This window comes from Myxocyprinus asiaticus, chromosome 35 (assembly GCF_019703515.2).
Source record: "Myxocyprinus asiaticus isolate MX2 ecotype Aquarium Trade chromosome 35, UBuf_Myxa_2, whole genome shotgun sequence".
NCBI lineage: Eukaryota > Metazoa > Chordata > Actinopteri > Cypriniformes > Catostomidae > Myxocyprinus > Myxocyprinus asiaticus.
This window is the reverse complement of record NC_059378.1, coordinates 19,665,816-19,737,674: the sequence shown is the minus strand read 5'-3', so window position 1 is coordinate 19,737,674 and position 71,859 is coordinate 19,665,816. Positions and strand designations below refer to the sequence as shown.

Sequence of the window (71,859 nt, the reverse complement as noted above, 5' to 3'; positions counted from 1 at the left end):
CCACAAAAGCACAAATGATTCATTCCCTTTAGATTGCATTGAAGTCACACTTGATTTATTTATATTACTGAAGGAACTGAGAGTATAGCAACCACAATGGAGGTATAAACTTTGGGTAACACAAATCTCTTTGTAACAAACTTTAAAACTCTCACAGGAAATTACTAGGCAACATGTTCCTTGTCAAGGCCACAGAAGGGTTATGAGCTACAGGCTCCTCTATGCAATGCTTTGTTATTGTTGTGATCCCTCTTTAAGCTCTGTGAAGATGATAAACATCTCAAGGAAAATGTATACGTCCCACAAATTATTGGTGTCCGTTACACAGTGGGCTCAAGAGATGAGGCTGTCAGGAAGATTAGGGACTGCATTGCACAGGTCCACCCTGGTTTATGAGCCCACTGAGTCTTTTGCATAAGACACTCTTAAAAACCCATGCAGAAGCTGAACATCATGCTGTTTTTATGGCATGTTTTGTTAAAGTGGCCTCTGAAACACCCATATTGTCGGAAGGTGTGTTTTCATAGCCTGATGATGACTTATATAGGTAATATTTCACTAAAAAGTAATGTAAAAAATTAATTGTATTCACTGAGGGAGGTTTTGTCTACTCCTTTTTATTTATATGTAAATGGTTTATGTTGATTTTTTTGTATTTATTTACCTCTTTATTATCTGTTAGCTTTGTTGGAAATGTAATTTCAGCTATGCTCAAACCTGTCTTTATGTAACATCCTGGTTACTTGGGTAACCTCCGTTCCCTGATGGAGGGAACAAGACGTTGTGTCGATGTAGTGACACTAGGGGTCACTCTTGGGAGCCCGAGACACCTCTGGTCTTTGATAAAAGCCCAATGAAACTTGGCGAGTGGTATTTGCATGCCACTCCCCCGGACATACGGGTATAAAAGGAGCTGGTATGCAACCACTCATTCAGGTTTTATGCTGAGGAGCTGAGACAAGGTCCGGCCATTTAAGCGGGTAGTTCAGCGTTGTGACAGGAGGGACACAACATCTTGTTCCCTCCATCAGGGAACGGAGGTTACGCAAGTAACCAGGACTTTCCCTATCTGTCACTCACTCGACGTTGTGTCGATGTAGTGACACTTGGGGTCCCTATACAAAACGCAGCAACTGGCTGAACTGTGTTACGTGAACTGGCGGTGTGTGACGGGCAGACAACTGTGTGCCTCATAGCCAGCACACCAGGCAGACACGTATCCTCCCCAAACATAGTTATGAGTGTCGAATGGCCCTTTGGGGACAAGTCGACTACCCAAAAGATAGAGACATGCAACCCAGTCGTGGCCTCTTTTCCACTTCTTTTTTTCCACTCCCTAAAAAACAAGGGGGATTATCCGACTGGGCCACCAGGTCTAGTTGGGGGGTGTCCCTTCCAAGGGGAGGACACCACGGAGATCACACCTCGCCCAAAGAGAGGGGGGATATTTAAGTGTAAAATACGTCACATGGTCTTGCCGACCATGTGGAGAGTCTCATAGTAGATCCTACTACAAACATGGAGACTGTGACAGAGGGGGCTCTGCCCAAGGAAGATGCAGTTTGCCAACAGGGAAACGGATTAGTGGAAGATATACATTGCATGGGGTTACCTTACAGGGAACCGCCACATGCGGAGCACCTACCCCAGAACAGGGCTCTTAGTTAGCACGTGTAGTGGGCCGGCAGCGGGTCTTTCCGAAAACTCGACTGCCACAGGGCTCGGAGGAAGTCAACCAGGGAACATAGTTTGTGAACACTACTGGGAATTAATGGCGCATGTCTTCAGCTCAGAGGAGGTGAAAGGTGCTATGTGCAAGCGATACACCCGGCCGGCTATCCCGGGCTTATCCGCTTTTATTGCGTGCCACTACATGGGATGAAACTGGTTCCACGCGGAGGTTGTAGAACCTTGCAAAGGTGTTGGGTGTTGCCCAGCCCGCTGCTCTGCAAATGTCTGATAAAGAGAGGCACCCCTGGCCAGGGCCCAGGAGGCCGCTACACCCCTGGTAGAATGGGCTCGTAGCCCTACCGGGGGCGGCATGTCCTGGGCAACATATGCCATAGCTATAGCGTCAACAAGCCAATGGGCGATCCTCTGCTTGGAGACAGCACTTCCTTTCCACTGTGCACCAAAGCAGACAAAGAGCTGCTCAGAGATCCTAAAGCTCTGCGTGCGATCCAAATAGATGTGTAAAGTGTGCACCGGACACAGCAACGACAGGGCTGGGTCTGCCTCCTCCTGGGGCAGTGCTCGCAGGTTCACCACCTGGTCCCTAAAAGGGGTCGTGGGAACCTTGGGCACATAGCCCGGTCGGGGTCTCAAGATCACATGAGAGTAGCCCGGACCGAACTCCAGGCACGTTTCACTGACAGAGAATGTTTGCAGCTCTCGTACCCTCTTGATGGAAATGAGCGCAGTCAGGAGGGCAGTCTTCAAGGAGAGTGCCTTAAGCTCAGCTGACTGCAAAGGCTCAAAGGGGGCTCTTTTTAGACCCTGAAGAACTACAGAGAGGTCCCATGAGGGAACGAGGCACGGTCTGGAGGGGTTCAGCCTCCTGGCACCTCTCAGGAACCTGATGATCAGGTCGTGCTTCCCTAAGGACCTACCGTCCACTGTGTCATGGTGTGCTGCTATAGCAGCAATGTACACCTTCAAGGTGGAAGGGGACAGCCGCCCTTCCAACCTCTCCTGTAGGAAGGAAAGCACCTATCCGACTGCACATCTCTGGGGGCCTTCCCATCGGGAAGTACACCACTTAGCGAACAGACGGCACTTAAAGGCATAAGGCGCCTCGTAGAGGGGGCCCTAGCCTGAGTGATCGTGTCCACCACCCCGGGTGGTAGACCGCTGAACTGTTGGGTACCGCAGCCACTTGGGCATGCAGCAAAATCAAATGAAAAGGCAACAAAAGATTCTCCACCCGGCCCTCCACCGGGGGATGGAGTGGTCTTACTACCAGCTCCAATGCAGTGGGTTTCGTTGACTCTGGGTCACCCGTCTCAGGGGCACTTTGACGACCTTCTTGGGTTCTTGGCGGCCGGCCGTGAGATGGGTGGCGTCTGCTTCCTGGGCTCCACGCCGGGTCCGGGCCTGAAGGGGCTTGTCGGCCTCACCCATCTCGACCAGGTTGAGCCAAAGGTGGCACTCCTGGACCACTAATGTGGACATCGTCCGCCCGAGAGACCGCGCCGTGACCTTCGTCGCTCGGAGAGTAAGGTTGGTCACCGGGCGCAGTTCCTGCATCAGATCTGGGGCGTAACTACCCTCGTTCAGTTCTTTTAGCACCTTGGCTTGGTGGACCTGCAGGAGAGCCATGGCGTGTAGGGCAGAGGCGGCTTGTCCAGCAGCGCTGTAGGCTTTGGCCGTCAGGGACGATGTGTACCTTCAGGGCTTGGATGGGAGCTTTGGGTGTCCGCGCCAGGTGGCGGCGCTCTGCGGGCATAGGTGCACCGTGAGTGCCTTATCCACGGGGGAATCGCTGTATAGCCCCTGGCCGCCCCGCCATCGAGGGTAGTGAGAGCGGGGGAACTAAGAAATCGGGACCGGGCAGTAAAAGGTGCCTCCCATGATTTTGTCAGCTCCTCGTGCACTTCCGGGAAGAAAGGCACTGGAGCGGGGTGCGGCTGCTTTGAGCAGCGCCGCGAGCCAAGGAACCAATCATCGAGCCGTGAGGGTTCAGGGGAGAGCAGAGGGTTCCACTCTAGCCCGATGCTCGCTGCCTCCCGGGAAAGCATGTCCATCATCTCTGCATCAGCCTGTGACTGAGGCTTCTGCGTCCGACTGGACAAGCCCTCTCTCCGATGCTGAGCTCATCAGCTTCGCGGGCTCCGAACAAGAGGTCGAACTTGCTGTGAGACGAGCCGGCGGACTCATCCGGAAGCCCGATCGGGGCAGACGAGCATGCTGGGAAATGGGAGGTCCGCGGGGGGATACCAGGCGGAGGTGGTCCCATTGGGGTCCCCAAATCGCCCCCAGTGCTAGCCGCGCTGGCCTCAAACCCGTAGGTAGAAGGACCGAGACGGGGAGCCGCTGGGGTGGCTTGCTTTCTTATGAAAGTAAGCCACAACCGCAACGTTGCCATGGTCATGTTCTCGCAGTGAGAACATGAACCATCCATGAATGCTGCCTCCGTGTGGGTCGCGCCCAGACACGAAATACAGCGATCGTGACTGTCTGAAGTTGAGAGGTAACGACCGCAACCAGGAATAACACACAATCGGAAAGTCATCTTTAAAAAGACGTTCCGTGTGTGCCGCTCTTTTAGAGAAATATACTCTTTCAGAAAAATATACTCTCTTTTTTCTGCCGAAGCGCCCAGGGGCGTTCTCTGCAGTACACCAGTGCAGAGGAGGGAGAAGCCGCTGAAACATGCATACCAGCTCCTTTTATACCCGTATGTCCGGGGGAGTGGCATGCAAATACCACTCGCCAATTTTCATTGGCCTTTTGTCAAAGACCAGAGGTGCTCGGGCTCCCAAGAGTGACCCCTAGTGTCACTACATCGACACAACGTCGAGTGAGTGACAGATAGGGAACTAACATAATATCCATTAAATGATAATTCAAAAATTTTAAAAACAATAGCCCACACAAAACTGAACATTCAGTTACCACCCGCACCCTCATGTCATTAAACCTGTTTGATGTTTTATTTTTGTGGAACACAACTGAAGATTTAAAGGGATACTTCAAGATATACAGTGAAAAAGGAGTTATATTTTGGTCTGTTCTCACCCAAAACCAATTGGATCACTTCAGAAGACATTGATTATACCACTGGAGTCTGATGGATTATGTTTATGCTGTCTTTATCTCCTTTTTCGAGCTTCAAACTTTTGATCACCATTCACTTGTATTGTATGGACCTACAGAGCTGAGACATTCTTCTAAAAATCTAAAAAAGTCATACACATCTTAAATGGCATGAGGGTGAGTAAATGATGAGATGATTTTCATTATGGGGTGAACTAACCCTTAAAGGCAGTTGTCCAAGCAGCGCTTTTCCATACAACAACACTGGATGGGGACTGGGGGTATCAAGTTAAAAAAAGGCTTAAAAAATTTACCATAATAGTAGTCCATACAACTCATGTGTGATATTCCAAGTCTTCTAAAGCCATACAATAACTTTGTCTGAGGAACAGGCTTAAATGTCACTATATAAGGAGATGTAGGAGGAGACGAAATGCACAAACTTGAATGTATGGAGGCTAAATAATATTTGAGCGCAAGCGTGTAAGGCAAGATTAACAATTCTGCAAAAACCTATTGTATGGCAACAGAAGACTTATTAGTGAATATATTTCACAAGTCGAATGGACTACCTTAATGGTTCTTTTTTTCCTTTTTGGAGCAGCTTGGTCATCCTGCAAAGCAAAAAATGTCCTGTTCCACCAAAGAATGAACTATTACATTTACATGTTATAACCATCAACAATATACAGGAAAATTCTATCAGCACGATGGCTTGTGTGTCAGTTCTCCTTGCCTGAAAATGGCAGAAGAAGAAAAAATTCCCTTCACAAAACAAATGCTCTTGCTCTTAGAAAGGGATGCACATGATTGAGCAATGAGAAGACTTATGATGTGTTATATAAGAACATAGAGACAGGATTGTTAACGTTTCTATTCTTAATCACATATTTGTGACCTTAGTCTAAATTACTTGTGTATCAGACTGACATATTATTCATCTAATTTTCTTAATTTGGCTAAGAAGAAGACGAAAAAAGAAAGAAAGAAAGAAAGAAAGAAAGAAAATAAATAATGGTTAGATGCAAAGAATTCTGTGAATGCTTTGCTTTTTTTCCCATTTTATTTCATTATAAAATGGGCTATTCACAAAAATTCTAATTCGCAATCAAGTGTTTCACCCATAACGGTTTAGCATGTTAATTGCTGTTTAACATTTTGATGCTCATTGAGTGCACCAGCACCTCCATCTGAGACAGTCATAGTTGCCAAATGGTTGTGAATCAGATGATTATGAACTACCTTAATGGTTCTTTTTTTCCTTTTTGGAGCAGCTTGGACATTCTGCAAAACAAAAAAATGTCCTGTTCCACCAAAGAATGAAGAATTAACATATGTTAATTGGATTGGACTCAAGATGGCGCCGAGTATGGCTGCTGCATTGCGAGCTCCGACACAACATAGCAAAGTTTTGTTTGTTTTGTTCACAATTCTTATGTTTTTTGTCTTGGATGCTGTCTGCCTTATTGTCTACGACAGACAAACACTTTTGGACATTGGTTCAGCGATCTCACACCGAAAACCGGACTTCACATTCCTCAATGCCGACCCGCTGTTTACAAACACGCAAGAGGAGCCCTTTGTCTGGGCAGCACGGCCGCAGAAACGCAGGAGGAAAAGGGGAAACAGAGTCGGCGTTCTCATCAGAGTAAGACGCCGCGCAAATCGACCCCCGCTACCCACTATTCTACTGGCAAATGTTCAGTCTCTGGATAACAAGCTCTGCGAGCTGAAAGCGTGGATCTCCTTCCAATGAGAGACGAGGGACTGCTGCATTATCTGCCTTACGGAAACTTGGATGTCTGCGGAGATTCCAGACTCAGCCATTGAACCCGCGGGGTTCTCCGTGCACCGAGCGGTAAGAGCGAAAGACCTCTCAGGTAAAACTAGAGGAGGTGGTGTATGTTTTATGATCAACAAATCCTGGTGTGATCAGAGGAACGTACATTCTATCAAGTCTTTCTGTTCTCCTGATCTGGAATTTCTTATGCTTCTGTGTCGACCATTCTGGCTACCGAGGGAATTCACAGCGGTCATTATCACTGCTGTGTACATTCCCCCACAAGCCGACACAGACCGGGCACTCAAGGAACTGTATGGGATTATAAGTGAGCAGGAAACCGCGCACCCTGAGGCCGCGTTCATTGTGACCGGGGACTTTAATAAAGCCAGTTTAAAATCAGTCGCACCAAAATATCACCAGCACATTAGTTTCAACACACGAGGGGACCGGGTTTTGGATCATTGCTACTCTCCGTTCCGGGATGGCTACAAATCCCTCCCCCGCCCACCATTTGGCAAATCGGACCACTCTTCCATTCTGCTTCTGCCCGCTTACAGGCAGAAATTGAAACAGGAAGCACCCACCCTCAGAACGATCCAGTGCTGGTCGGACCAATCAGACTCTATGCTACAGGACTGTTTTGATCACACGGACTGGGAGATGTTCCGGTCCGCCTCTGATGACCACATCGAGCTTTACGCTGATAGCGTAATGTGTTTCATCAGAATGTGCGTAGAGGAAGTGATTCCGACCAGAACTGTACGAATCTATCCGAATCAGAAGCCGTGGATCAATAGCGATGTTCGCGCGGCACTTAATGTGCAGACCTCCGCTTTTAATTCCGGGAACGCGGAGGAGCATAAACAAGCCAGTTATGCCCTCCGAAAAACTATCAAAACAGCAAAACGCCAGTACAGGAGCAAGATTGAAGGACAGTTTAACACCACCAACTCTAGAAGCATGTGGCAGGGAATTAACATCATCACGGACTTCAAAAGGAATAAAAACTCCGCCATGAACACCGCTGCCTCTCTACCGGATGAGCTAAATACTTTTTATGCTCGTTTCGAGGGAAATAACACCGCCCTTGCGGAGAGAGCTCTCGTGGCTGAAGCTACAGAGGTTAGTTCACTCTCCGTCTCTGTAGCGGATGTAACCCGATCTTTCCGACGGGTGAATATCCGCAAAGCCGCGGGCCCAGACGGCATTCCGGGCCGCGTCATCAGAGCGTGCGCGAACCAGCTGGCTGGTGTTTTTACGGACATTTTCAACCTTTCCCTCTCTTTGTCTGTAGTCCCCACATGCTTTAAAACATCCACCATTGTGCCTGTACCAAAACAATCAAAAATAACTTGTTTAAATGACTGGTGTCCTGTTGCTCTGACCCCCATCATCAGCAAATGTTTTGAGAGACTAATCAGAGATTACATCTGCTCTGTATTGCCACTCAATCTTGACCCGCTGCAGTTTGCTTACCGCAACAACCGCTCCACTGATGATGCCATTGCATCTACAATACACACTGCTCTCTCCCACCTGGAAAAAAAGAACACTTATGTGAGAATGCTGTTTGTAGACTACAGCTCAGCATTCAACACCATAGTGCCCTCCAAGCTAGATGAGAAACTCCGGGCTCTGGGCTTAAACAGCTCGCTGTGCAGCTGGATCCTGGACTTCCTGTCAAGCAGATGCCAGGTGGTTAGAATAGGCAGCAACATCTCCTCATCACTAACCCTCAACACTGGAGCCCCGCAGGGCTGTGTTCTCAGCCCACTGCTGTATTCCTTGTACACACATGACTGTGTGGCAACACATAGCTCCAATGCCATCATTAAGTTTGCTGATGACACGACGGTGGTAGGTCTGATCACTGACAATGATGAAACAGCCTACAGAGAGGAGGTGCACACTCTGACACACTGGTGTCAGGAGCACAACCTCTCCCTCAACGTCAGTAAGACAAAGGAGCTTGTGGTGGACTTCAGAAGAAAAGACAGAGAACACAGTCCCATCACCATCAATGGAGCACCAGTGGAGAGAGTCAGCAGCTTCAAGTTCCTGGGTGTCCACATCACTGAGGAACTCACATGGTCCGTCCACACTGAAGTCGTTGTGAAGAAGGCTCATCAGCGCCTCTTCTTCCTGAGACGGCTGAGGAAGTTTGGAATGAACCGCCACATCCTCACACGGTTCTACACCTGCACTGTGGAGAGCATCCTGACTGGCTGTATCTCCGCCTGGTACGGCAATAGCACTGCCCACAACCGCAAAGCACTGCAAAGGGTGGTGCGAACTGCCAGACACATCATCGGAGGTGAGCTTCCCTCCCTCCAGGAAATATATACAAGGCGGTGTGTGAAAAAAGCTCGGAGGATCATCAGAGACTCCAGCCACCCGAGCCATGGGCTGTTCTCACTGCTACCATCAGGTAGGCGGTATCGCAGCATCAGGACCCGCACCAGCCGACTCCATGATAGCTTCTTCCCCCAAGCAATCAGACTTCTGAACTCTTGATCTCCCACGATCTAAATACATCAGCACTGCACTTTATTACCCTTACTCTTATATCTCACACCGGACTATTATAAATTATATTATTATTATTATATTATGTTCTCTCTTAACAACTGACTATCAACCGACAGCCTGAATGTCAATACAGTACAATACTGTACATTCTATATATATATATATATATATATATATATATATATATATATATATATATATATATACTTTTTTTTTTATATATATATATTTTAATTTTTAATTTTTATTGAATAATGTGTATCCATATAGTAAAAAAAAAATAAATAAAATAAAAAACAGCGTATTGTATACTGTACAGTGTATGTTATTATTTGTATATTGTTGAGTGTAATTATGTGTATAACAGATGTTTAAATTGTGTTGTGTTAATTTGATGTTATTGTAAATTGGTATATGTCTCATCACTGTCACGACTGCTATGTTTATCGGAACTGCACCCAAGAATTTCACACACCATTGCACTTGTGTATATGGCTGTGTGACAATAAAGTGATTTGATTTGATTTGATTAAAGGAGCACATTTAAAGAAAGAGAAGTTTACTGAGGGAGTAACAAGTTGCTTTAGAATAACATCTTCTTTATAATGATTTCTGTGGATGTGTCAGATAAAAGAAGTGAAAGGCTGGAGCAATAACATAAAACACAAGATAAAAAAAACAAATAAATAGGAAAAAGTAGTTTTGATAGAGTTTGATATACTTCTAATAAAAGTTAAACTGTGCTGCCCTCCAGTGTTACCTAAGTAAACTAGCAATTATTCAAATGCATGTTCCTAAACCGCAGACTTGGAAATTATATATAATTATTTATATCATAAAATAAAAAAGCCAAAGGATATTTTTCTATGCCAGAAGGACTATTCTGTATAGATATGCTCTACATCAGCTAATACATATTGGGGTAGTGGTGGCTCAGTGGTTAAGGCTCTGGGTTACTGATCAGAAGGTTGGGGGTTCAAGCCTCAGCACCACCAAGATGCCACTGTTGGGCTCTTGAGCAAGGCCCTTGACCCTAACTGCTCTAGGGGCGCTGTATCATGGCTGACCCTGCACTCTGACCCCAGTTTAGTTGGGATATGTGAGGAAAAAAAAAAAGAATTTCACTGTATGTATGGATTTTTGGCCTGGGAACAATGAAACCTGCCTGGCAAAAGGCTACTTCAACTGAAAGCTGGCACCAGGTGGTGGAGGAAATGCACCACCAAGAAGCAGCCAGGTGTGCTAAAACAACATCACAAGCCAAGCAAGGCTGTTGGGTGAGGTGGGAGTGTGTTGAGAGGAGGAAAATCACATTGAGTGAGCTGTGGAGCTTCATCATCAGAGCCACATATTGTCATCTCCCTCAAACCTAAATCTTTGGCTGGGAGAGGATCCAGCCTGTCCCCTGTGTGCAGTTCTGGCAACCCTCAAGCATATTTTGATTGGATGCAAGACCAGCCTAAAACAAGGCAGATACACAGGGGCAGACTGGCCATAGGGAGCACCAGGAGTTTTCCCAGTGGGCCGCTGGGTAATCTGGGCCAGCCCATCCTACAGGCGAAATAGACAGCCGCTCTGGGCTCCAACATGCCCACACATACCCCATAACAGAGCGAAAATTCAATGAACTCCATAAGATAAAGCCAATAATAACGGCTTTTAATTTGATAAACTAAAATTACTTTAATCTTGAAATTACTTACATTTTATATTGCATTTTCGTTTCAGCATATTTACGCTTTACCTCGTGTGCACCTCATTTGTTTACATACAAATCACAATAATGGTGACAACCAAAGACAACATATTAAGTATAAGATGAGCTCTGAATAATCACACAATGACAAATAACTAAAAGTTACAATAGATACAATAACAGCAGCATATATAAAATCTGCAAACAGTAAAGCTATGAGCAGTACATAGACATTTGTATAATTTATTAATTACACGGAGCTGAAGTGCGGCTTGCTGAATAATGCTCACGCCTGATAAAAATGCAGAAAAATATTACTTTGTGGCTATTTGAGTCTTTGAGGCTTACTTTGTTTTAAGGATAGCAAACAGCGCTTGTCAAAGCATTGGGCTTTTCACTTTTTCTCAAGAATAATCTGGGGAATAGATATATACAGATATAAAGATGCAAAAAAACTCACATAAAGTGAAAATATGAGCAATTAATCTGCAAAATATCTTCAAAGAGCTACACTTTAAGAGGTATGTTTATTAATTTTTTTACACACATTATATTTATTTTTGTTTATATTTATATATATACATATTCTGGCTAACTTTGTTTTCATTGATTTTTTTTTTTTTTAAATAAACATTTACACATAGTTATGTGAGTAATTGACATGAAATGTTAAGCAATGTCATTAGTGTCCTGCTGTGTGACACTTTCTTCATCTAACTATATTAAACATAATTTTATGATTTTTTTATAACTATAGATACATAAATAATATAGTATTATTACTATTTTTTTTCCCACAGTCTCATATTAACTAAGACAATAGTTTATTTGCACTTCTAGAAAAAAGTTGAAAGGTGATTAAGATCTTTAAAAACTTTGAATAAATGCTTTGAATAAAAAAGTTTCCCTTGAACTTTAATGTACATCTTAACCTAACATCTGTATGTTGGGAAAAAACGTTTTCAGGCATGTCATTTGTCTGAGCTATAAAGTGCTTATTTTTAGTGCTTTCTCTAAAAAAAGAATTTTTTAATATGTTTTAAAGTTATGACACTTTTTGCACTGGTGGGACCCGCTGTCATGAGCATTCAATAGAAATGTCTTTTTTTTTTTTAACACAAAAATTTGAAATCAAGCCAGAAAATTAAATCAATGAGCCGGTGTTTTATGATGTGGTGTGTTGCGGGCCGAGTTTGGTGGGCCACTCTGGGCCAGAAAGTCCAAGACCACTTTTTAGTCCTAGTCCACCCCTGCAGATACACCTGGCAACACAACCAGGTGCTGAGGTGCTTGGCAGCTGAACTTGAGCGCTAGAGATTTACCATCAACGCCATGCCTCTCAATGCCCAGACAACAGTCCCAATACCATCCTTTATCTGGGAAGGAGAGAAACCAAGGGCTAACACCTCACCTCCAGTCTCATGCTCACTGATTGCAGCCAGAAACTGGGAAATGTGTGTTGACCTAGGCCAGAGGCTCACCTTCCCCTCCGAAATTCCAAAGACCAACCTGTGACTGGATCTGTTCCTCTGGTCCAACTTCTGCCAGTGTGTCTTCATCATCGAACTGACGGTCCCCTGGGAGGATGCTGTGGATGAGGCATATGAATGGAAAAGGCTGTGATACGCCAACCTTACAGATGAAGCAGAGGAGAGAGGCTGGAAAGTAAAGGTGCGTCCAGTTGAGGTGGTGTGCAGGGGATTTGTAGTCAGTTCCAGTGAAAGGCTCCTGAGGGAAGTAGGTACACAACTGAAGATGTATCGTGATGGTTAGTAACATAAGCTCATGGTCATCCCCAAGAACAACCCCACTCAAGTCGATTGCAGTGCAGTACTTTAGGGATTGTAACACAGTCCTAGTAATCAATCAATCAATCAATCAATCAATATATATATATATATATATATATATATATATATATATATATATATATATATATATATATATATATATAGTATGGGGTAAAAAGCCCTTCTTTTTAGAAATCTAATTTTAATCAAAACAACCTGTTATTATTTCTTTTCACACAAATTATGTTGCTCCATCAGTATTCAATAAAAATATTTTTTTTTTTTTATACATTTTGTGACCAGAAAAAAAGCTAGCTTTCCATAAGGTGTGCCTATAGCCCTGTTGTACACATATATGTTTACAAAATGGGTAGTTCCTGTCCTGGATGCTGATTGGTCAACAGCCCTGCTTTATTCATGATAAAGGACAGCTCTGACCACTTCACAGAACTTATATTTGTGTCACTCCGCAGCACCCATAGCTGACAGTTATTCTTGATGCCAAGCAACGTTGTTTACTGTTTATATATTACTATTTCTGTTGATATTTTCTTGCAGAAGGATGGCATTTAATTAATAAATAAAATCCACTTTGCATCATGCCTAACAAGGCCCTTAAGCCGTGACTATATTCACAATATAGCACCACCACTTATGCCTTATTTCTTAAATATCAGGCAGGGTGGAGGGCGGGGCCGGGCTGTGATTCTGCACACCCGGTCCCTAATCAGGCTGATCAAGCCCGAGAGGGATAAAGGCGACTGGAGACGGCAGTTCGCCAGAGAGAGAATTACGGGCAGCTGCCGGCATGTGTTTGTGTTTGCCTTTTTGTTTAAGTTAATCATTAAACTATTATTTATATTGTTAAGCCGGTTCTCGCCTCCTCCTTTCCCTTTAACCTTCGTTACAATCAGCTATGTTATGCATTAGACATATACCCCAAAACCTTTCAGACCATTCACTTAAAGGGATAGTTCATCCAAAACTGAAAATTCAGTCATTGTTTACTCACCCCTGTGTTGTTATAACCCCATATGACTTTCTTTCTTTTTCTTAACACAAAGGGAGAAATTGTGAAAAAAAACTGTGCTCGGTGATGTCACACAATGGCAGTTTATGGTGACCACCTCTTCATGCTTCAAAAGGACGCAAAAGTATAATTCAGATGTCTAATAAATTAGAGAAAGAAAGAAACCGGAGAGAAAGGCGGAGGGAGCGGGAATGTCTGTCACCTCTACTCTATTCTGAACCGGTGTGTGTGTGTGTGTAACAGACCTAAGCCTGAAGAGGCCTCCACTAAAACAGTTGGTAGGTGTAACATTTTCAGCCAAAATAAAGCAGTTTTACCGGCAAGTGAGATGCTGGCTTCAATATAATGTTATCAGCATTATTTTGGACTAATGCCAGTTCATAACAGATGGGGTTACTCAACGCAACGTTAAATATAGAAACCAAGTGATCGACAGAGTGTCCCGTTGCTCGTCGCTACTGCTTAGTACAAAAACTCTGAGTCTGGCCAAAAATAAATAAATAAATATAATAATAATAAATATATTTTCTATGTGAATCAGTGTAAAAGCTGTGAACATTGGTTTCATGATTCCTTCATGAGTTCGCCTGTCCCTGACAAACAATCTTTATGGTGTTGTGTGCTGTGTTTGGGAATAGGAAATGAACCCTAGAACCCAGGCACGAAACACATCACATGTGTTAACAAAACAGCATCATACAATTTCTTATGACTCTTTGTTGTCTTTTTTTTAGTAAATAAAACAAAGTTTATATTATATATTTAGAAGTTCTTTATTTTATAATTAATATTTTTTCCTATTTCTGTTGTGCTAGCACAGCAAATAAAGTTTTTTTTTTTTTTTTTCCCCACCACTCATCATTGTCTCATACCTTCTGTAAATCATTAAAAAGTACTCTGAGTAATTTGCAGTTAGTTTGACACCTTTAGGTCAAACAGTCTTGGAGTTTAATGCATTTAAAGGGACCAAGTATTCTATTTAAAAACTACAAAATATAAACTCCCAAAAATAAGCCTTGCGCAACAAAGGGCATAATATTCTGAGTAATTTTCAGTTGGTTTGACATGTTTAGGTCAAGCAGTCTTGGAGTTAAATGGATTTAAAGGGACCAAATATTCTATTTAAAAACAAGGATTCAATATTCTATTTAAAAACTACCAAAAAATAAGCCTTGTGCAATAGAGGGAATAATATTCTTAGTAATATGCAGTTGGTTAGACATCTTAGGTCAAATGGTCTTGGAGTTTAATAAATTTAAGTGTACCAAATATTTATTTAAAAACTACCAAAGAAAAACTCCCAAAAATAAGCCTTGTGCAACAGAGGGAATAATATTCTGAGTAATTTGCAATTGGTTTGACATCTTCATGTCAAGCGGTCTTGAGGTATGAACCCGAATATTCAACAAATGTGAAACATAAAACTAACTTTACCGCAGTCTCTAATTTTCCATTTTTTCTGACACACACGGAGGTAAATTGGACCTGCAGATCACATTCAGACAGCTATGACACACTGCACTTTTTCATAATACAAGCGTTTAATTGTTATACGAGTAATTCTCCTTCATTTTTAGGTTTCAATTCTTTAATAATTTGTGTTAAAATGTGTAGTTCATATGAAATTTCCAACAGTGACAGCTCGTATTATTACACATGCAAGTTCAACATTAAAGAAATTTACAATTGTACTTTATAAAATTAAGTTGTCAACATACATTTTTAGAGGCTTAAATGTGATTAAAATCGTTGCAAACGGAATATAAAATAAAACATACACTTTCACGTGTGTGTGTGTGTGTGTGTGTGTGTGTGTGTGTGTGTGTGTGTGTGTGTGTGTGTGTGTATAAATCTAGTTGCACCCCTCCCCCCGTCCCGGTTTAATGCTCAAAAAAATCCACCAACCTTAACTATAACGCGATGGGTGAATGACATGAAAAAATGGTCAGAGGTGTTGAACAGAGATATTTTTAATGACTTTGTGTTGTCTCTTGGAGTTTCATGAGCACAGAGGCACATCAGTATGTCCACAGCTTGAAGGTAGGATCTTGTGTATTTATAAATGAAGTAGGCTACTCTTGTTCTAAAATCTCCCTGCTCTGCTTCCAATTGTTATGACATCCCCTGAACACTTTAAAATACTCATGATAGCTTTTGACAACTCTATATCCTGTAAATCCACTTCGCTAGCTAATTACACTTTGACATCATCAGCACACATATCAATATAGAACCGCTAGAACAGAAGTTCCAAGACAAAATATTCAAGATGGCTGCATGCTAGTTTCTCTGGCAAATAAAGTGAATAAGATAAAAAATGTCTGTTCCCTTACGACTCAGTACACTTGACATGCGTTTGCTAATGCATATGGGGAGTGTCCTTCCACTCGGCCTAGTTGAAACCTCTCTACATTAACGCCAATATTCTAATATTGGCTATGGTGTTTGTGCCCCGCCTTTTTAGGCGCGAAGCTGTCCGCTATAAAAGAAGGTGCGCAAACACCATTCCTCAGAATTTTCTTCCTTCAAGACAGCGATTCATCTCTTGTCTAGAAGCCCTCTACTGCTTCGCCATCGACTACACGAGTCATTGGTGGTATCTTCACAGCAAGCGCCTTTTTAAAGATGTCATCCATAAGTGTTCCTTGTGCGAGAGGCAAATCCCGCTGTCAGATCAGCATGAGAGCTGCATTCTCTGTCTGGGCTGTGCCCACGCAGAGTGAGCTCTCATGGAGACAGTTTGCCCTCACTGCAAGGGCATGAGTCTCAAGACGCTTCGCTTGCGAATCGCCCTTGCTCTGAGATACGATTCAGCCTCCCGCACCCTCCCACCCACCTCTTCTGTGATACTCGAGGAATCACACGAGGAGGCACAGCGTTGCCAGGAGGTCGAGCAGGATAAATTTGAGGAGGACCTCGTGCTGGCACATGCCCCACGAGCCCCTCAGTCCCCACGTAATGCGTCTATGCCTATGCATTATGTACGTGATGAGCTCCAGCCCTCTGAAGGAGCACATGGCCTAGTCTTGTTTGGCGGTTCTGATGCTGGGAATGATGACGATGTCATGTCTCTCGCTGCATCAGGCGAGTGGTAAGTGGATGAACGCACAGTCTTGTTCCCTTCGTCTCAGGGAACCGAGGTTATATACGTAACCTAGATATTCTCTAAAACTTTGAATTGAAAGTTACATTTTAACTTATTTAATTTGACACATTCAGAGAAAACTTCAACACTTCTGTGAGAGACATAATACAGGTCAATAAGTTATTAAAATTAATGAAAGTTCTTCATCAAAGCCAGTACACTTTTTTTTTTTTTTTTATTCTGTTAAGAGTGTAGGTTTGGTAAGACAGGCTGTTGCTACGACTTGTCTCCTGCTGGATGTTGGCGGTGGAAGTCTAAAGGTTAAAGATATGAGATGCCTTGCCTTGACACTAATGTTTTCAATCTTTAAACAAACACACACACACACACACACACACACACACACACACACACACACACACACACACACACACACACACACACGTATTTACCCAGCTCGTGACGTCATGCCCTTTACGTCACGCGCAAATGAATCGCCAGCCAGCAGCCACACTCTACTGGGATTCCTGAGAGGAGACAGCTGGTGAGTGTGAAAACAAATCACACTTTTAATCCAACCAAATAGCATTCGGGATGCTTGTTTATTAAATTATTGACAACTAGTCTACTTTCAATCATTTTTGTTGTTTTTATGTTAAATCAAATGAGCGAACTGAAGCTAGTGCTAACTGATTTAGCACACATTGTAAACCAATGGGAGACTGTTAGCATGAGCTAACAGCTAGTGTGTGCTAGAATATTCCGCCTCACTTGAATAACTTTCTTTTGACTCTGTGGATTTGAACATATTCAGCTGTAAGTACCTTACATGCACACCGTTTCTCACTAGCCCACCACGCTGTTTGCATTGTTAAAGGTAGAATATTTGTGTTACCGTGGCTTACATTATAGCTTTTAAAGCCAAGCTCTTCTATGTCAAGAGTTGGTAACTAAATAGAGGGCGTCGAGCAAAAGCATTTAAGCCAGAAAATAGCTGCTAAATTTGCTTTATACCGTACGAAATCTGGAATGAATATCCCACACTAATTAAAAATGAGCTCATAGTTAATCTGATGTTCTACCTTATCAAAGTGAGGTTTCTGGTTTGGATTTGCAAACCATTGTCATACTATTTCACTATAATGCTTTATTTGGTAATAATAACATTGCTCATGCCTGTCTCTTAGGTTTCCTTGACATATTTATTTGGTGAGGTTTAAGCCTCAAATCAGAATGGCAGGCACCAAGCGTCTTGCATTCTCCATCGTCCAGTTTCTCCATGATCAGCTCTCCTCTGGGGGTCTGTCATCAGATGCTCAAGAAAGTTTAGAAGGTAAGACTGTGGTGCTAGAATCATTGCTGTATACTACTGGATTAATGATTGTTCATTTTGTAAAATGCATAGGTCTTAATCTACCCCTTTTCTAGTTGCGATCCAGTGCCTGGAGACAGCATTTGGCGTGTCTGTGGAGGACAAGAGCTTAGCAGTCAGTCAAACTCTGCCAGAAATATTTGCATCTGCAACAAAGCAGGTAAATGTGGTTTCTTTTTTCAGGTGTCTGCTTGTCCAGGCTGGACCTCTAAGTGTGTTTTCACACTTGGTTTGATTGCTTGGACCGACCCCGATTTTGTTTCCTTCCCTCCCGATGCCCGCACTGGTCTGTGTTCACATCATATTATTTGTGTCCAAACTGCGGTGTGATTACGTCATCAACATAAGTACAAGCTGCAGCTGTTTACCACTGTTACTAGGTAACAACTTGAGAAGACATCACTGAGTTAAGTGAAGTATTAAAGTTTGTCTCTTTGGATTTATCATGAAAACTTGCCATGCACAGAAATCACTTGTGTTTTTCTCCCACGGATGCATTAAATGTGCAGTGATGTGATGAATATTAGTGTTTGACTGCCCAAGTCCACGGATGCGTTGCAAGAGATGTGAAGAATGTGAGCTGCTCTTTGAAGGCTATTTATTTGGACACAAGCAAGTAGGAAAAATGCATTATACCATAATAATTGTGATCGCGACCCTGCAAAGACGCAAGTTATACGTCATTACAAGTGGTTCACTTCCGCGATTTGATATGATTGCGTTCATATCAGCAGCAAACCGTACCAGAGTTTACATGAACCGTACTCCAGACCACTTTTTCAAGCTGACCCGGGTGAGGTTTGCAGGTGTACACTAGAGTTCGGAAAACAGTGTTCACATTATCCAAACGAACCGAACTTTGACATCATTAGACCCTGGGTGCGCAACAAAAGTGCTAGTGTGAAAGCACCCTAAATCAGTGGTTTTTCTTCAGGACCCAGATTTTACATTGGACATCAAGTGGTGACCCAACAGAGTACTAAGATTGTGTATCATATAAAATTAAACTGAAATGTCCTTAAAATCTATTAATATTACCACAAACTGCTTTGGCCCAACAATGTACAAAATTATTAACAAGACGTAGGCTGAATATGAAAATGTACTTTTTAGTTTAACATTGTTTTTACAGTTTTAATGTTTGGTTTCTACATTTTTTTTTTTGAATTTCAATGGTTTCATGCTCTTGGCAGCCAGTAATTCACAGTAGAGAAAACACATTGTGGTCACACAAACAGGTTTTTCCTCGTTTCTTTCAAGAGAACCTGTATTTAATATTGTCTTTCCAACATTTCTTAACAGTGTTGAGTAATTTTTAATTATGGAATTATGTGTAACAGGAAGATGCACCAGAAGATAAGACCAATTCATACAGTGGTTCACCTACAGAGGAGCAGTTGGCAGAGGCAGAACATCTTAAAACCGATGGTTGGACTACAATGCCTCAGCACATTTATCATTTAAGCCAGTTCACATGATCCTCTCAATCATAGATGTGCATATGTTTTTCCACAGGCAATGACCAGATGAAAGTAGAGAACTTCAGTGCAGCTGTAGAGTTTTACTCTAAAGCCATCCAGCTTAATCCTCAAAATGCAGTCTACTATTGCAACAGGTAAATACATGATCTCACTGGCTTGAAAACATTTTAAACCCAGCAAACATTGGCAAGCACTATTTGTTTTAGAATTGTTATTAGAATCAGTGGTGGCTGAAGGCTCTATGTTTCATTTAATGGTTAAAAGCCATATGATTTATTGATTTTAGAGCTGCAGCTTACAGCAAACTTGGGAACTATGCTGGAGCTGTTCAAGACTGTGAACATGCCATTGGAATTGATCCAAACTACAGTAAAGCATATGGACGGATGGGGTAAATTTAACACCAACCATAATAATAATAATGTGTGTCCTAGGTTAAGCTTAGTGTTACTTCTTTTTGGGGGTAAAACAAACATATTCAAGGATTTGTCATTTACAATGTCAGAAAACTATTTAAGGCAAGTAGCAGCTCAACTAGCATTAAATGTACTTTTAGGACAAAGTCGTGTCAGTGGAAATTTAGAGTTCTCTCCACTTCATAGATTATCTTCCTCTTGCTTAAAGTGGTGTTGACTTCACATTGACTTTTTAAATTATGTTTTGCTTACAAACAAGGCTTGCTCTTGCAAGTTTGAACAAATACACAGAGGCTGTGAGCTACTACAACAAAGCATTGGAGTTGGACCCTGACAATGACACTTACAAAGCCAACTTGCAAATAGCAGAACAGAAGATGGAGACGCAGTCCAGCCCAGTGAGTCTACAGGACCACTCTGATTAGTCTGTTTTTTTGTCATTCTGAAAATGGATAAGTTTGTAGTGTTGAGGCATTTCTGTTGATCTTTTCAGGCAGGGGGTTTGGGTGGAGTTGACTTGGCTGGTTTTCTGAGTAATCCAGGTTTCATGAATATGGTGAGTAAAGGAGAGCAAGAAATAAAGCCAACCAATCCTCCTCATGCATTCAGCCATGACATATATCTATAGTACTAACTCACTGTCACTCTCTTTAGGCATCTAATTTAATGAACAACCCACAAATGCAGCAATTGTGAGTAGATGTGGTTTGAAAAATGTATTTACTATATATATACATTATATATATATATATATATGCTCACTGAGCACTTTATTAGGAACACCTGCACACCTACTTATTCATGCAATTATCTAATCAGCCAGTTGTGTGGCAGCAGTGCATAAAATCCTGCAGAGACGGGTCAGAAGTTTCAGTTAATGTTCACATCAGCCGTCAGAATGGGGGGAAAAAAAGTGATGTCAGTGATTTTGACCGTGGCATGATTGTTGGTGCCATACGGGCTGGTTTGTGGATTTCTGTAACTGCGGATCTCCGGGGATTTTCCCGCATAACGATATCTAGAGTTTACTCCGAATGGTGCCAAAAAAAAAAAAAAAACATAGTGTTAAACAGTAAGGGCCATTGTGTTCCTTACAAAGTGCTCAGTGAGTGTATATATGAACCATATTTGTTTGTTCCAGATTTTTTTTTGAGAAGTAATTGCACAATTTACTTCAATAAAGCACACTTTTAATATATAATTTTTTACCATAAAACCCTTTTAATGGATCATTGCCTAATTTTTGTTTTGACATGTAGCTGTTTAAAGCAGGTAATACTTATCAGCAGCAGACATTGAACAACAATTTCTGTGCCCTTGTAGGATGTCAGGTATGATGTCTGGAGCCTATAGTCCTATGGGAGGTGCCACCTCCCCAGGAGCACAAGCTGGAGCGGGAGGAGGTGCCAATGACCTTTCTGGCCTCATACAGGCGTAAGTTCACACACTTGCAACACCACTATCCTCCACTTTCAAGTTCCTAATTGAATATTAAAGAGTATATTTGCAAGAGGGGATTATCACTGCTCACGTTGTGTTTTCCTGTCATTTGCCAGTGGTCAACAATTTGCACAGCAAATGCAGCAGCAGAACCCGGAGCTTATTGAGCAGCTAAGGAGTCAAATACGCAGTCGACCTCCAAGTAGTGCTGGCAACGAGGAACCCTGACACTCCCCAAGGTATTGCACATAATCCAGTTAAATTATTTGTTTGAATTAGAATATCTGATACATATTTTATCGATTTAATCTAAGGAGAAATAGTGTTTATTTTTTAAATGCATTCAAAAGAAATGCGGTGTGGTTTGTTTAAAGAGCCTGTTAGTTTACCCATTTCCAAATGCATAATATGCTGTATATATGTTCTGTACTTACATCTCGTCTTCCTCTCTTTTGCTGTAGATTTGCTTATCAATGAACTGGTGGACCTATGGAAGATGGGCTATGTTTTTATTTTTAAGATACACCTTGTTCCTACAATTCAAGTGACGAGACCAAGTTTATTCATCACCGTAAAAACTGCATGTGTGCCCACTTCCCCACATTGCTCTACCTGTTGGGAGAGGTTGTCAGTGCAAATGTACACAACATACTGAATATGGGCACTGGACTCCGACAACTTTTTGCTCAAATGTACTGAAACATCACAATGGGTAAACACTATATTCCCTAGTAATAATCCACTTTGAGGATTCTGATTGTAAACAAATCACTGCTACATGGACATTATGCAGATTTGCTATGTTAACACCTCAGTGATTCCCCTGTTCAACAACAAGTTTCTGTCAGAACTGATTGGGGTTGACAAATGAACATGTGCAATGTGCAAACATTGATCATTAAATATCAGATTTAAAATAGGATTTATGTTCTTCTGTTCTTTGCAGCTGAAGTTTTCTCCCATGTCATGCTTGCGACTATAAAACCAATGAAATTTGTTAAAATTGCCATGAATAACTTTATAGCCTTGAATCATATTATGTTGTGATGAATTGGATTAAAGGACCTGGTTTTTTTTTTTTTTTTTTTTCAGGAAATGTTGGTGTTGGTTTGTAGGACTGTTTTGTATAGGTCACAGTTGATTAAAGGGATTGAATTCTGTCAGATCACACAAGGTTGTGTCCCAAGTTGCCTACTTAGTGTCATTGGCATCTACGGAATGGAGAAACGTAGGGATGTGGAGAAGCTTTATAAAAGTTGAAGTGGTCTTGAAAAAGCAGCGCTTAATTTCGCGTGACACTGCAAAGACCAGAAGTGCGCAATTACATTTACACAAAAACATAAATTAAAAACAGCCACGATGGAACACAAGAACGCGTTTTGTGTGAACACCTATGTTGTCTAGGTAGGACGATCATTCGGTTTCGAGACGCAGCCACTGAACAGGCGCACCAGCTGCAGGAAGTATCGACACAAACTCGGGTAAAACGCTTATTTCTATTAAAGCCGGTGCGAATTACTTTAAGCTTATATTTCACTGTTTTTGTTTTTTTTTTTAATCTTCGAAAACGCTCTTTTAAACCTAGTCATTTGTGAAAACCTATTTAATGCGCGTGAAATGTTTGATAGCTTAGCATTTGAGGTAAGAAATACATTTCAGCTAACGAAGACAGTATTTTTTTTTTTTTTTTTTGCGTTTTGTGGTTGGCAAAGGTGTTTTTTTTTCCCAATCTATGCACCATACAAAGGGTATTATCAACTGCTTCGATATTAGCTCATCAGAGTTAGCATGCTAATATGTACGGCGCTGACATCTCTAGTGACAACCATTGTTTAACCAAATTATAAACAATATATCGCCATATAAATTAAACTGTTTGTAGTGTAAGTGCAAATTAATGTACTGTACATGCATGACAACAGTTGCCATATAAGTGTTCGTTTCCCTATCATTTTTGAGTATTTCCTTATATTTGATGCCCTTTTTTGTTTACTTTATTTACATTTATAGTGACTAATATGTGTGGCACTGTATGTTTAAACCATGAGATGTAATGATATTTGTCAAATTCTTACAGGCTGTATTAGGGATGCTGTCCAAAACATAACCTCAAGCTGCCTGTGCTCCACTAAAGAGAAAGGAGGTTTGGATTCAAGCTAAGCTTCAGTGTTTATTTTAGATATACATGTTGTGCTGACCTGGGATCACAGCCCGTCTCCTCAGAATGGAGATAGCTGTAGCCAAAATCCTCTGCCTGTTGGGGGTCTTTGCCCTCATGTTGGGGGGGATCCTTATCCCTGTACGGGTGATGCAGACAGAGTTTGATAAAGTCACAAGGTACAGAAAAGTGGTTGCATTCAGCAATTCTTTTGGTGGAGGTGTATTCTTGGCTACCTGCTTCAATGCCCTTCTACCAGCGGTTAGAGATAAGGTACGTTATGAAACTTAAAACCCATAAGTATATTTTCTTGCATTTAGTTTGTCACTGTGCAAGAAATATATTTCATACATCTTAAGATTAGTCATACTACAAGAATTACTTTCAGGAAGTTAACTGGGCCCTTAAGGAGTCATATTACTGTTTGTCCATGTGATCTCTAACTCAAGTTCATTCTTTGTTTGCTTTCAGGTTGAGGAAGTTCTGCAAATGGTAAATATCACCACAGACTACCCACTGGCAGAGACAATGATGATGCTTGGGTTTTTCCTCACAGTATTCGTCGAACAGGCTGTACTGACTTTCCGCAAAGAGAAGCCCTCATTTATTGACTTGGAGACATTTAACGCTTGTGGCTCGGAGGCAGGGAGTGACTCTGAGTATGATACTCCTTTCATTGAACCCCCTCGAGGTACAGCTGGAGCCCACCAGCACCATTCTCATCACCACGGACACTTTAGCCCTACAGAACTGACACGTGCTGGGCTGTTGAGGTTGGCTAGTCTTGTGCTGGCACTTTCCGCTCACTCTGTCTTTGAGGGTCTTGCTCTTGGCCTACAGGAAGATGGGTCTAAGCTCGGAAGCCTCTTCATTGGAGTGGCCATCCACGAGACGCTGGCAGCCGTGGCATTAGGGGTTAGTGTAGCCAAGGCAGGAGTGCCCCTACGGGATGCCAGTAAGCTGGGCATAACAGTAAGCCTAATGATCCCTCTGGGCATTGGTATTGGCATGGGTATTGAGACGGCCCAGAACTTGGCAGGAAGTATTATCTCTGTTGTGCTCCAGGGCCTGGCAGCTGGCACATTCCTCTTCATAACGTTCTTTGAGATCCTCTCACGAGAGCTGGAGGATAAACATGACAGGCTTCTGAAGGTGATGTTCCTGATCATGGGCTATGGTATACTAGCAGGTCTCATCTTTATCAAATGGTGAAAGGGTTCAGAAGTTTGAGTTAAACATGCCAACCATTATAAACAACAGGTTCAGGAAATCTACTGTAAAATTAATAATATTTTTTTATTGCCTCAATTACCATTTATTCCCAAACTGTCTTACATTGGAGAAAACTGCTTTAGAATTTATAGTATTTTAACAGATGTACCCAGAACTTGTTGCCACTTATTTTATTATTTTTAAATTTTTTTACCCATCTTTTGTGTAAATGTTTAATTTTTAATGATTTGCTTTTAGATACTGTTAGCCGAATATAAATGTATTATGAGAGTGAGCAAAAATCTAAAAGAAAAGATGCAGCCAAATGAAAAAAATATTATTGAGAACTTTTTGTTGAAGTTAGTTAAAATTGTTTACAATTGAATTCAATGTAGATGATTCCTCAGAATTCAGTACAACTCCCAGAGATTAGTTACTTGACAGAATATCTTAACTGTGGAAAAATACTAATAAAATTGGACAGAGCTTTAAAGGGGTCATGTCATGAGGAATAAAATTTTATATTTTTGCATGCAAGGTAGTTTTACTATAGAAACTTACTGCAAGTTTCAAAACTCTAAACTTCCTCTCCAGTCCGAGAGAGTTTCTGCTCTGTAAAATCGACTCATTTTGAAATTGGCTACATTGTGAGGTCACAGAGCAGTGTTATTTGAATAGCCTCACCTCCACAACATGTGTAATTGTTGCAGTGAACTGAGGTACTTCAACTCTAAATGTGTTACTATTTTTGTTGTAGTTTGCCATTAACCAACAAAAATATTAAGATGTCAAGAAAGGTACCCAGATGTTGTTGTGTTCCTGTTTGTGGAAAAACTGCATCTCTGCATAGCCTTCTTAAGGATCCCAATGTTAGGAATGAGTGGATTATTTAGTTCCTGAACGCATTAATGTGGGACCATATGTTTTGTTATGTACATTTCTCTGGGGGATTCTTTTAAGAACTATTATGGTTCAGAGTTTGCAAAGAAATTTTGATTGAAAGATGCAGCAGTGCCTACTAGGATTGTGTCAATGCAATCAAATATCGATATATCACCATTAGGGTTGGGAACCGAGAACTGGTTCCATTCTTTACAAAATACCATAATCGTATGATCTACATGACTTTCATTCCTGCATGAATTTTCGATGTGATGTGGATGGAATACCATTCTAAAATACTCTTGACAGTGTTTCCTGCAGCACATTTCAGCAGCAGCGCTGCCCTCTACATGGTCCACAGCGTAAAACACACAAATGAATGTCTCTTATGAGGCGGCTCTGTTAAATTTACTTTGCAAAACATACAACACTTCCGGTATAGTCTGATTCCCAAAAGAAGGACTTGTATGAGCCGGTTCCTCTTAATCTACAGTACAAAACATACAGCGCTTAAGGTATATTCCGGTATAGTATTAATCTTACACTGATTGCAAATCATGAATGTCCAACTCGAAATTAAATAAGAACTGTAGAAGTCTTACAATCTTGAAGTACAACATTAAACAACAGAACAGTCTAAACTGTCTCTGGAACTGTTAAAGTAATGTCATGTTACTTTAGACCTCTGAGACTTTAATCAAGCAGTGCAGTTACTGGATGTTCATAGGACAATGTTTAATTAAAGATACACAAGTTTTGGAATACAAGGAATTTTATTTAAAAAATGAATGAAATATGCCATCACCTTTTTTTTTTTTTTTTTGCCTAGTTAGGATAAATTGTTGGATTTGTTTTATGTCTTTAAAAAGTCAGCAAACACAACTTTTACAATATATACATGCAATATATGCAATTTCAAGACAACATATTTATTGATTGAATACATTAGATTTCTATATAAAAATAAAATAAAATGTGATAAAAATGATAAAAAACCAATGATAAAATAAACCTTTTTTAATATTTAAAATTAATATTTTCATAATTTACCAAGTTACAAGGTCCCCTGTGTAATTAATAACAGCATTAGCTGAAAGATAATTTATTTCATACTTTATATAACCAAAATGGACATTATAACTGAAATATACCCAAATCAATTGGAATCGAAAGCTTATGAATTGGGATCGAATCATGATATTGTGATGTATCGTGATATATCAAATGACATATGCATCGTGATGTATATCGCAATGCGTATCGTATTGTTAGGTGGCTGGCGATACCCAGCCCTAGTGCCTATATAACTATATTGGATACGACAGTAATGCAAGTGAGTGAAAAAATGAATACTACATTTTCTGTTTGTGTTTGTTTGACATGTAAAGAATTGAATTGTAAGCCATTTTTATCACAAAATAAACCATGATCTGGACTCCAACGTGGAGCAGATTGTGCTTATTACACAGTTACACCAAAGAAATAAATAATTTCTCACGAAATATTGATGTGATAAATTATTTTATTATGTAAGAATGTGGAGTGCAATGAAAGACAGTGGTGAAGTACAAGCTAGTGGCTGCCATCTCATCTGCCTTGTATTAGCCAGGATGTCCCATATTTTAGCTGAAATTAATGCATTGGGATGCCCATTATCCCGTATTTAAGCAACGAAACAGTCAAGGGCGATCCCCTCCCCTGGTCAACCAGCAAGTATTCTGTATTTCCCATTACACAGGATGCGAATTGAAGCGGCCACACTACAGAGGCGAACACCCGGGTAGACTGTCCATTACAGCTGGGTACAGATTTATTAACCCTTCATTCTCAGCTTGTATTAGTCTGGACTATTTTCACTCAGCTTTATAAAGCATTATTGTATCACCATGTCTTGGATGCCTAATAATATAAGTATTCAGGAGCAACAGTATGCCGACTTTGTTCAGTTTCAGTTGTTATTTCAGTTGGAACCAGGGTCAGAAATTAACTTTTTCATTAGGGGGCAATATTTTAATTGGTTTCTAGAGGCATTTTTTGCCTTTGTAAGGGCAATTCTTTTTCTAAATTATAAAATTACTTTCTCATTTCATTTTATACCAAATAAGTGAGATTGGCCAATGAGCAGGGAAGTATAGTACAGTGAGACAGTGTTCCTCCCTAGAACAGTTTATTTTGAATGAGAGGAACGAACGGTTGTGCATTTTAGCACAGGAGCATGTCAACGAACACATGCGGAGTGACAGAAGCGGAGTTCCCGTCTGTACGCGACTATGGTACAATGATCTGCCACTCAGTAATACAGGATCTGTACAATGGATGGCACACTATCAAATAATGTTCATTGAAAATTCAAATAAAGATTGCGATTTATGTATTTGTAACTATATCAGATGTTATTAATGAAATAACAGGAACTTGTTGCAGGGGCATTTTTTGCTCCCTTTTTTTGAATTTCGAGTGCATTTTTGTCAGTTTCTGTGGCATTTTTCCCCTGAGCCCCTGTTAATTTTCAACCCTGGTCTGAACAACTGTCCTTGTTTGATTTCGTGCTGCACATAAATTGGGACATATAGCTATTAATGATTGCCTGGACTGAGTGCTTTCACAGGATTTTGTAAATCTCTTGCACATTTTCATTCTTTTATTCTTAAAAAAAAAAAGAAAGAAAAAAACAGTTCCGTGGGTGTTGTTTGCACTTCAAAGATGTTAGCCAATCATAACACAGGATCCTTAAAGGGGACAGCACAGAAAACAGAGTGTTTCAGACAGGGGGCCAGAGACAGTGTGGAAAAAGGTAATTTTAATATATGAATATTAACTATATATATTGTGCGAAAACCTTTACTAACATTATAAGTGAACCTCAATGAAAATAATAAAGGGGGAAAAATCATGACCCCTTTACACTGCGTGCCCAATTATTAGGCAAATTGTATTCCTGAGGATTAATTTTTATTGTTGAACAAACACAATGCTCTCAGTCAATACAAAATGTTAATGAACCTCAAACCTGAATGATTAACAAAGAAAAAGTGAGTTTTGTCTTTCTCAGGGGAATATATAAGTGTGCACAATTATTAGGCAACTAAATTACAAAAATAATTTCTCCCAACTCAATTGTTTATTCTCAATTTTTAGAGTAAGCGCAACAAATAAGTAACACAAAATGACAATTAATTAACATTTTTGGCCTTTCAAAAATATTCAGTGACCAGAATAGCCACTCTTCTTTTCAATAACTGCCATGAGCCTTCCATCCATGGAGTCTGTCAGTTTCTTGATTTGTTCACGATCAACTTTCGGTGAAGCAGCAACCACAGTCTCCCAAATGCTGTTCAAAGAGGTGTATTGTCTTCCCTCACTGTAAATCTCACATTTGAGAAGGGCCCACAAGTTCTCAGTAGGAATTAAGTCAGGCGAGGAAGGGGGCCAAGTCATTATTTGGGCATATTTGAGGACCCTGCTGGCTAGCCAAGCAGTGGAGTACTTGGATGCATGTGATGGAGCATTGTCCTGTATAAAGATCCTGTACCACTGCTTGAAGAAGGTACTTTCCAGAAACTGGCAGTAGGTTTGGGAGTTGAGTTTCAGTCCATCTTCAACTCGAAAAGGTCCAACTACCTCATCTTTAATGATAGCAGCCCATACCAGTACCCCTCTTCCACCTTGCTGGCACCTGACACGAAGTGGTGCCCTGTATCCGTTAGTGATCCAGCCATGGGCCCATCCATCTGGTCCATCAAGAGTCACTCTCATTTAATCTGTCCAAAAAACCTTTGAAAAAATCTGTCTTCATGTATTTCTTTGCCCAATCTTGACGCTTCAACTTGTGAATATATTCAGTGGTGGTCGTGTTTCAGCCTTCTTGACCTTGGCCATGTCTCTGAGCACTTGACACCTTGTACTTCTGGACACTCCAGGTAGATTACAGTTCTGGAATATGGTGGCACTGGAGGATAATGGGTTCCTGGTAGCTTCTCGTTTAATTCTTATCAAGTCTTTTGCAGTTAATTTGCGCCTTTTCTTGGCCCATTTTCCGCATTACATTAGGTAATGAAGCTGCCTAATAATTATGCACACCTTGAATTAAGGTCACTTTCGCCACACCCTCCCTCATTACACAAATACATATCACCTGAAAATGATATGGTTTGGAGTTGGAAAATGTGCATGGAAATAATGATAAGATCAGAACACTCACTTGCCTAATAATTGTGCACGCAGTGTAAGTTCTTATCCATAGCAGTTTTGGTTGTTTCATGTGACTGCAGGGGGCACTGTACAGACAAATGCTGGTAGCACTTTACGATAAGGTTTTATTTGTTAACATTTGTAAATGCATTACCCAAATGCAGTTTTGTTTATGTCCTTATTGTCCTTGGATTTACTTTATAAGGAAACGTTTCAGTTTTAATTCATTTTGTTAATTGTCTCATTAAGGCTGTATTTGATCTATTTGTTGTTGTTGTTGTTTATTGGTTGCTATCTTCCATACTAGCACCATTTAGAGGCTTAAATTGTGCTGTATAGCAGGAAGTGCTTCATTAGTGAATTCATGAAAACTTTTTGAAAATGACTCAAAAAACAGATACTGCCCAAAGTAACACTCAGGAAATTGAAACACAAAAATTTAACAAGTCCCCCACCCCTTGCATGTTAGTTTATTAAATATTTTGGCAAATTTGTATATGCTTTCAGCTACCAATAAGTGTATAGTACTCCTACAGTAGCTCCATTTTAAACATTTTACTATCTTTAAATAATTTCCGGAGATTTCCCCACAAAATTAACAGAGAAAATGTGAAAAAGTCAGCTGATTCCATCTGGGCCTGCGAGGCCTAATACAGTATTTAGCCAAGTATTTGTTCGATATGTTTGGCTAGTAAATCCCACTTCTGCTGTTTATGCATTAACAAAATGATTAATTTTCCTATTAATCTTAATTTGCATATTGTTGGGCCTTCATGGTAATATTAACCCTAACCCTACCAACCCTAACCCTCAATGTCTTTTTTTAAGGACATTTTTGTTAAACTGTTTTGTTAATGTGTCGCCAATTAGTCCAATGTAAAATCTTTTTTGTGAAGCAAAACCATTTAAGACCCACTGCTCTAGATAATCACCTGGTTGGAAAAGTTCCAGATATCATGTAACCAGTCTGACCCTTTATCTCACACTGTGCCACAAAGCCAATATCTGACGCACCGAGTTCCTGACCTATCAGACTCTTAACACAGGCCAACTGCAGTAAACATGATTCTCACATCAAACTGCCATTAGTCATGATAGAATTAAGGTTTGATTGGATTACTGTGATATCCATGGTTTCATTAAACTAACACAATGTCTACGCAACCTGGCCTTGTTTACGAAAAAATAATGAGATTGCTCATGTCAGGGACAGCTGCCCTCCTTGTTTTTATACAGTGGCCCCCTGAATCTGCCAGGGTCTCTGACCACAAATATAGGTGGGGCAGGACCTTGCATTATTCCACCACAAGGCAGTACCCTAAGAACATAATCTTGATTCTAATATTCTGAATAACAATACTTTATCTTAAAATGTTGACTTGTTGCAGATCAAAATCTAAATTAAAATGTTATTTGATCATTTTAAGTGTTGTTGAAGAACACCATAAAGGAGAGGGAGAGAAAAAGAATCTACATGCCATAAACACATTTCCACAGTACTAAAAAACTAGATGTTTTATAATGATAATAATGTGTTTACAGTAAATTTAAAACAGAAAGTTTCAAGAGCCAAGGCTTTTGGACATACAATTTGTCATCATACAAAACATAAAATGTCTTATCACCTACCTTTATCTTTTGATTGCCAAACTATTTTTTTTTTTTTTTTAATGTCTGTGTGACGAGGAAGAGGGTGGGGCCAGGCCGTGACTACGCACGCCCGGCCCCCAATCGGGTTAATCAGCCAAGGAGAGGGATAAATGCAGCGGGATGTGGCAGTTAGAGAGAGAGAGAGAGAGCCACACGCAGCTGCCTTGTGTGCGTTTATGTTTTGTGTCTTTTTTTTAGTCGTTCAATGTTATGGCTTATAGCCAACTCAACAAAAGGGTTTGTGACGAGGAGGAGGCAGGAACGAGCTGAACAGTCTAAGTAATATTTTAATTTAAACTTAAACAAAAAGACACAAAACATAAACACACACGGCAGCTGCGTGTGGCTCTTTCTCTCTCTCGAACTGCCGCATCCCTCTGCACTTATCCCTCTCCTCGGCTGATTAGCCCGATTAGCCTGCCCTCCTCCTCGTCACAGTCTGGTTCTACAGAAAGAAAGTGTTTGATGGTCAGTTCAACCCAATCTCATGAAAAGTTGTACATAATTTACAAAGTGGCTATTTCGTGTGATGTCGCACGATTTTGTTCGTATAAACTTGTACGACTTCATCACGTGCAAATTCCCAGATGTGTAATGTGGAAGTAAGCGTGAGTTTTGCACACGAGGCGTTAAGGACATACTTATTAATATTATGCCCTTACTCAAACTCCTTATCTAAACTTAACCAATCAGTAAAGTGTGTAAACATGATAGGAAGCTGTTGTGTGTGACAGAAGCAAGTATTTGTCACGTATTAGATGGAAACGATGTCCAGCAACTTCACTGGCTGTAATGAAAGTCGTAGGAATTCAAACGAGTGCAGTTGCACGATATCATACGAATTAGCCAAATTTAGAAAAGTCATAGGAATCCTGACGATTTTGCAGTGAGAGTGTGTTGGTCAATTTGTCTTTAATTTGCCATAGAAACGGCACACTGTTATACACACGTTAATCGATAGTGCTCGCCATATTCACGATCTGTCACGCTGCTGGCACGCACTAATGCTAAAATTACTTTTGGTTTGGCACTACGTTTATGGGCAGATTTATTCCTGGCCCAATGGGTCTCAATAAGGGCTCGTTGCAGTACCATATTTGACCACAGATTTCCATTGGGAAAACTGAGGGGCGCTGTGGAGTTCGGGAGGGCAGCATTTCTTCCCCACATGCTTGAATATCTTCATCAAACACTGTGTAACAGAGCTTTCAGATACTTTTCAACTTAAAAATAGGATAAAAACTTATACTAGGTCTGCTTTTAAATACATATGCCAGCATTTTGAGCACATTTACGGGAAACAAATTACATTATACGGATTTAAGCTTTTATTCCATTATTTCTGTGATTATTTGATTGTTGGAAACATAAAAATCAAGATATTTTAACGTTGAAAATACTGTTTTGAGGAGCCGCTTCAGCCCCTCTCTCCTTGTAAACAGCAGTGCGAGTGCAGATATCACACCCGCACACACACACACTCACAACGGTTTGATCGCACGGCTCAGGGACATGATCTAATCAAAAGTGCGAATTTGCGAAGTTACCACCACCATGCATTTGTACTTGGAAAAAAATTAAACGTGCAACATACGATTTTTCAGAGAGGATAAAGCATTTAGGTTAAATGAAGTGGCACTAACCCATGTGTATTCTGCAGAAGCACCGAAGGTGCTTAATAAGGTTGCTGGTGTTTCCCCCTTTGGCTTGAAATCTCTGTAGGCATTCATGGCAAGATGGGTTTTCCCAGTCATCAGGCAAAATAATTCCAAATTTCGCTACATGAATTGTGTTGTGTAAAAAGCATCGCACTCTCCAATGTTTTATTTAAATCCATATTATCCATTAGGAGACTTGACCACCAAATTAACACTGGGATTCAGACATGTGTGTTTGAAGCATGGGAAAACCACTCATTGAAAAATAAACAATACCATATAAGGGGCAGCATTTTGCGCTCTTAAAGGGCACTGCATGAAGGGGGCATCACTCGAAAAGACTATATTTTTAATGTTATTTAATGAGACAGGTCTGATTCAAATGAAGGTTTTAGCAAAAATAATTTTAATTTTTAACTTTAATAGGCAACCTAGGAAGTCTGGGAAGGGCTCATTTTTTAAGTTGTGTTACAAGCCGTTCACACACTGGCAAAAAAAAAAAAAAAAAAGGCGAATATTACATGAAAATTGTTACATACTGCACCTTTAACAGTTCAAATATACGTAACATATCCCTTAACATATACAGTAAAAATTATAATATATTTAACAAAACTACATTTTACAATATTATTATTTAGATGTAAAAAAAATATTTTTACCATTTAATTAACAGTAAAACATTTATATTATGTTTAACAAAAGAATACGTTTACTTTTATGGTAAAATATTGTTAAAATCCGGTAAAAAAAAAAAAGAAAAAAAAACTATAATTGGATGTTCCCAGAAGTCCCTGCGTGACCCATCCCATTTCATTATTTTTTATGGAAATAGTTATGTTTCTTCTTATTTTTTTATATACCTTATGTACATTGGGGTGTTCAATTTTATATTTTCTGTAGTTTAGTTATTGTATATTGCATTATTTTAGTGTCACATGTGTTACCCTGATGGTGTAACACTGTTTACTGTCTCTACATGTTTCAAGTCAAGTCATTTTTATTTGTTCATTTGTTCATTTATTTGTTCATTTCAAAGCAGCTTTACAGAAAATTATGCTTTAACAGAAATTGTTGTAATATACTAATGTCTTCGAGTCTTAATAGTGCGGTTTATAAAAAAAAAAAAAAAAAAAAAAAAAAACAACTATTGCAAATTGCGCCTTAAAATAAACAATACAAAATAATTATATTTTTATTTAGACCTCCACTGAGCAAGCTTAAGGCGACTGTGACAAGGAACACAAAACTCCATAAGATGGTTAATGGGGAAAAATAACCTTGGGGGAAACCAGGCTAACTGTTAGTGCCAGTTCCCCACTGACTAAACAGCATGAATATAATGCCAATATGAGTTATTTATGTGTAGTACAAGTCAAGATTTAAAATTAGTATACTAAGTGTTAGGGGCCCATTTTTAAACAAAAAAGCTTTTGTATTAACTTTAAGATTAATGACTACATTTTTAGAATTTACATTCTTAATTAACTGTGGAAGTGCAAACAGATGCATTGTCTTTTGTTATTTGGCTGATGAAGGCAGCAATTAATTTATTATCTATATATTCCATTTTAAGAGCGTAATCCATCCTCTGACCAAGGTGATGCAGGCAGAGGTCATTATGGTGCACTGCAGTTCGACTGTAAGCTTGTGGCAGATTCATTTCCGGTGGAGTCCAAGTCAAGTCCAAGTTTCAGGCAGTGTCCAGTGAAGTATCCCATGTCTGATGGTTGGTGTATTGTGTATTGGTCAGTGCTCCTGCAAGGCCCACTCTTGATGTACTTTAATTAATCATGTGGCCTTCTGTTGTTATTATGGTGATTAACAATACATTTGACAGTGAAAAGCAGATTTTTGTAGTTACAGAAAGTTGGTTTATATAATTAAATAATATAAATGGTAGTGAACTGTATACAGGCACCAAAATGAGATCATGTTATTTCTGAAACATGGTCACTGTATTTATTTATTATTATTATTATTATTATTATTTTTTTACAGTAAATTTCTTCCATAGCTCAATTTCAGTGAATATGACAAACTTTCTCTAAATAAATAAATAAATAAATAAAAAGGCAAACTGATTTAACTGAGATTTGAGCACATTTGAGTACACGAGGAAACATTGTTTTGGTGGTAGGACAAACAAGTGCACACAGAACATTACAGTGAGACACATAATATAAAACAAGGTAAGAGTATAAAAAGACAAAGAAATAATAGGACATATAACAGAATGGTGTATGTACATGTGCAAGTGCTAATGTATGTGCAAGGTAGGGGTACAGTTACTGAATTAAATATGTGAATTTACATATGTACATGAGATATGTATTTACATTATTGCACTATGGGGGAGTCCTGAAGCAGTTTAATTGTTCATAATTTAATTGTTAACTGTTCTTGTGCCTGGATGTCCTGGCGCTCTGTGCTCTGTAGCGCCGGCCAGAGGGCAACAGTTCAAATAGGGAGTGGGCAGGGTGTGTGGGGTCGAGAGTGATTCTACCTGCAGGTTTCCTCACTCTGGAGACATACAGGTCTTGGTGAGTGGGCAGGGAGGCACCAATAATCCTCTCAGCAATCCTGACTGTCCGTTGTAGTTTCCTTCAGTCTGATTTGGTGGCTGAACCAAATGTACACAGGACAGACTCAATGACAGCCGAGTAGAACTGTGTCAGCAGCTCTTGTGGCAGGTTGAACTTCCTCAGCTGGCGAAGGAAGTACAACCTCTGCTGAGCCTTCTTCACAGTGGAGTCTATGTGGGTGTCCCATTCAGGTCCTGAAAGATGGTAGAGCCCAGGAACATGAGTGACTCCACTGCTGCCACAGTGCTGTTCAGGATGGTGAGTTTGACAGTGGGGTCTTTTGCAGTGCAGTCATTCATGTACAGGGAGAAGAGCAGTAGAGAGAGAACGCATCCCTGAGGAGCACCAGTGCTAATAGTGAGGGTCCCAGATGTGAGTTTCCCCAGTCTCACTAGCTGCTGTCTATCTGTCAGAAAGCTGGTGATCCATCGACAGATTGGGGTGGGCACAGAGAGCTGGGTCAGTTTGGTTGAGAGAAGATCAGGCACGATGGTATTGAAGGCTGAACTGAAGTCCACAAATAGGATCCTTGCATAAGTCCCAAGTCTGTCGAGGTGTTGCAGGATATAATGCAGTCCCATATTGACAGCATCATCCACAGACCTGTTTGCTCGGTAAGCAAACTGAAGGGGGTCCAGCAGGGGTCCAGTGATGTCCTTCAGGTAGGCCAAAACCAGGCCTGAAGCTTTCCTAGTTTTTGTTTCCGAAAGACCCGGCACACATCCTCCTCACAGGTCATAAGTGCAGATTGAGTAGCAGGAGGGGGGTTCCAGGAGGTGTTGGTGTGTGTGTGAAGTAAAGATCAGAGCAGGTGAGGGGTGTGAGTCTGGGCTTTTCAAACCTGCAGTAAAACACATTCAGTTCATCAGCCATTAGTTGACTCTCTACAGACAAAGGGGAGGTGTCTTGTACTTGGTGATGCTTTTCAGGCCTTTCCACACAGATGCAGGATCGTTGGCTGAAACCTGTTCAGCTTTTCAAAATAGCTTCTTTTAGCCATTCTAATTTCCTTAGTAAGTGTGTTCCTTGCCTGGTTGTACGATATTTTATCCCCACTTCTGTAAGCATCCTCTTTGGCATTAGTGGTAACAAGATCATGTTAAGGCATGTGCTGACTTTTCCTGTGGGTTTAGAGACACAGATAATTTACCTGTCCTCCCTATGGATTAGGTTCACATACTACACAATGCCTGTCCCTTTGTACCTCTGCTGACGGTAGTAAATACGCAAAAACAAGGATTATTGACATCAGTTTCCGTCATGCCAGAAATACAATAGTATGGCATCAGGCCACTGTCAACAGGGAAGTGTTAGATTTTATTACTGCGTCCTAATCCTCTTAGCCTCCTAATTCCTTTTGACCATGGTCTTGAGTTGCTCAATGAATGCATGATGGCTTAATCCCTCGTTAGAAAAGGTTACCACCACTTTGGCTCCCTGCGCTACTCGCAGTGTCTTGCCATGGAGGAGCTACTGATACCCACAGATGCCGAGGAGGTACCCCCTGAGCCTCCCCAATTCTTCTCTCCAGCAGGGCCTGCTAAAACCCCACTGGAGAGAATGAAAGACTGCATGAAAAGCACGTTCTCGGTCAATGTCATGGAGTATGTGAAGGAGTACATCAGGCGAAATGGACTTCTGACTCTCTCAGTGCTGGCTGTGATCACAGGATGCATCCTGGGCTTCATGCTGAGGGGTCTGGCCCTCTCCACACAGGTATTTCACTCAGATTTGAATGAAGTAAATCATTATGAAAGTGTAGATGAAAATGAACACAAGGCAGGAATATTCAAAAGGTATAATGATGCAGTTTGGGTGATGATCATGTAGGTACACCCTGTTTTGTGGACACATCTTATGAAGGGTATTATTCTTAGATTGAATCTCTGTCCACTGTGTGTTTTAAAGAACATGTGACCCATTAATTGGCCCATATTTTTTCCTCAAAGGGATCTTAGTTAAGGTTGAACATTTTGCCAAGCTTGTTTGGGTCAAATAAACAGCACCACATAGTCTCACTAACAAATTTGCTGCAACATCTCTCCAGCCTTTAACTATTTTCTTGCTTCAAGCCAATTGTATAATTTCATAGTGTGGTTTTTGTATGAAAATTTGCTCAGTCTACATGTGCTTTTAAGGGGGCATTTTATTAACTATGGTTAGATGATTTAAGACCAGCAAACATTCACTTAATCAGATTTTAGAGGGCACACATTGAATTCACTCATCATGTATCTGGATTGTTTGTATCAATCTTCACTATAAATGATGTAACTCAAAAGATTACATGAGAACAACATTGTTGACCTTTGATGTGATGGTTGGAGGCATGCAGGGGTGAATGTTAGTGAGACCTTAAAACCATTCTATGCTCAGTTGACTTAATCCCAGACAGAGAGCAGTCTACCAACGCAAGCGGAGGTTGACGTGCGAGAGACGGTCACACAGAGTGTAACGTTTGAGCCTTTTAATGTCAACAGTCAGGAGAAACATACAAGGAAAGTAGCTCAGAGGGGTTGTGTGGGGGATGAACTTGGACACTGAAAGCTATAAGCTCATGAACCCTACTTGGTCTAGTGTACCAAGTAACTAAATTACAATTTAAATAGTGCTGTCAGTCGATTACAATTTTAATCGCAATTAATTGCATAATTTTCATTGTTAATTGTGATTAATCACAGATTTTGAAAGTGCTGAAATTCTCTATATATTTCTTTTCCTGTCAAAATGCACTTATTTCCTTATTAATAAAGAAAACAAAACAATATGTAACAATAATATTTTACTAACATTTTCCAAACAAAGCCTTCCACAATATAAAGATAGAAATGCACTAAAATATCACCAATTCAAGTGTTTCGCTAAGTTTTAGTAGGAGGTTGACTAATTGAAAGAACTAGTCCCCACAAAGGTTGCATATTTATTGCAGTAGGCATTAAATCTCTTAAACCTTCATCCTCCACAATGTTAATCAGCCGGCAAACTGTGGCTACCCGCTTTGCTGCAGCAATCGTGAGCTGCTTTCATGATTCGCATCAGAGTGTCAGTGCCAATAGCGTTAAGAGGTCTTTTCCACATCATTTGATCACTGACATGGCTGTTGTGTGTGGCTGAGTTCAGAATGGCATATTAGCCATACTACTCTTACTACTTCTGCCAAATATGTCTATGGCAGAAATAGTTAGATTAATATGGTAGTATGCCATTCCGAACTTGGCCACATGTTTGTGGTGTGTGTTTCAGTGTAATGACTCTGAGCGGACACATTGTTCAAGGTTCCACCCTGCTCCGACCAATGTTTATGCTGGTTTATGCTTTATTAAAGGTAAATGTGTTCTTAATCACAATTAAGAAAAATGAACGCATTCAGCTTTTAAAATGAATCGCACAAATGAACGTGTTAACTTTGACAGCTCTAACTTTAAATGGTGAGGGCAAAAACATGAAAGAGAATTGTAAAGACTTCTGGTCATTATCACAAAATAGTCTCTGACACAAAAGGGTCTCGTATCATCCTGAAGAGGGATTATTTTGCAATAAATGAACATTACTTTCTCATTACATGTCAACCTAGCAAATACATAAATATTTAGACATTAAATATTGATTTGAGGTTATTCTGTGAGTTGAAACAGACATCGGCGTGAAGATTTGCAGTGTTTCCCACAGGATTTTGTGAGACTGTGGTGGGTGGACTTCGGACCCTCTAGGCATGTCCAGAAGCATAGTCCCCCGGAAGAATATTTTGTACATTTCAAAGTTAAATGCATCAATCTGGTGCACTTTGAAAGCAATATTAAGAGGCTAGATCTATGAAGAACTTTGAGCTCTTATAAACAATTTTGTGCTCTAGTAGTAACTTAATAATAAACACATTGCTTGTATAGATATGATTGATGACACGGCAAAAAAAGTCACACCCACAAAGCATAAACGAGACGGAGTTTAATGCAGTTCACAAATGGTCAAATCAAAAAATCGACTAGAGCATTCTTTTATGTTATTATGAGAAGTGTAAAAAAATAAAAAATTTTCTCTCCCCTTTTTCTCCCTAATTTGGAATGCCCAATTTTCAATGCGCTCTAAGTCCTCGTGGTGGCGTAGTGACTCGCCTCAATCCGGGTGGAGGAGGACGAATCTCAGTTGCCTCTGTCTGAGACCATCAATCTGCGCATCTTATCACGTGGCTTGTTGAGCGCGTTATCGCAGAGACATAGCGCATGTGGAGGCTTCACGCTATTCTCTGCGGCATCCATGCACAACTCACCATGCGCCTCACCGAGAGCGAACCACATTATAGCGACCACGAGGTGGTTACCCCATGTGACTCTACCCTCCCTAGCAACTGGGCCAATTTGGTTGCTTAGGAGACCTGGCTGGAGTCACATTTGAACTCGCGAACTCCAGAGGGGGTAGTCAGCGTCTTTACTTGCTGAGCTACCCAGGCCCCCTTAAAAATATTAAGTATATAATTACAGTCTAGGTAATTAATGGGAAACACTGACTTGTTGAAACTAGCACAGCTTTGTAGGAAATCAGTGAACTGGGAAAACAGTCAAATATAGTTAAAGTTATTACACAAAAACATGTGACTGGGGAATAACCAATTTGACTAATTAGAATCAAGTGTTCCAGAGAGCCATTTAATACAAAATAAATCATATGCATACATATTGCAGTTATGAATAACACAGGTATTCATATTTTATCAACAAGAAATGACAATAAAATACCTCTGACAGTGCTTGTAAAATATTGTACCTTTTCAACCTGTTACAGCATCCTTAACATTCATTCTTTTTTTTTTATCTATAAACTGATAAAACAGTTATAAACTACTGTATGTGACATTTTGACATTTTATTAAAGTCTTTAAAACCTCTAAAATAAAGATATTTGTTTTTCTAAACAGGCAAAAATCTATTTCTCCTTCCCTGGAGAGCTGCTTATGCGAATACTTAAAATGCTGATTCTTCCTCTAATCACCTCCAGGTGACACTTTTACTCACTTTACATATTTAATAAATTTACTATCAGACAAAAATCTTTTTTCATTTTTATTTTTTCATAAGTAAAGACTCTGTAGACATATCCTCATATCAGCTCTTACTGTCTACCTGTAGTTTGATGTCTGGACTGTCGTCTATGGAGTCAAAGGCCTGCTGCAGGATGGGGTTGCTGACGGTAACCTATTACCTTTGGACCACGTTCATTGCCGTAGTGGTCGGCATTATACTTGTTCTGATCATCAAACCTGGCTATGGAACAGACATGGAGAGCCATAGGCTGGGGGGTGGACAGGTCATGACATCTGCAGATGCACTGCTAGATCTGGTCAGGTATGACTGTCGAGAATGGACTATGAGAAACTCCAGTTTAATATTAGGGTGACTGTGAGTTTGCCAAATAGGACATGTTCCTGGACTGACATCTTTCGTTGGTCCTGCAACATCATAACTAAAACCAACATAGCCCTAACCCCAACCCTATAAACATAGCCCGAACCCAAACCCATCCTAACCCTTACCATTAAATACCCCTAAAATCAACGGTAAATGATTGGTTGAGATCAATGTTGTTGTCAACAAGTAGGCCATGTTGCTGGATCAACATCCTTGTTAGTCCTGGATCAATATTCCCATCAACTAAATCAGGGTTTGGTTTAAGGTTTGCTTAGGGCTGGAATTAGGGGCTTGAACAACATTATAATCAACCAATCATTGCCCGTTGATTTTATGGGTAGTTAATTGTAAGGGTTAGGATAGGTTTTGGTAAGGTTTAGGGTTAGGGCTATGTTGTTACGGTTAAGGCTATGTTTCTTTCAGTTACATTATTGCAGGACCAACAAAAGATGTCAGTCCAGGAACAAGTCCAACTCAGCAAACTCACTGTCACCTTTATATCAGCCTCTCCAGCTACAGAAAAGATGGAAGGGTTTTGGGGTAAAATTCACCTCATTCTGATAATCTGGGGAAGCCAACATAATCCATCCCCTCCATTTATTAATTTCCAAAAAATGATTGAAAACATGTCTACGTGACACCATGTCGCCGCCATTCGAAAGAGCTGGCCATGTCTGGGGAGTTTAGGCCGTTACAGTGCAATCCTATTAAAGCAGAGGGATGATTAAGATATTTTTAGTAATCCATACAAAGGGCCATGTAAGAGTGGAGGACCCTCCCAACCCCCCTCTGCTCATGCAGGTCTCAGTGAGCTGCTGTCAGTCTCGTGCCACTACATTTATTTCTCCAGGTTTCAGTGGTTGGGTCCACAGCATGTATGACAGGGGATAGATGGATTGTGGTTTACAGTATATTTATGAAGACACAATTGTGCTTCAAATGCTTAAGACACATGGCCATTTATTCTGTGTAATTTCTATTCCCAGAAATATGATCCCCTCCAATCTCATTGAAGCCACATTTCAGCAGGTGAGTGAATCGACACTTTAACATATAAATCCTTATCTGATGAGTGATCTTAAAATGTAAAACAAGGAAAAAAATTATCATCTTCTCTCATCTCCCTTACTGATATTTTTGTATTTTTATCATCTCTTTTCAGTATAAGACAGACCTTATTCCCATTTTAAAACCTCCAGTGATCACGGAACGCCCAAACGTTGTGTACCTGATGCCTGATGAAGACAATCCAAAGGGTCGAACTGTGCTTTTGGAGCTCACGCCACCTCCAGATATCGAGTATAAGACTCGTCCGGGTAGCAGCCAACAGATGAACGTACTTGGCATTGTTATTTTCTCAGCTACGATGGGTAAAGCATCTACTCATTCCAACCTCCTTTAAGTGGAGCTTCCACCTAATGAAGGATATTTATAGAGTAAAATGACATGATAAAAAAAAATAATATATTGAATTTTTTTCTTTAGGTCTCTTACTTGGTAAAATGGGTGAACGGGGGGCTCCCCTAGTAAATGTTTGCCAGTGCATCAATGAGTGTGTGATGAAGATCATTAATGCAGCTGTATGGTAAGAGACTGAGCTCTGGTATGAACTCATTTAACAATAAACCAAGCAGTCTGTGATGTTTTATTATGTTCTTTGGAAAATTAGATCAGTCAGAACTATAATCTTTAAATAATACATTTGGGGTTTTAAAGGATCATAGAACCAATTCCATACAAAAAACTAAAAGTAATTATTGAAATTAAGGTCAAAGTCATTGAGAAGCTTGAGGACTCAGATACCATTAGCTTGAGGATCTGAGGGAAAGTTTGTTGCATGCAGATGGCATGTGAGACACGGCTGACACCATGGAGGTGTATTAAAGCTAGGCTGTCATGTGGCACATGCAAGGATTATGGATTACCTGCATTTAAGAGCTCTCACACGCTTTTCCACACTGCTGGGTAGAGTAGGGAATTTCTCTATTTGGCTTCTTAAAATCATTGATTAAGGCTTTTATCAAAGTCAAGATGAAATCAAATTTGACCTTATTTACTTACTTAATACACATTCATTGCCTTATTGTGCATGATTCATCAGCACACATTATTTCAAACAAACAAACAAAAAAACAACTGTAAAACTATACATAAAACTGTAATAACTTGAATGACATCTTCAAGCCCTCTTGTTTTTCAACCCCATCCCTTGAACCACCTGCATTTACAGACCAATTACACAATCCAATCCATTCCTGATGTATAAAGTCCCGCTCTGCATTTTTCTTCCATTGAAAATCCTACCCTGTGATGTGCACAGAACGGGGGCAGCAGGGGCGCAAGCCCTTTCATTCACAAGTCTGAAGGTGCCCTTCTTTTTAGAAATTTTAATAATTGAATTAAAATGGTTAAATAAAACAGAATTAAAATCTCTTAATAATCTCACAATAACAGTAATAATGTGTTATAATGAGGTTTCTTTGTAAATCGTGGGCGTATTAAAGGAAAATAAGCGTAGGTGCCTTTAACAGTGCGCCACAGCAGATCGGGGTCGGATTCCAATCGCAAGTGATTCTCTATGCCCTACTCCCTCTGAGGTACAGGGCCCTTGAAGTTGGTACTCTGAAGGGAACACAGAATCACTGTATAAACGTGCCCTTCGTCTTGTGGAAGGGCCCATTCATTTTCTCACTTTCCTTTGCAACGAGCTTTCGAGTGGCGTCCCCTCCCGCAGCAGTGCCCTTTGAAGGAGCAAAATTGTTGTTTTGAATTCGCCCCGGAGATCGAAGTGGTGTCACGGAGCATCAGCTGTTTTTTTATTCTGTTTGTGTTTCATGAAGTTACAAGCAAAATGCGACAGAAGATATCTGTTTATAGTATGTACACTCTGAAAGCTTTTTTCTCCAGGCCATTACTTGATATTAATTTAATATGTGAGTAAAATAATGTTGTTTTCTATTCTCGAACTTTCCGATCGGCACAATGATTTGACCATATGTTTGACAGTTTGTGTAGAGTAAATAACCATATTTCATAAGTTATGGAAACAGAGCACTTCTAATTTGTCAGCAAATTAAAAAGCAGCTGGTAAGAGTTGGTTATATTGCCTGTATGCATTGTAAAGTCTTTAAAACGACACCTATTTTGTGTTATTGAGGCTAGTTATTAATTATTTTGATGATTTCTTTTTCAGCAAGGAACATCAATAGTATGCCAAAACATGTTTATGCATTATTATTTAAGCGACTCAAGCACAAGCATACAGTATTTTCCTCATTAATTTTCTGCCTGCAATGTATAATAAATAATATGTAGCCTACATTTCAACATGTTCACATACATCATTTTTGATGCTACAATAATTTAATAAATACTTTAGAATCCAGAAATTACATTGCTTGCATTGCTTTTGTTTATTTATGAAACATATAGTTAGCATTTTGGCTGTGTACACAGAACGACGCAGAACTATAAATGCAAACCAACATAGGTCAGATAAAATGTCCACTCTATATATTGTGTTGTAAGTTCGTCAACAGATTAACACTCGATTGCTACCGCATTTCCGACATCACATGGCACACCTGCAGTATAGACAGCTTTATTAATTATAATGGGAGCAGTGGCATCGTTTTCAGTGATATAAATTGCATACGTCTTTTATAGAATACTGCCATTAATTGAAGGAGCTTTCTGATTCAGCCAAAGCCAGTTTGGTTTTTGTTTAAACTAATAGACTAATCACTTTCAGAAAAACACCATGGTATTTTGGACATGTGGGCTACCCATTCAAAACCATGGTGACAAGGTCAGAATGGAAGCAGCAGAGATAAAATGATAAAGTGAAGGTGCAGAGATGAGAAAAGTGAAAAGAGTTATGAGACAAGAAAAAGATTAGACAAAAAAAAAAAAAGAAAAAGAAAAAGAAAAAGACACTGTGTCCTTATCATGGTAATACCATGGTACTGAATGATTATATTTTTATTTCATGATACTGTCATAGTACTCCAAGATACTTCAAAAAATACCATGGTTTTACTATGACACGTCAAAAACATGGGATTATCAAAAATATGGTGCTTTTTGTTAAGAATATAACAGAATAGGCTATTATTTGTCAAAAAGAAAATAATGGAAAAAATGGTGTTTATAAAACAAGAAAAATGCTTAAATACACAAAAAGCAAAGAATGAGTTAAGTATATAAGTGCTACTCTTTAAAAAAAGGCCTGGGTAGCTCAGCAACTAAAGACGCTGACTACCACATCTGGAGTCGCAAGTTCAAATCCAGGACGTGCTGAGTGACTCCAGTCAGGCTTCCTAAGCAACCAATTTGCCCAGTTGCTAGGGTGGGTAGAGTCACGTTGGGTTAACCTCCTCATGGTCGCTATAATGTGGTTCTCGCTCTCGGTGGAGCACGTGGTGAGTTGGATGATAGCGAGTTGTGCGTGGATGATCCGCGGAGAATAGTGTGAAGCCTCAACATGCGCTAGGTCTCCGCGGTAACATGCCCAACAAGCAATGTGATAAAATGCGCAGATTGACAGTGTCAGACGCGAAGGCAACGGAGGTTCGTCCTCCGCCACCTGGATTGAGGCGAGTCACTACACCACCACAAGGACTTCAGTGCCCTTTTTTATCCTTTCGCCCATCCCTGCTGAGGTCTGTGTACGCCACTGATCCTACCTTTTACTCAGAAATATGTCACATTACTGAGGTAAAATGGGATGCGAACACCGTTTCATGTTGACTTTAAGGCTTATTGTGCTTTGTATATTTAAAGGGATAGTTCAACCAAAAATAAACTCATTTATTTTACTTATTTACTCACTTTCATGCCATCCCAGATGTGTATGACTTTCTTCTGCTGAACACAAAGATTTTTAGAAGAATATTTCAGCTCTGTTGGTCCATACAATGCAAGTGAATGGTGACCAGACCTTTCAAGCTCCAAAAATCACATAAATGTAGCATAAAAGTAATCCATATGAATCCAGTGGTTTAATATATGTCTTCTGAAGCTAATCAATAATTTTGAGTCTGGGAGGGACTATACATTTTTTTCATCAGTTCATAAGATTTACTCGAATAGATTTTTTTAAATATATTTAAATCCCTTATTTCATCTGTTGTTGATTGCTCAGTTGGAAACATCTTAGTCTCAGATCACACCCTGATGAGTTTAGAGGTGTTGCCACACACAGAGAAAAATAAATCATATAGTTGGCGCTTTAATGTATCCCTTTTGCAAAATCCTGATTTCCAGCAAATGTTAAAGACTGAAATCAATATTTATATGGAGACCAACTGGTCCTCAGTATCCTCTGTGGGCGTGGCTTGGGAGGCACTTAAGGTGGTTCTTAGTGGTCGGATCATACAGTATGCCTCATTCATCAAAAAATGTATGCACGAGAACTCGTGGAGTTAGAAGGGAATTTTAACAATTCTGAAGCACCAAATGTCATCTGATGGCCTCAGAGAATTAACCCAATTGAAATACAAATATAATACTATTTTGTCACAGAAAGTGGAGTTTTGGTTATTAAGACAGTCATACTTTGAGTCAGGGGACAAAGCAGAGAAGCTTTTTCCTAGATATATAAAGCAGAGAGAGTCTTTTTCTACCATTCCCTCAGTGAAATCTGCTGGTGGTGAAATTTTTACCACGGCTATTGATATTAATAATGCTTTTAAAGAATTCTATATTGATCCTTATAGCTCCATGTCTTCGTCTACTGATGAAGATATTAGAAAATTTGTGGAATCATTAAAACTTCCTAAATTGACGACTGAGCAAAATAATTCTCTTGATTCTGAGATAACCTTGGAGGAGCTTGACGAGGTAATTAATCCTTACCTACAGGCAAGGCTCCCGGGCCAGACGGCTTTGCCGCTTAATTATTTAGATCTTATGCTACAGAATTGGCTCCACTTTTGTTAGAAGTTTATACAGAATCATTAAAGAATGGAAAACGTCCCCCAACCATGACGCAAGCCTGGATCAGTCTGATTCTTAAAAAGGACAAAGATCCAAGCGAGTGTAAAAGTTACCGTCCAATTTCCCTGATCCAGCTAGATGTTAAAATTTTGGCAAAAATTCTGGCTAACCGATTAAGTAAAGTTATGACATCTCTTATACATATAGATCAGGTGGGGTTTATTTGGGTCCGTAGCTCTTCTGATAACATTAGGCATCTCATTAATATCATGTGGTCAGTGGTGAATGATCAGACTCCGGTCGATGCCATCTCACTTGACGCCGAAAAAGCGTTTGATGTGGTAGAATGGGATTATCTTTTTAAGAGTTTGGAAATGTATGGGTTCGGAAATAATTTTATTGGATGGATTAAGTTACTTTATAGACACCCTGTAGCAGCAGTACAAACAAATGGATTAATTTCAGATTATTTTACTCTGGATAGGGGCACTCGGCAGGGTTGCTCTCTTTCCCCATTATTGTTCTGTCTTGCCCTGGAACCATTAGCTGCCGCGATAAGAAGGGTAGATGATTTTCCAGGGGTGATGGCGGAAGGTATGGCGCATAAGCTTTTATTTTACACAGATGATATTTTATTATTCGTCTCCGACCCCACTAGATCTATGCCTTGCCTCCACAGAATTATCAGTTCCTTTTCTAAATTTTCGGGATACAGAGTCAATTGGTCCGATTAAATCCGAAGCTTTAGCTCTAACAGCGTGCTGCCCAATAACGGCTTTCCAGCCGGGTGTCTTCCAGTGGCCCAAACAGGGCATTAAGTATTTGGGCATTTTATTTCCAGCAATTTGTCTGATTTAGTTCATTTTGACCCATTAATAAAAAGGTTTTCGGGCGATGTGGGCAGGTGGGCTTCATTACGTTTATCTATGATTGGGAAGGTTAATGTTATTAAAATGAATTGTATTCCAAAATCAACTACCTACTACAGTCTCTCCCCATTGAAGTTCCCCTCTTTTATTTTAAACAATTTGATAGTATTGCTAAATCCTTTATTTGGAATGGTAAATGTCCTCGGATGCATTTTAACAAGTTACACAGGCCAGTTGACAAAGGTGGGTCAGGTCTCCCCAAGATTTTGTATTACTATTATGCTTTTGGTCTCAGACATTTGGCACATTGGTCACTTCTACCTGAGAGAGCCCCTCCCTGGCTCTTTATTGAACAGGAGTTCCTTGCCCATATCTTGCCATTGCAAAGTCTTTCCACCAAGCTATCCAGAGAAGTAAAGACACATCCCGTCATCTCACACATGCATTTAGTGTGGACAAAAGTTTCTCGCTTGTTCAAATCTGACATTTATCTGAACGTTGCTGCAAGTATTTGGTTAAACCCGAATTTGTGCATTAACAAGTCCCCTTTCTGCTGGACAGAATGGATTGAGAAGGGTGTTACTACACTGGGTGACCTGTATGAAAATAGAGCATTGAGATCCTTTGAAAATATTATACAGCAGTTTGGGATTCCCAGATCTCAATTTTTTTAGGTATTTACAGCTGCGCCATCTACTCTGTACCACCTTTGGGTGTAGTACGCAGCCCCCTAAAGCGGCAGACACTCTTGAGATGGTGCTTGCTGCTTTTAGAAAAGGTCATGAAGCTTCAGCGTACTATTCCTGGCTAATTAAGAGTCTAGGGGATGGGGTTCTAACATCTCTTAAGAAGTTATGGGAGAGAGACTTGAATTTAGTACTGGAGGATAAGGAATGGGTTAGGATTTTTAAAAATGTCAAGTCTATGTCTAGGGATGCAAGGGTGCGCCTCATTCAATTTAAGATTCTGCATCATCTTTATTGGACCCCCTCTAGAATGTACAGGCTTGGCCTAAAAGACACACCTACTTGCTGGCGATGCCGGTTGGAGGATGGGGACATGGCCCTTGTTTTTTGGTCCTGTGTTGAGATTCAGGAGTTTTGGTCTGGGGTTCAGAGATTTGTCTGCAAGGTCTTGGACACTCAGATTTTATTCTGCCCCAGACTTTGTATTTTGGGTGATGGGGCTGGTATTAATATTATAAATATACACATAAAAAACTGGGTCCTTACCTGCTTGATGATCGGCAGGCAGGTGATACTCAGGGGATGGAAGTCGCCGGGTGCACCCTCAGTGGTGCACTGAGGTGGGCAGAGTGGCAGCTTTTGAAGAGCTATCATATAGACTACTGGGCAGGTTGGGTGATTATGGCAGGAAGTGGGGCACTTATTTGGCCTTCCTGGGGGATTGAGGGGGAGGAGTAGTGGAGAGGGACAATTGGGTAATTTCTGTAATTAATATGTGGAATCTTTGTTCTTTTTTTGGTTGGTTAATTTCTTTAGGTCTTTTTATGTCATAGAGTATTTTCTTTGAACTGCATGTTTATATGTGTGTCTGTTACTATTTAATGTCTGACCACTGGAATGTATGTTGGGTGATGGGAGGGAAGGTGGGGGGCATATATGGTTAAAAGTTGATTCTGAGTTTTCATGTGTTGTATGTGTTAATTTTAATTTTGGAATAAATAAAATTGTTAATGGCAAAAAAAATAAAAATAATTGAGTGCTAAACAAATCAATATTTCAATCATTTTTTACTATAAATCTCCACTTTCACAATGTGAAAGAATGTGGAGATTTATAGTACAAAAGGGCTTAAATATTGATCCGTTTCTCATCCACACATTATATCGCTTCTGAAGATATGGATTTAACACTGGAGTCATATGGATTACTTTTATGCTGCCATTGTGATTTTTAGAGCTTGAAAGGTCTGGTTACCATTCACTTGCTTTGCATGGACCTACAGAGCTGAAATATTCTTCTAAAAATCTTTGTGTTCTGCAGAAGAAAGTCATACAAAACTGGGATGGCATGGGGGTGAGTAAATACACTTATGTATACAGAGGTGCAAAAATGATATGCTACGTATTCAAAGCATAGGGACACCACATAATATATCGGAGTGCCATAAAAAGGGGGTGCAAACAGGTGCTAAGGGAGTGAGCTAAAAAAAAGTGCACCTGTTACAAGTTGTGGTAGAGATGGAGAAGCGATGTATCTATTCGCAGGCTTTAATGAAGATAAGACAACATGGCGTGCCATAAACAAAATCACACACAAGCTTTACACAGACAAGAACTGACAAAACAATGAACAAAACTGGAGGGTACCAAAGAACTAATGAGGGGATGGAAGACAGTTGAGGATGAAGAACAGCTGGTAGTGATGAGGGTAGTGCACTGTGGGAGATGTAGTCCGGGAGGAAACTTAAAAATAAGAGTCAGAGGAAAACAGAATGTGACATTACTACTACCCCCCCCCCCCCCCCCCTTTACTCTTGGCACCTAAAGTCTGAGTCATGAGAGGCAGAGCCAAGGGAGATGGAGCCATGGAAAGTTCAAGGGACGAAATCAAGGGAGGCTTGAGAGGTGGAACTGGGGATCTTAGTGCCCGGAGTGTAGCTGAACACCCGAAGGACCATGGTGGAGCCGGAGGCTTGGAGGACCGAGGCAAAGCCGGTGGGTGCGAGGACCGAGGCAGAGCCGGTGGGAAGGAGGTCCCTGGTGAAGCCGATAGGTTGATGGCCCGCAGTGGAGGTGATGAAGAGGGATTGGATGGCCAAAGCGTAGTCCAGGGTTTGGAGGGCCAAGGCGGAGGGTCAACGGATCCCCCTTGTCTGTGGAGTCAAATGGGCTGATGGTTGAGCCGGTGACTTGAGGGGGACCGGCTGAACAGAGGGAGGAAGGAATAGGGGCACCAGATGGAACCAGGGTGTCCAATATGCTGGCTGGAATCAACAGAGGGTGACAGGTAGTCAGGGTGGGAATAAAGTCCAGGTCTACCAACTTGGTGAGAGCTAGGTCTGGGACAGATGGGGCTACAGTCTCTGGGATGGTCGAGGCTACAGATGCTGGCTCATGAGCCGTGGCAGGCTGGAGAGGAGATTCAAGGTCCTCATCCTCCTTACCCACAGAGTATGGTGAGCCGCAGAGTATGGACATTTCAGAGCCTCCTCAATGTAGTCGGCGAGCGTCCAGTGAGGACCTGTCGGAGGCATCAGCTCCTTCAGTGCACTACTCAGACCAACCCAGAAGAAATTCACCAGAGCATGGTCATCATAGTGCACCAAATTTGCTAGATGGAGAAACTCACGAACGTGATCCTCAACTAGACGCTCCCCCTGTTCGAGGAGGATGATCTGTACAGCCGCTAGATTCATCCTTGTCGGTCAGTTCTTCTGTCACAAGTTGTGGTAGAGATGATGGAGAGGCGAGAGAGGCTATGTATCTATTTGCAGGCTTTAATGAAGAAGACAAAGATATAAGACACGGACAAGAACTGACAAAACAAAGAACAAAACTGGAGGGTATTATTTATACACCAAAGAACTAATGAGGGAATGGAAGACAGGTGAGGATGATGAGAAACAGCTGGTAGTGATGAGGGTAGTGCACTGTGGGAGATGTAGTCCGGGAGGAAACTTCAAAATAAGAGTCCGAGGAAAACATGAGAGAGACAGAACGTAACAGCAACACATACCATAAAAATCATTTTGTCTGATCAAGTTATGGTTAAAAATCTAATCAAAATCTATATACAAAATGAATGGGATTTTTACTTCCAGAACTAATGCACTCTCATGACCATGTACTGCAACACAAGCAAATAAATGTGAACAAGTCTTAGTTCAGTTAAGATTGCTGAAGATATTGCATATTACCTTATCAAGATGATTGGCCTTTGAAGAAGCTCTTTCTCCAAAAAAAGCATATGACTAATTTCTTCACCTTCCAGACAAACTCTTAAATGATCAATCTCTGCCAATACTACAGGTATTTTCCTTTTGGGATCATCTTTCTTGTGGCCGGGAAAATCCTGGACATGAGTGATCCGTCCACACTTGGGAAGAAGCTGGGCTGGTACGGGATAACGGTCCTGGCAGGCTTGTTTGTGCATGGCCTCATTTTGCTCCCCTTCTTTTATTTCATTCTGACACGGAAAAATCCTTTCACATACATCAGAGGGCTTCTGCAAGCCATGGTCATTGCCCTGGCCACATCGTCCAGGTACAAGCAGCTTCTCATTAAACTCCACAAATTTAATAAATGTAAAACATGCATTGAGCCCATGACCTCTAAGTGTGAGTTGGAACTTCTTGTCTATTGTCACAGTTCAGCAACACTGCCCATTACAATGAAATGTTTGCTGGAGAACTGCCACGTGGACAGGCAGATTGCCCGGTTTGTGCTGCCGGTTGGAGCCACCATTAACATGGATGGAACAGCCCTTTATGAAGCAGTGGCTGCTATTTTTATCGCCCAGGTCAATGAGTATGAGCTGGATTTTGGACAGTTGGTCACCATCAGGTATTTATGCCAAGTCTACCTGTTTTAATGATTAATTGAAACTAGATAAGCAGATACTTTCTTATACAGACAGTGATATAGGTAATCTAAAGAAAGTCTAAATATTCATCTTATTGTAATAGTCACAGAAATCTACATTTAAAGATTTATGATCCCTGACATTAGCAGCTCTATTTGACCAGATCAGTTATGAGAAATAAAGGATGATCATATACTAATGTTAATATTTTGGTTTCCTCCAGTATAACAGCAACCGCTGCCAGCATAGGTGCTGCAGGAATCCCTCAGGCAGGTCTTGTAACCATGGTGATAGTATTGACATCTGTAGGACTGCCACCAGATGACATCACACTGATTGTGGCCATTGATTGGATTCTGTATGTTTGAAATTACTGCCACATATCTGCTTTAAAATAAAATCACATTTACAGTTTATGATAACCTCTAACCACTGCCATGATGGAATACTGTGTTCAAATAGTTTATTGAATCTTGATAAAATATAATAAATAGTGAATGAATATTCTGGGCTCCATACAAGTTGACAGTTATTATCAGAAAATATTTATCATGATTACCACAGAAAATAATTTCAACTTCTATTTCAGTTTGTACAAAACTATTTTCTCTGGTAATTGACAATAGGCAAAAGATGCTAGCAGTAGAGGTTGTATATAACCATCCTGTAATACACAAAGCATGAGGCAAACATAGAGCTTTGACAGACAATAGGATAAATTATTTCACCCTTTCTGTTTTAAAGAGATCGATTTAGAACAATGATCAACGTACTAGGAGATGCTCTGGCAGCTGGAATCATCGGCCACTTGTGTCGAAAAGACTTCCCACCTGACAGAGAAGTGAGTTAACCTCAATTTTCTTTATTTACATACAAATGCTATATGGGTCAATTACTTTTTGAAGCTCATGTTTGATTGTCTGGCAGATGTACATAAACAACTGGTTAACCTTTAATATCAAAATACCACAAAATTATAAATGCTTCATGTATGTGACTCTCCTTTCTTTAGGCCAAAGCGAATGGAGCTTCACAGGACACTCAGACTGCTCGTAATTTGGAGAATGTGCCTTTAACTGAAGTACCACTGTTGGCCAGCAAAGACTGCATATTCGAGGTGGTTGGGGACACGGTTTTTGAACGACCCACAGTCTACTACAATATATGTCAAGTCTGAGTCATCAGACAGTGGCCTTAAAGATATTCATGCCATTCTTTTGGAGCTACATTTCTACTATTGTGCCATTAAGTACTGAATGAACAATTTGGTTGATCAATCGTCAGGCTTTTGATTATATTGACTAATATTGGCTGTTATGTACAGCTGATTACATTTATTCTATTCCCTCTACAAGGGACATACTACAAGTAGTGCCCACTTGTGTAGACTCTTCTGCTGGAATTCCACAAGTGAATGCATGCTGCCATTCATTTAGGAATTTTGTTATTCAGTGATTGTACAGACTAGTAAAGTCAGAACACACACCTGATTACATCACCTGAACGGAACAGTATCTTAAAGGGGGAGGGAAATGTTTACTGAGAGACGGTTGAAAATGCACATTTTCCAAAGCTTTCCAAAAAATTGTGTGCAATAAAAAGGGTGAATGATTTTATATATATATATATATATATATATATATATATATATATATATATATATATATTAATATTTTATTTTTTTACATCTAAATGATTGCACTTTTGTGTAATGAACTTCTACTACATGTTTGTAATAAAACAATCATTATTGAGAAACAAATTACTCAGAGACTGAGAGTATGCACGTAAGGACAGATGCTTCCAGTGTCAACATCGGATTTGATTTTGGGGAAAACAAACAAACAAGGAGAGCTTAAGCCTAATTTGTCAGAGCTGCGTGCCTTAGTAAAAAGCTCATGATGATCATCCCAAAGAACATAAATGACAAATTAGTCATTTAGAGGTTATGACCACTGAAACATGCAGTGATTCATCTCTCAAGAGTTGCAGCCTTGAACACTAAAAAGGGAAAGCAACTCTGAAAATACTAAACCAGTACACTTGAAATGAACAACACATTTATGTTTGAGATAAGAACATAAATTATATTGCATATAAAATCCAAGTGATATTCCACACAGTCATTAAAAAGTAATATGATCACATTGCTATGAAACGTTCAAATGGATTCAGACTTCTAATGGATGTTGTTCACTCGTTGGATGGTGATTTTTACTGCTTGATCAATTATTGTAAATGGGCTAATGTAACAATTCTTTAGCATTTGGTCTTAATTTCATTGTATACAATCCATCTGTTCACTTAATCCAATCGTGTTGGGACTATGTGAATAATATTTAATCAATGTAAGGCTGAAATTGGGCAGGGGATTTCCAGTTCCCAGCATGCTTTGGATGGGATTGGATTGGGAGAATTATTTTAATGTCTTTCTATGCTAAATGAAACAAGTAGGAAACTTGTTAGTGTTTAATGTTCTGTTATGCTGGGATTTAGAGGAGTTTCTGTCATGTTGAATATTTTTTTTTTATTGATTACCATTGTGGAGAAGTGGGCCTAATGGTTAGATCGAGAATGGGTACATTACTCCTGAAAATTAATCTCATGAGGCAAATATAGAGGGATCATCAGAATAATGACTGAATGTGAATCTGTAAACTCTCAGCTGCACCATTCAATTTGCTTGGGAGTATAAAGATTTGACTGTGGAGCAATGAAAAAAGTCATGTGGTTTTATGGCAGTGCACTTGTGTTTGTTGCTAGTTATTTGAACAGATACAATTTTCATTAGTTTAACTAATTTCTCAAAAAATCTCAATAGGCTTTTTTTCAACAGGTAAGTATTTGAGTAGAGCCTACATTTTAATTTGGTTCCACACAAGGAAACTGTGTTTATTTGTTTTCAATCTACACAACTGAATTAAGTTACTTTTTTTTTTTTTTTTTTTTTCGCACTCCACACTTTTAGTGCAGAATTGAGGATTAATAGCACCTAATTATAGCCTTTAGACATATAGCTTCTGATTATTACAGTTTATTATCAGACAAATGTCAGCACTATTGTAGCACGTTAAAATGTTTGGTGAAAACAATCAGCAAATTAAAGCATGATTAACAAAAAAAAATAAATAAAAAAAAAAAACATAAATGGAAAATTAAGCTTATTTGAATAATCTTTTACTCTCAAGAAACATTAAATTTAAGAAGCATTTAGAAACAAGGTAACAAATTTTTACAACACTGGCATTTATTGGAAGGAAACACATGGAACATCCTGCTACATGACTTTAGGTCACTATCAATGCAGACCCAAAGCACAACGTACAATTAAACTGATGTCAACCCTATCGACATATCTAAACATGCACATTAGCATAGTGCTGGCCTGCAACCTGATGTATTATGAAAGTACTTTGAGATCTTGGGACAGCAAAATAAATTCTTATACATGGCCCTTTTAACTTGACAAATCTTCAAAAAGCAAAACAAATTTCACAATGTAAAAAGCTACATTTGGGGTTTGCCTTGGTAAGAGCACTACACTGAAAATGTATGAATATTTATGCTGAAAATTCATCATTTAATACTGGTCTAAAAACTAGATTTAACTGCAGACATGTGCCTACAACCCTGTATCAAATTGACTTCATTTAAGACAGAAACTTTGTAAACCTTTTAAGTGGGGGGTGAGCCATCCATTCAATGCTGTTTTTTTTTTTTTTAAACAAATTTTTTTAAATGCTTCTTTCAACAATCTTCCAGATAAAAATCAAACAATCATGAAAAAGTAACATGCTGTTAACTGCAAAACATTTTAATGTCTACACAAAATATAAAATGAAATTGTTTGAAATAGAACAAAAATAGAAAGACAATAGTAAAAAAAAAACCTTAATCATTCCTTGACATCATATATGTGACAATACTTCACACTCCAGAGTTTTTGGTCCTTCAAACTTCCTTTCACATTACGGATGGTTTAGTTGGAGAACTAGATGGGTGGCTGTCACTACTTACAAAGGTCTAGAAGAGGTGAAGATGTGTGGTTTGCACTGACACTCCTTCAGAAAATAAAAATGGACTAACGAGTCCAGTGTGATTAAAGAGAGGTTGAAAGAAAAGAGCAAAAACAGACATATTTAGGGGGGTGGACCTTGATGGTCCCTGGATGTAATTAAAATTGCCCAGGGTTTCACAATGCCAGGCAATCATCAGGGATATATCATCACCTTACAAAAATTCTACATTTTTACAGTTTTTCCTCAACTACAGAGTATAACACTAGCACACTTATTCACCCCAACAGAGATGCATGAATAGGTTTATGTAGACAGTCAACAATAACTGAAATTTTTAGAACAAACCTCAATGAACTTTAAGCTGTTAACAACAAAACCCCACTTCTTTACTTATGAGCCTTGCTGCTTTTAAACGACACTTGTAGGACTTTGTCCCCCATGCGGTATCCGTTGAGGCTAGCAATGGCCATTGCTGCCTCCTCATAATTTGTCATGGTAACAAAACCAAACCCTTTGCACTTGTTGGTATTGAAGTCACGGATGACCTTGACATTGGTGACGGCACCAAAGGGACCAAACATCTGCCACAGAATCCCTTCATCTACATCTTGACCTAAATTATAGATAAAGATACACCAGCCTGAGGGAGAGCTGCCTGCCACATTCATATTAGAGACACCGCTCATGTGGTCAACACTCATGGGTGAAAACCTATGAGAGAACAAGAGAGATTAATCAGAACAACAACTCTTATGACAGGTATGGTAATGACAAAAAAACTCTCTTCACAAATAGTAAAATACCAACTAGGGCTGGGAGATATCAAATATTCCTGATATTCATTTAATGAATTGAATACATTTAATACATAACAGTGTGGAAAACATACTTTGATTATCAACTAGATTTTTTTCTGTATTTTCCTTCTTGCATTAAACATTGTCTACTTGACAATGGCTGTATATCGGATATTCATATTGAATATAGTCATTATTTAGCTATAGACCATTTCAAGGACTGTTTGTTGGTGACATCAAACGACATCAGTTTCATGAACATTTTCTGTTTGTCAAAACAGAGTCGGGCAACTTCTATTAAAATGAATGGAAGAAACTGGAACGCCCAACGGCAGCCAACGGTGAACGAAAAAAATACAGCCTTATCACTGCTGCACCGAGCGCGCCTCTTCATGGAAGACCAGTCTCTGCCTGTTGGCATCTTCGTGTGTCCAGGAACGGAGCAGTGAGGGTCTGGTGCGAGTTAGATGTGACGCAGGGGATTGGAGCAAGCATCGCGGCAGGCCCGCTCAAGTGAAGCTGGCGCCACACGCACCTCGGACCAATAAAATTTTACTGCTTATTTGAAATATGTTCTTTTATCGTAATCTTGACCAACCATTTAAGATTTCTGTCTTTCTCCATTCAAGTAAATAGGAGCTGTACAGTCATGACACTTGTTTTCATAGAAAAATGGCTGCCTAAACTGCCTGCCGAGTGGACCGACTAACCTTGAAAAAGAGACTTTGTTGAAAGGACCGTTGGATCGTTCTAATTAATTTGTTTCCATTTATATTCTTGAAATGGTTTATATAGCACAGCTCCAGTTCAAAAGTTATTTGAAAATCTACATTTAAGTAACTTTTATTCAGAGTAACAAACAACATTCAAACTGAAGGAAACATGTCGTTTTCTCACCTGATGCGCTGTTGTTGGTGGTGAACAGGTCCTCCGAACCTACGGGATTGAGTATGGTACAACTGTGAGAGCAGCTGGGAATTCTTGGTCTGGTTAGGACTGGCAGCAAACTTCACTGTGATGGGTTCAGATGCACCAGGTGGTTTGGAGCCATTGAGGTCTTTTATGGCTTCATCTGCTTCTGCCCTCTTATCAAACCGAATGAACGCCACACCACGTGACAGGCCTGAAACAATTCAGAAACAAAATTGAGACCCTGACAATATATTAAATGAGCAGTTAAAGGTGAAGAATTGGGCAGCATCATTACCGGAGGCTTGATCAACCAGCACACGGGAGTTTATGATGTGCCCGTAGCGGGTAAACATGTCCTCCACATCCTTTTGTGTCATGGTCTTGGGCAAACCACTGATGTACAGATTGGCATCTTTAATACTGTCAGAGCTTGGCCGGGCAAATGAGACCTGATATAATGGAGATAAAAAAACCTTATTAAAGACTACCCTTTAATGCAACATAAAATAAAAATATATCAAGTAAAAATGTAATAAGACATATTTGCTCCCATTATGGATGAAAATAATGTGGTTTCATTGTGTAGCTAAAGAGTAACCTAACATGTGAGTTTCATGTATGAAGTAGCAAAAGATAAAAGAAAAACAGACTAAAAAAAAACAAAACAAAAAAAATCCACAAATGATATTCTGCATTTCATATAGGTATAAAACAGTTTGTCTATGCCTACAACTAAAAAAAAAAAAAAAAAAAAAAAAGTGGAAAAAACTGACAACTTTCTTTTTAATTAAAATAGTGCAGGGCTTCTGTTCTCATACTCAAGCAAAATGGCCACTAACACAACCCCTCACTTTTTGCACCAAAACAAGAATGTTGCCAGATGAAAACAAATGGAATTATAGATTTTAATAAAAAATAAAATAAAATAAAATAAAAGTTCAGCAACTTCAGTATAATCCTGTACCAAATGTTTAATTTAACCATGTCAAGTCATCAAGGATAGCCAATCATACAGATTTTAAGGGACAAAGTCCAGTGACTTCAAACGGCAAGAAAAAAAAAATTCATGAAACTGAAAGTAAAGGAAAGACAGAAAAAAAAAAAACAACTGTATCAAACTCAGAAGATTACTCATAAAGCTCATTCCTTACAGAAAGCAGGCCGGACTGGAGCACGCCCTTTACTGCTTGGTATATACTTTAACATGGCACATCTAAAATGTTACACATGGAAACAGAAACACCTCTTTGCACGTTACCTTGATAGTTTTAGACTGAAGTCTCAGGCCATTGAGTGTATTGATTGCCCTTTCTGCATCACTAGGGTTAACATAGTTAACAAATCCGTACCCTAAACTGTGGCCTAGAGAAAACAAAAGGGGAAAAAAAAAACAAAATAAAAACAACAAACGTTTGTCCACATCCTGTCGACTAGTCTCTCTGCACAAAATAAATAATACAAGCTAATATTAAAAATGAATGACAACAGTAAAATAAAAAGTCACAAGATCATCAAAAAACCGATTACCGTTTGACATCAGGAAAGAAAACTGTTAGTATACAGTATCAGAACCAAACATCATATACAAACTTTATAGTTTAGCTTCTAGGCAAAAAAAAAAAAAAAAAACTAAAAAAACAAATACCTTCCATCACCTCCTTAAAAATAAAAACAAAAGACATTAGTAGGCATTTCTAAACAAATAAAATACAGAACTCATTCATATCGTCTTATCAACCATACATCACATGTCAAAGTATTTTAAAACCCTTAAAAAGTGGGATGCTGGAGGTGGGGACAACCAAAAAAAAAATTCAAATAAAAGTAATGTCATAGACGCATGAAGATGGCACCAGACTGACATCACTTAGCCACTTCAGGAACTCCACATGTGAACAGGAAATTGTTACTTCTCCTCAAAAAAATTGTATGACACCCCGTCTACACCAGACTCAAGCAGCAAATAGATCCCATTATAATCAAAAGAAGCGGTTTACACTGTAAGCGTCCGTTGCGGCATGTTGCACTGACAGTAAAAGGATGCCCAGGTGTATTGCAGATGTGCTGCAGAGCTACTCTAGCCACTTTAATATCTTGTCCATCAGAAATAAAATGATTTTATTTCTAAATATCATACGTTTTAATCTTTTTGCCATGAATTTTGTTTGTTGAATATTTAAATAACTTCTAACTGCTACATCAAAGCCAGCTCCTGATGTGTACTAATTTAACCCTCTTAATACTTATAAAAAATTTATTTTATTTTTATTAAAAAGGGGCCTTACCTTGTACCTTACAGGTCAAAAAGGTTCGGAAAGATATAAGGTGTATATATATATATATATATATATATATATATATATATATATATATATATATATATACTCTTTTTGAAACAAATATTATTCACATAGTCCCAACACGATTGGATTAAGTAAACATAGATGGATTGTTTACAATGAAATTAAGACCAAATGCTAAAGAATTGTTACATTAGCCCATTTAAAATAAGTTAATTGAGCAAGCAGTAAAAATCACATTGAGTGAACATCATCCATTAGAAGTCTGAATCCATTTGAACATTTCATAACAAGGTTATCATATTACTTTTTAATGACTGTGTTGAATATCACTTGGATTTTGTGTCCAGAGTACTACCAATAAAATTTTGCACTTAAAAAAAAAAAAAAAAAGGATTATATGCTATTTGAATCTTATTAAAATGTACATTTCTCAATTAGAAAAGATGGACATCTGGACGATGAGGCCCTGCACCTAAGTGTAAACTTTCACACAGTGGAATATCTAATTTTTCTTACCTTGGGGTCAGACATTTGAATTTGTTCTTTCATCTTTTTAATGTGTATTTGTGTGCACATGCACGCATACAAGAGTGCGTTTCGCATTCTCCTTTCTGGCTGCGTCAGTCTCACTAACTGCATGTGTGGGTGCACATGCCGAGTGTGTGATTGTGTAAGTGTTGTGTGTTCTGCCTTCTGACAGTTTTAGTCTCACTCATTTATCTGTGTGTGTGTTTGTGCACATGTTGTGTACTGTGGGTCTCACCACTACATTTCTGTATGTGTGTGTTCTGCATTGTGGCTAATTTATAGATTTTATTTGACAGATTTCAGAAAAAAATGCTGTGTATCACCACTTTTTTGTGTGCAAGTGTGTTTGGGTGGGTGTGTCTGTTTTGCACTCTGGATGTTTTAGAGTCACCCTTCATTTCTATGTGTGTTTTTTTCTACATTGTGGCTGATTTATAGATTTGATTTCACAAATATATGTATCTTTTTTAATTCCTCTGCATTATGGTTTTTCCCATTCATTTACTATGGCCAGTCAATTTTGACTGCAAAGGTAAAAGATGTCACTTTCTTTGACCACTTAGACCACTAAGGAATCAAGTAAATTATTATTATTTTTGGTATGTTCAGATAGCAAGTGGGAGCAAAGTCAGCAAGTCTTGTACCTATCAAATAAAGGAAACCATTTTTATTAAATCGGAAAAATCAATTCTGATAAAAAAAATGACTGAAAGAAACAGGAGATTTATATAATCTTTTGTTTCTAACCACATTTATATGCAGTTTTAACAACAAAAACATTACAATAGTAACTGTATTATATACCAGTGGATTACCATTGAAAAAAGTTTTCCCATTTAACCATTGGTGAAGTCTACCAAACTCACAGCATGTCATTTAGAAAGCTCACTTCAAAGTGTTCAGTGTGGACGGCTAAGCAGTTCCGGTGTGTCAACGGACGTGCTGGGTGTAGACAGGGTGTTAGAAAATAAATACATTGGTTTCTCCACTTGGCATGCCCAACAGCACACAAGTCAGGATAATGATGCCCATACTTTATGCAAAAACTGAAGCATTTTCAAAATGTCAAATGTGTTTTGAGCTTTTTACATAAACTCATTTAAAAGGAAAGCCTAAATGAAACTAATTTTGCAATGCACTGTGGGAGAACTCAAATCCAATCAAATTCTCTACCTTATTCACAGTAGCGCCATTTTTAATGTTTGACAGGAAAACAAAGAGGCTGTGAGGGACAGACTTCCAGTCTCTTCAATAGGTTGTGTACTGTTGTTTAGTGTTTTGAATTGTTCTGTTTTCCATGAAATTTAAGAAGATAAAGAACTCCAGAAAACACAAGTTGAGGAAAATTAGGCTAGATGTTAGTCTTTTCCTCACAGCTTCATTTTCATTACAAACAAAAATAAAATATGGACTGGGAATAAGGACTATGGTATCAAATCTGGCCAGTACCATCTTAATACCTTGTCTACTAGGAAAAACAACAACATGCAATTTAGATAAAAAACAATAAACAAAATGTTTATTGAAGCATAACATAGCACAGTCAAAAGTGTAAAAAAAAAAAAAAACCTGACCCAAGGTTCAATACACTAATCAAAAGAAAAGGCCTGTGGTAACATACATAAAAAAAATTAAAAAAAAACAAACAAAAAAAACACAATTGTAAAATATTTAAGAATACTGAAAAACTAGTGCATTCCCTGTAGAAATTTGTAGTTATAAACCCATGGAGAGAAAAATTCCTCAGCATAAAAAACAGCTCTTGGGTGATCGCTAATAGAAACAATAAATGAAAGAAACTGACTCAATGTGAAACTATCACAAAAGAGAAAGTCACTAACCCATTCTGCTGTGTTTGGGAAGATTTACCTGCCATTTTGTCCCTTATGAGTTTGGCTGACTCCACCTCGCCAATGCTGCTGAACAGACTTCGAAGCTCCTCTTGACTCATGTTCTGAGGCAGGTAGTTGACGATGAGGTTGGTTTTTGCATCACTCGGCTCATCGCCCATGTGGTCCTCGTAACCGTTCGGCATGTCATATACTTCCTGTTTCACAGAGAATAATTGGAAGTGAGCAAACTACAGAACCCATTTCAGAATTATCCCAGTTAAAACCAAAACTAATGTGCTCAATTACAAACTGAAGTTCCAACAAGTTTGTGAAAGTTAAATGATTAGCCAGCATCACTCCCATCTGTACACTAAAATAAAGGTTGATCTTACCTTTACTGCACTGGCACCCTTGTCTCTGTCATTACCCTGGTTCTGAACCTCACAAACCTGCAGCGTTAAGACAACATGTTGTAATTATGGACTTAATAATAGAGGTCGACCGATATATTGAAGCCAACTGTAGCATTCTTTTTAACTATCGACTATTGCAAAAAATAAATAATTCAACACCGATAGTTTTTAAGGTTTGTTTGTTTAATTCCTCTGTGGCCGGCACTGGAGGGTTCTTCAGTTGAAACTCGTTGGTTCTACAGTATAACGGCGCACTCTAAAGTTAAATAAAAAAAAAAAACGACTTACTCCACATGGAGTTTGTTGTACCACGTGACTAGACAATGCAGAGGGATGGACACTTCAGAAGTGTATTTAAAACATCGACAGAGAAAAGCCAAGGTATGTATACAATGCACATTATTATTACATATAGTCATGGAAAAATAAATCAATCATTTAAGACAACCAAATGTGGTTTGATAACTAATTTGTTTATAACTAACTGCTACACTGGAGGACTACATTGCCAGCAAGGTGGAGAGGATGTTTACTTTAGCTGTTTGAATGGTTAGAACAATGTTACTAAGTCAAGAATGGAAACTGCCTAACCTTTCTCTGCCATTTAAAAAAAAGTCACTTATGAGTCTGTGCAGATCCGTTGAGGTTCTTTCCCCCGCGGTATAAACATGGGCGCTCCGAAGAGGTTTTGTTGCCAAGTAGATTAATATGTGAAAATGCTGCCTGACATTACATACAGTCGCTATTTGGCTTTGTAATGCAGTTTATGTAACTGCTGAACAACAAACACATTTGACCAGAGCATGTGAGCGGAGGGGTGATAATTTCACCTGAGCGGAGAGCGGCTTTTTGAAGATTCCGCTCCGCTCGCTCAACCCAGAATGCACTTTGTGATATGCTGGTTTGGGAATATGCTAAATAAGCAATAGGCCTGAGGTTATGGAGCTCTAACATTGTGTAGTGCAGCAAAAGGTGAGCTAGTAGACTACACTACTATACAATAATAAATTAATAGATAAGTAATGCATCTTGTTGTTTTGCCATCATGTTAGTACAGCTGCCAGCTAGATGCAAGCGTGGTTCTGCGGGGTTGCGAACATTAAAGCACCCTCAATTGAATATGTAAGCTTAATAATACTGTATATTGGCAAAGCATTTTGCCTTGAATCCCGGCTTACACACACACAAAACCAATAAACATGTATGATCTTTCAGATCAGTGTGTCCCAATTTGCAGGCGGAGCATTCTGCTTTCATGCCTCTATTGTACAACTGAGCATTTGATTAGTAAAGATTTACGCTCTCGCATAGAGAATTTCACAGCGGAATTCTCTCACTTAATCGACCAGCTTTCGATTTCTGCTTCGGGATAAAGTGGCTCATAACTGCCGGTCAGTTTCCCAAAGCCAAATCCACACCTTAATGAGAAGTGAAACGTAAAAAAATGATTCTAGATTAGTGGTTGCAGATAACATCTTCGACATCGCTTGCTGCATTCATGCGCAGAGAAAAAAATCTATTAATGATAGTACATTAGAAAAAACTTTTTGCGTGAAGGCAGTGTAATTTGTGAATTAAATAATTTGTATTTATTTTAGGATCATCAAACATGATTTCATCTTATTATTTGTTAAATCCATGGTTAAACCTTGCTGTACATATAAAGAGTGCATGCACAAGACATGATCGTTTGACGCATATAAAGTCCAGATTCACTTTATAACGCTTTAAAAATATCAAGGAAAAACAAAGGGGGCGCATGGTATCTACTAATATAATAATTATATAAATAACCACAGTCCTTTAGATTACATATGATTCGTACATATAAAATTGTAGGTAATATTAATAAAAGCAACAACACTGAAAAAGAGAAAAACATTCACTGCTGTTTTCTGGATAACTTAATACACCCTTTAAAACTGAACACAAAATTAGGATGATAAATTGCTTATTTTAATTTACAGACCCAAAGTCTGATAGCATTAAATCAGAAACCTATTAATGTATCAAATCTACAGTATAATCATTCTGTGGTGACAACTGAAGAACAATTATGAATTTCACTTTTACCTGCAATATTTTTCCTGGTATCAGTCCATGTTTTCATTATTGCCATAAAGGACACAAACAAACTTTAAAGTTGAAAAGATTGTGTTTTTCTGGGTCGGTTGTATCACTTGGGTCCAGTTTAAACTGAAAAGCGTTTACGTGACAACGCACATATGTTTCATCACTTGTAGAGGCATGTTTGATGACTTGTTTAAAGTAAATAAAGGTTTTTAAGGCATTATTTGAAGATGTTCAATAACGTGTGCTAACAGAAAAATATTTGACCGATTACAAATGATAAGGAAGGTCTGGTTGACCCGATTATCTAACAGCAGTTGTAAACCAGTCCAAAATAAACAGCGAGATTTTATATACAAAAACAATAGAATCACATAATTTCTGATGTGTACATTACTAATCATTTGATAATTTAATAAATGTCAGCCTATAGTCTATATTTCACCCAGAGGGGGACCTCAGCCCATGTGGGCAAAGGGGCAGTTGCTTGGAACACTGTAGCTACCCCATGTACGTGTTTGGAACCAAGTATACTACAGAGAAATTTCATGTCGAAGCGGGATTTGAGCGAACGCTTTTTTACCGGTGAGCGTGAGCGGTACTTGGGCCATAAGTGGCGCGCACGTGCATAGATCAGGTTATTGAGCGGAGTGTCACACCGCTCCACTCACATGCTCTGCAATTGACCTGTAATAGTTTACTTAATCTCAGATGGCAAAAGGCTTTGAAGAGGATACCAGTGTGGGAGAAATGTACTGAAGTCTTGCCATGGAAAGCAATACTTTCTAAAAGTTCAGCACTATTTTACACTGAGTGGAAATTTTTCATTCATATTAAATAATTAAAAAACTATGGGATGATTAGGGTGCCTGGGTAGCTCAGCGAGTATTGACGCTGACTACCACCCCTGGAGTTCGCAAGTTCGAATCCAGGGTGTGCTGAGTGACTCCAGCCAGGTTTCCTAAGAAACCAAATTGGCCCGGTTGCTAGGGAGAGTAGAGTCACATGGGGTAACCTCCTCATGGTCACAATAATGTGGTTCACTCTCGGAAGGGCGCGTGGCGAGTTATGCGTGGAGAATGGCGTGAAGCCTCCACACGCTATGTCTCTGCTGTAACGCGCTCAAGCCACGTGATAAGATGCGCGGATTAAAGGTCTCAGACATGGAGGCAACTGAGATTCGTCGTCCTCCACCCGGATTGAGGTGAGTCATTACGCCACCACGAGGACTTAAGAGCACATTGGGGAGAAAAAAAACAAACAAAAAAAATAAACTATGGGATGATTAATCGGCAATTGGCCTGTTTTTCCACCTTAGTTAACGTATGGGCAAAACCCACTATCGGTCGACCTCTACCTAATAAAGCCATGGCCATCAAAAGAGAACATCTATTCAAGTACACTGTGATAGACTGCTAGAATTTATTTAATCTCTCAGTTACCATCATGGTGACACTGAAAGACTAAGGACTACTTAATGGGCAGCATGAACTTCCATCCTACCTTAACACTGAATTGTTATGTTTAAGATAATTCGCCATTTCACTAAAGAATAATGCAAGTAAAAGTGTATATTCCAAGACGGCTAATTATAGAAATAAATAAATACTTACTTTTAGATACCTTATGTGTCCTCTTCTGACGGCCATGTAGACGCTTAACAGCTTCAAGATTTAAGTCTGAAAAACAGGAAAAAGAGATCAACCTTTATAACAAAGAACACAGGCAATGCCAGCGAGGACAGACCCTCTCTCATTACGTATTTGCAACCGCGCAGCACATTGTTTTGCCCATTGAAAGGTTTTCATAGACTGCACTCGCTTGAAAAAAAAAAAAAAAAAAAAAAAAAATATATATATATATATATATATATATATATATATATATATATATACACACAATCACACGTCTACCAATTACGATCAAAGAAACATTTATTCGTCGGCTACTCTTCACAAAAACAAATGAAAAAACAATACAGACTCTGTAGTAAACGGGGTGTAGGCTAAGCTACTTTTAATTATCTAAATTATGTAATTCCTGTAGTTTTTAGTATGCATAATTAGATTTAATTTACTAAGTTACGTAATTCTGCGATTTGCTATATGGGTAGTTTTAACAGATTAGAGTGGATGTAAGGTCGCTCTTTTGAGGCCTTCTAGCATCAAGCTAACAGCGCGCGCTGTTAGGGCGCGTGAGGCCCACGCATTCGTGAACAAACATTTACTTTGATTCAGGCAGACAAATGTGTAATGATTTTAAAACCAACAAGACGTACCTCAGGTTCCTTCTTCTTAAAGTATCGTTCGAGTTAAGCAAGTCACCAGACCTTTCGGTTACAAAAGCGAAGATCTGATCTATCTGCGTCGCACACGCCGATCAGCCCAAAATGAGAGTATGCGCAGGAGAGGCGATTAAACGGAAGTGAATTCGCGCCTCCTACTGGCTGCAGATCCCACCGTAGGAGAAGTGACGTTACGAATGATCAACGATATCGCCTCAAGTTCCTGTTCAGTGGAAGTCAATATTGTTAATATATATTTAGACTGAAAATATTAATGTTTTAAAACATCAGTGTAGCAATAATTTCAGTAATCCTGCAGCAAAAATTTTTTTGGTTTTCTTAAAGGTGCACTCAGTAACTTTTGTCTTTGTGTCATCTTGGACTTGTACACTGACACCTAGCGGCTTGGATGCAGCATCATTTAGAATCAATAGTTTTCAGTTGTATATGCCATTGTAGAAATTTAGTATTCACAGCCAGCCATGATTACTTTAATTAATGAGTGAAAAGGTGAAATAACAGGATGGTTACTGAGATTAAGCAAGTAGTATTCGGCTGGTCATGTGATTCTAACATGGCAGCCCCCATGTTCGGACCCTCTCCATGTAGAATAAAACAGCTTTTATAATGTTACTGATGACTGGAGTCTTCATTTTAATGTGAGTGCTCATGATTTCCTGCAAAAGTACAATTAATGTCTTTAGGAGTTAAACTTTTTTTAATGAGGAAAAAATTACTGAGTGCACCTTTAATTTCAAGTATATCTTGGGAAAAAGCACAACAATGTAAAACACAGAATAAATATTGTATAAAAAGTTTTTCTGTTAAAAAATATCATACAAAATATTGCATAGGATTTATTTACCAAACACAACTTGGCAAGATTTAAACTGTAGCCTATATAAAATGTACAGTTTTATTATAATATAAAGTGTCATATACTTACAAATTCTGTGAATTTGAGAAAGAAACAATTCTTCATTTGTTTTGTCATTGTATTTATGCAAGATTGTTTTTGAAACCTAAATTAAGAAAAAATTTGAATGTGTGATACAAATTTGTCTGCATTCAGTTAATGGCTTAACGACAGTGTTTTTGAATGAAAGGAGCTCTTATGGAAACTGGGCTCAGAACAGTTTGAACTGCACATTATTTTCATCTTGCCTCTGCATACAACCTACAAAGGCAGCATTTTTCAGTTCCCTTTCAAGTCGGTCATTTCGCAGGTGCAACCTATCTCTGAAACTCTTTAAAATCTCTGCAATTTTAATTGGCAGATAGCGCTTTGTGCTCCACCTCCTTGCACGTATATATATGGTGATGCACAGCCCTGTCTCTTCAGAATTTTCTTCTTCAGTGTAGCGATAACTCTTCGGCACTCGGCACATCACTGGACTCTCTACTAGAATCGGCGTCAAGATTTGCACCCTTCACAGCTGGTGGATCAGAGTTTTTCTTCTACAACCTGAATGCCCCGGCAATCACCGATTACTACTTTTCACCGTTGAACAAAAGCATGTTGAATCTTTGCTGTTTTCACTGCTTCACAGCAACCGGATTATTCTACACCTGTGGGTCTCAATGAAAAGTATCCTTTGAATTATTGGATTTTTTATTTTTATTTTCTGTGGTGTGTAACATAAGCGCTACAGCCTGGTTGCATTTGTGTGTTTGTATACTGTTCACAAGTGTAAAAGAGCTGCTTGCTTAACAACATCTTTATAAACATGGCGTTTTGCAAATACTTCTGCAAGCACATGCAAACAGGCATATTTCCCTCTTTCTGGGGGAAAAGCTGTGCTCGTTGAGGCTGATTGTGTTCACTGTGAATGCATGCATCTTAAGACGCTGTGCTCTCAGTTAATTTTTCATTCTGAAAGCCGAAGCCGTCCCTCTCTCCTTCCAGTATACTCCTGCGACTTCATGCAGGGCTTGAGGACTGGGAATAGAGCATGGAGATTTGAGGAGGATTTATCACCGGCTCAGCCTGGCTTGCCTCCTCTCATCCACATCAAGTGTCTTTGCCCATTCAGCACAAGCCTTGTGATTGCATGGGCAGAGCCCACGCTGACAGAGCGCTTGCCAAGTTTGATTGTGTTTTTGACAAAGGGTGCATAAAACTCAAAAAGCTTTCCTCTCGGCTCGCTTTCGCCCTGAAACCGGTCCCCTCCCCTTCCGCCAATCTCCTTCTGTGGCTTCTGAGGGACTGCACGAGGGAGGTGCGTGAGGACGGGTTATAGAGCACGGAGAAGTTGAGGATAATTTGTCACCGGCCTTGCATTTTTCCTCTCCATCTAAAGTGGGTCCACCTGCTTAGTACAGCCATAATGATCTGCGCATGGTGGCGGTTGTCACGTTTGGCAGAGTTGATGAGTGGGGTGTTATGTCAATAACAATATCACTGCCAGGCATGCAACGCTAGATGAGATTGATAGTTTTTATTGCGAGCGCGTGATAGTCAAACGCTTTGCTCTTGGCTTGCTTCTAAGGAAGCTGACACCATTCCCCTCTCCTCCCTGTATCTAGCGAGGACAGGATGCAGAGTGTGGAGAATTTGAGGGTGATTTTCACCGGCTTGAGTCTGCATCTCTCTTGTTCTCCATCCCCAGTAGCCTCGCCTGTTCTGTGGTGATTGACGACTTGCTCCGGTGTGCTGCAATTGTTCACGGTGGTGTTTATGTCGGGGATACTTTGTCATTGGCTTCATTAGTGAGACATGTACGCGTTCAGGTGAGACGCCTATAGTAATTTTCCCCCGCGGACAGGAAAACGGGACGAAGCAGCCTCTGAGATGGTGATGCTTGAAGTTTTTTTTAATAAGAAATAAATGGTGTTCACCATTTATCACATCTCCGAGTATCACCGCCTGTGAAAAGCTTCTTATGACTTGACCTTCTCCCTGTTCAGTGAGAGTTCAGGTCTCTGTCGCCTTGCGGTGCTTATTAAAAACGCTTCTCTTTCACTCGCTGTTATGAGCCGGGAACTGAGTGTGTCTTTCCTCTGTAACGTAGGACAGTTCGCCCAATTTTTTACTATGGTTGGCAACATTCCAGGAGACTGCCTATGTCACAACACAGAGATTTTAGGCACCTCCACATCACCTAAAAGCCATCTCGCTTTCCCTGCCGCTGCGAGCCGGGAACGTAATTTGTTTCATGACATAGGTCATTTCGATGCCTGTTTTTGCATTTGTTGACACCATGCCAGAAGACAGCTATGTTGCAATGCAGAGATTTTAGGCACCTCAATATTGCTTAATAGCCCTATAACTTTCCCTGCTATTGTGAGCCATAAATGAGGTTCTGATTCGTACTCGAGCACGACTTCTTGGTACTGTTCGCAAGGCAGCCGCCTTGTTTCAACGCATTATTTCCTCAACTGTAACAGTGCGGGAAGCGCCTGTTCTCCGTTCAGAGAAATTAAATCTCATGAAAGATGCGATAGGGATGATATCGATGGACGATACTCACAGCAGATTTTACAGCTGCTACTTTATAGTCCCCTAAAAGGATGGCGGATTATGTCCCATTTTGGATTTGAGGCGCTTAAACGGACACTTTCCATTCAAAATTTTTACTCAGAAGAAAATTATGTTGCATGTTTGCCCTATGGACTGGTTTGTGTCAGTCGACCTGAAAGACACCTACTTTAATGTGCAGATAGCCCCTCATCACAGGCCATTCTTGATATTCTCCTTCTAAGGGACTGCTTACCAGTTCAAAGTCCTGCCATTTGGATTGTCCCTGGCTCCTCGCACGTTCATGAAATGTGTCGATGCGGCGCTCGCTGAGGCTGAGCGGCATTTGCGTTATGAATTACTACGACAACTGTTTAAACATAGACATTTGGAGCATATGGGACTCAAATTCAACTGGTTGAAGAGCATGTTGACGCCCAGTTGACAAATCTCATTCCTGAGAGTGAATCTCGACTTTGTCTCTGTTGCGGTGCACCTGACAGAAGAACAAAAGTCATTCCATTCTCCAGTATTTTAACACATTCAAGCTGACAGAACTTTTCCGTTGAAGCTTTTCAACGGTCCCTAGGCCTCATGGCCTTTGCAGCAGTGGTCACTCTGCTGGGACTACTGTGAATGAGACCCCTTCAGTGCTGGCCCAGATTGAAGGTGCCTCATCATTCATGGCGTCACTGTCACTTATGTCTTTTGGTATCACACCGCTAGCCACGTTGACCATTTGGAAAATGCCCACGTTGTAACGGGTATGGCACTCG

The 71,859-nt window shown here is 39.7% G+C and overlaps 4 protein-coding genes across 6 annotated transcripts; 3 read left to right on the top strand and 1 right to left on the bottom strand.

Annotated features, from left to right (window-relative positions):
- The first annotated feature begins 17,114 nt into the window (after positions 1-17,114).
- LOC127426261 (small glutamine-rich tetratricopeptide repeat-containing protein alpha-like) lies at positions 17,115-22,299 on the top strand. The gene is made up of 12 exons (XM_051672929.1): positions 17,115-17,212; positions 17,856-18,001; positions 18,097-18,200; positions 19,381-19,468; positions 19,556-19,655; positions 19,808-19,912; positions 20,197-20,335; positions 20,431-20,493; positions 20,592-20,629; positions 21,261-21,371; positions 21,494-21,616; positions 21,839-22,299. The coding sequence occupies exons 2-11, from the start codon at positions 17,902-17,904 to the stop codon at positions 21,603-21,605; spliced, it is 960 nt and encodes a 319-aa protein (XP_051528889.1). The 5' UTR covers positions 17,115-17,212; positions 17,856-17,901; the 3' UTR covers positions 21,606-21,616; positions 21,839-22,299.
- Positions 22,300-22,582: 283 nt separating this feature from the next.
- LOC127426262 (zinc transporter ZIP3-like) lies at positions 22,583-25,240 on the top strand. 2 transcript variants are annotated; one of them, XM_051672930.1, is made up of 3 exons: positions 22,583-22,858; positions 23,455-23,808; positions 24,007-25,240. In XM_051672930.1, exons 2-3 carry the CDS (start codon positions 23,602-23,604, stop codon positions 24,745-24,747), a joined length of 948 nt encoding a protein of 315 aa, XP_051528890.1. In that variant the 5' UTR covers positions 22,583-22,858; positions 23,455-23,601; the 3' UTR covers positions 24,748-25,240. The 2 variants fall into 2 exon arrangements, with proteins under 2 accessions (XP_051528890.1, XP_051528891.1); XM_051672931.1 differs by lacking the exon at positions 22,583-22,858 and adding an exon at positions 22,867-23,018.
- A 143-nt stretch (positions 25,241-25,383) lies between these two features.
- Positions 25,384-54,068, top strand: LOC127426260 (excitatory amino acid transporter 5-like). The gene is made up of 12 exons (XM_051672928.1): positions 25,384-28,423; positions 37,245-37,429; positions 40,626-40,705; positions 40,837-41,052; positions 42,102-42,144; positions 42,278-42,485; positions 42,601-42,700; positions 51,916-52,149; positions 52,255-52,449; positions 52,692-52,826; positions 53,213-53,309; positions 53,481-54,068. Exons 1-12 carry the CDS (start codon positions 28,333-28,335, stop codon positions 53,643-53,645), a joined length of 1,749 nt encoding a protein of 582 aa, XP_051528888.1. The 5' UTR covers positions 25,384-28,332; the 3' UTR covers positions 53,646-54,068.
- A 1,626-nt stretch (positions 54,069-55,694) lies between these two features.
- On the bottom strand, positions 55,695-67,766 carry LOC127426257 (ELAV-like protein 1-B). Of its 2 annotated transcripts, XM_051672923.1 has the most exons (8): positions 67,621-67,766; positions 66,956-67,021; positions 63,252-63,308; positions 62,897-63,074; positions 59,455-59,558; positions 58,492-58,645; positions 58,182-58,407; positions 55,695-57,198 (listed from the first exon to the last, which is right to left on the bottom strand). In XM_051672923.1, the coding sequence occupies exons 2-8, from the start codon at positions 66,989-66,991 to the stop codon at positions 56,874-56,876; spliced, it is 1,080 nt and encodes a 359-aa protein (XP_051528883.1). In that variant the 5' UTR covers positions 66,992-67,021; positions 67,621-67,766; the 3' UTR covers positions 55,695-56,873. The 2 variants fall into 2 exon arrangements, with proteins under 2 accessions (XP_051528883.1, XP_051528884.1); XM_051672924.1 differs by lacking the exon at positions 63,252-63,308.
- Positions 67,767-71,859: the final 4,093 nt, after the last annotated feature.

Excerpts from the sequence above, each read along its gene's own strand:
- LOC127426261 (XM_051672929.1), top strand. The coding sequence starts at position 17,902 with ATGGCAGGCACCAAGCGTCTTGCATTCTCCATCGTCCAGTTTCTCCAT. Across the intron at positions 19,656-19,807 it reads GCAGTCTACTATTGCAACAG|AGCTGCAGCTTACAGCAAAC; the intron begins GTAAATACATGA and ends TATTGATTTTAG. Across the intron at positions 19,913-20,196 it reads AAAGCATATGGACGGATGGG|GCTTGCTCTTGCAAGTTTGA; the intron begins GTAAATTTAACA and ends CTTACAAACAAG.
- LOC127426262 (XM_051672930.1), top strand. The coding sequence starts at position 23,602 with ATGGAGATAGCTGTAGCCAAAATCCTCTGCCTGTTGGGGGTCTTTGCC. Across the intron at positions 23,809-24,006 it reads TACCAGCGGTTAGAGATAAG|GTTGAGGAAGTTCTGCAAAT; the intron begins GTACGTTATGAA and ends GTTTGCTTTCAG.
- LOC127426260 (XM_051672928.1), top strand. The coding sequence starts at position 28,333 with ATGTTAGCCAATCATAACACAGGATCCTTAAAGGGGACAGCACAGAAA. Across the intron at positions 52,450-52,691 it reads GGACAGTTGGTCACCATCAG|TATAACAGCAACCGCTGCCA; the intron begins GTATTTATGCCA and ends GGTTTCCTCCAG. Across the intron at positions 53,310-53,480 it reads ACTTCCCACCTGACAGAGAA|GCCAAAGCGAATGGAGCTTC; the intron begins GTGAGTTAACCT and ends TCCTTTCTTTAG.
- LOC127426257 (XM_051672923.1), bottom strand. The coding sequence starts at position 66,991 with ATGGCCGTCAGAAGAGGACACATAAGGTATCTAAAA. Across the intron at positions 63,309-66,955 it reads GACACATAAGGTATCTAAAA|GTTTGTGAGGTTCAGAACCA; the intron begins GTAAGTATTTAT and ends TTAACGCTGCAG. Across the intron at positions 58,646-59,454 it reads TTCAGTCTAAAACTATCAAG|GTCTCATTTGCCCGGCCAAG; the intron begins GTAACGTGCAAA and ends CCATTATATCAG.